General features: G+C 45.6%; 1 protein-coding gene across 1 annotated transcript; it reads right to left on the reverse strand.

The window, feature by feature from the left end:
• Window positions 1–5,131: 5,131 nt before the first annotated feature.
• LOC135545527 (FERM and PDZ domain-containing protein 3-like) lies at window positions 5,132–58,640 on the reverse strand. The gene is made up of 15 exons (XM_064973183.1): window positions 58,600–58,640; window positions 58,044–58,204; window positions 57,647–57,749; window positions 54,694–54,739; window positions 45,074–45,178; window positions 32,752–32,859; window positions 30,360–30,491; window positions 29,955–30,074; window positions 25,491–25,627; window positions 23,001–23,127; window positions 18,533–18,622; window positions 17,830–18,009; window positions 13,475–13,610; window positions 11,695–12,657; window positions 5,132–10,483 (listed from the first exon to the last, which is right to left on the reverse strand). The coding sequence occupies exons 1-15, from the start codon at window positions 58,638–58,640 to the stop codon at window positions 7,626–7,628; spliced, it is 5,307 nt and encodes a 1,768-aa protein (XP_064829255.1). The 3' UTR covers window positions 5,132–7,625.
• Window positions 58,641–72,089: the final 13,449 nt, after the last annotated feature.

Genomic DNA, 72,089 nt, shown 5'->3' on the forward strand with positions numbered 1-72,089 from the left:
TATTGCTTCTGCACTGAGGATGATGATTTATTTGCGGATAATCGATTATCCTTACATGACTATCTATTGACTGAAGGTAATGCATGTGTTGTTGATAAGTTTATAACGACAATTTAGGTTTACAATTACCCAGCATAGGTTGATAGGTTGCATATAATGCATTGTAACGTGACACGCTAATGCGACTGGTGTCGCTAGCCCTTGATCATGACTCTCAGTTCCATTACAATCCTCATAAAGTAGGGTTTCCACCACTTCCGAATTCACCAGACAAAGTTCCACACCCATTCATTTTCAACTGTAGCAATGCGCAGGGGATTGTGGGATGAAGAGCAGCGCAGATATATAATAATATATATAAATTTAATATAATATATATAATATATATTTAATAATATATAAAAATTTCAGCTCTGCTTTATGCAAATTAGACGTGGACACTGCTGCCGAAAACCAATCAGGTGAGGAGCAGATGTTTGCGTGAAAATGGTCCCTTCATGAAACATTGTTCTGCCTGTCATTAGTTCCGGGTAAGCACAACCAAAAAAAAGATGGATGAAAGACAATCATGGCTGTGTCTCGTTTTCCAATTCTGCTTTGCTAGAATACAGATACAAAGTCATAAGGTCAATGGCATGGAGGAGGATTGCAGAGTGAGTTGGTGTTGACAGTGGACAAAGAGAGATTTTCCACAACAGTGTTTGCTTGTGCTGCTAGCGAGCTATGAACATCAAGCCACCTAAACTTCAAAACTGTGATCAAAGCCACCTTTTGTGAATGTGTTGAGTAAATTAAATTGTGAAATTTGCCCACCAAAGGATAGAAATCACCAGTAACGCACATTATAACATTATACATGATACACTAAGCATGAATTTCAATGCAATATGCAACCAATTGGATTACAGTATCGTCACATTATCATTCTAGTATATATTGTAGTTTATGGCTCTTTCATTATACTGGTGTCATGACACTGATGATTATAGGTCACTTCCTGTAAATACATCGGCCTACTTGCAATGAATGAGCACTTTGGGTAAAGGAAATTGTGGCTTTGACTTGCAAACATTGTGCAAATCTGTCTTTACCCACCATCAGCACCAACATCTCTGCAATTCTCCTCCAGGCCGTTGATCTTCTGATGTCTTTACCCAGCATCAGCACCAACATCTCTGCAATCCTCCTCCAGGCCGTTGATCTTCTGATGTCTTTACCCAGCATCAGCACCAACATCTCTGCAATCCTCCTCCAGGCCGTTGATCTTCTGATGTCTTTACCCAGCATCAGCACCAACATCTCTGTAATCCTCCTCCAGGCCGTTGATCTTCTGATGTCTTTACCCAGCATCAGCACCAACATCTCTGCAATTCTCCTCCAGGCCGTTGATCTTCTGATGTCTTTACCCAGCATCAGCACCAACATCTCTGCAATTCTCCTCCAGGCCGTTGATCTTCTGATGTCTTTACCCAGCATCAGCACCAACATCTCTGCAATCCTCCTCCAGGCCGTTGATCTTCTGATGTCTTTACCCAGCATCAGCACCAACATCTCTGCAATCCTCCTCCAGGCCGTTCTGTACCTATAATACAAGGGTTGGAGTCACACTAAACAATTTTATGTCAATTTCATGACAATCAAATGAAACCGATTGAAAAGTTAACGACTGGACAAAAAGTTAAAGCAACACAAAAACAGACAAATTAGAGACAGATCCCCCTTTTTTTTACACCTTTTTATTGCATATTTGTGATCTGTGATGAATGAACATTGACACTAGTGCATCTTGAATAATGCTTAAGTTAAGAATTAAAACAAGTTAAACACTTCACTTGAATGAATCAACATTCAATGAATTAAAACAAGTTAAACACTTCACTTGAATGAATCAACATTCAATGAATCAAAATAAAATGTCACAATATAGAGAGAATCTAACGTGTTTGTAAATTCTAGACATCTTAGTAAGTAGGCTATTATTACCAAAGCATAATTTCTGGTGAAAAAAAGAAGTCCTGACCAGAGGTGGTCAACCTTGCTCCACTCCCTGATCTAAATGGGTGAGCAGACTTCTATTCCAGCCCTGCAATAATACACATTATTATCAACTTATTCGGTTTGATAAGTTGAATCAGGTGTCTTAGTGCTGGGCTGAAACATGAGCCTGCACACCCAGCAGACCTCTAGGAGGATTGGCTTGCTACAGTTGTATTAAGTGTGTAGCCTACATTATGTGTGATTTTTAACTGTTTTGTTGTGTACAACATGTGATAACATCAGTACACATACAACCCATGGTATATAAGAATGTGCCAGCAATCTCTTGGGGACTGGGACCTCTTCATCTGCAGACAGGCTTTTGTAGTTCTCCATATCTGAGGACAGACATCACAAAGAAACAGGCTTCATCTTATTACAGTTAGCCCTGACTATTATCTCTCTGTCTGTCTGCATAGTTTTCCTCTCTAGGGACTAGAACTGGAGAATATTTTCATAATGTCATCCCACAGCCTGTCCTATAGTAAGTCAAGTTGACTAGCTAGCTGGCTAACAAGCAGCCAGCGCACAGTGGCCTGCTAGCTAGCTAACTAATACTACATCATGTTTTTACATTTTCAAAACTTATTTACTTACTCCATAGGTTCACGCCCACACCCACGAAGCGGCCACTCTTTTGGAGCGAAACGTTGTCACGCGGAGACACCGCTTCTTGTCGAAACATACTGTAAGAGTCATTGGACGAAGATGTCTTCTGTAGGGGGAGTTTTATTAGGAGCTGTTTACGTTTGGTCTGAACATTAAAACCCACACCGGCGCGTCAATCTAAGTAACATAATACAAAAATCCCCATAAAGATGTGTCAGTTTAAACTAGAGATATATATATATATATTTCTTTTCATGGGCTGTGTCTCAATCCAACACATCCGCCTTTGTCACCCTTCCGCATCTGCGATGGAAAGTGGCAGAGCAACAGCTTTGTTTGTCAGATCAGGAGATGTCCCGAAAGTCGGTCGTCTCACAAAAACATCTGTATCATGACCACTCTATAGAAAGGGGAGACTCTCACGAACACAAATGTGTTCTCCATTTTGCTCTAGGAACCACACACTCTCCACAGGACTCGTCTGAAGTTGGTCAAGCTGATGTGCCAACTTTTGTCGGTAGTGTCCAAAACATTTGGGCTGCAAACTAATATGACCCCACTGTAGAAAGGGGAGACGCTCACAAACATGATGGTGTTCTCCCTACAAGTCTCACAGGACTGGTCAGAAGGTAACCCATATAAATGAATGGAAGTATGGAGGTAGCTTTGTGCCAACAAAAATAAGGGGTAAAATATGCAAAAAAATACATATTTAGATATTATATGTGCTTTCTTATAACTCCCAGAAATAGGACAGACACCTCAAAACCTAATTCCTTATGATTTATGAATGTGTTATTCAATGTGTTTCAAAAGGCCAAATTCAATATTTTATCAAATATTTGTTTTCATATATTTTTTGTGCGTCCTAAAATTCAAAATCAAATAAATGATCCATGGTATGTTCTTCTGGGGGAAAAAAAATCCATATGTCAGCTCTGAACCCCCTCACGGTTTAGACTTTTAAGAAATGAACACGCATCGCTTACCGTACGGTTTTGGAAGCATTTTTGGAACCTTATCAGGTTTTGGAACCTTATCTTTCATATCAGCGAGAAATCATTTTCAAAAAATTCAATTGATACACCTTGATAGGGTTAGGGTTCCCAAACGGCCATATCTCCATGTTACAGAAAGTGTTTGCGGAAGACAGAAGGATCACATGTGCTCATTAGCTTTCAAGCTTACTACTAACACCTGTGTGTAATGGAAGAGGGCTGCCAGAAAGGTGATGTTACACTGAAAAATACTGTTGGCTGCAACTGTGATGAAGACGTTTAAAAGGGGAGGACGGCTCATAGTAACGGCTGGAACGGAGGATTTAATATTTTCTGAATATTCTCAGGTGTTTTGGAGTAACACTTGAAATTGCACACAAATGTTTTTCGACAAGAATGAAGAAAGTATGGGCAAGTAAAGTTTAGTCGAAAATATCCTGAGTATGGCCAAATATCCCGAGTATGGCCAAATATCCCGAGTATGGCTAAATATCTTGAGTATGGCCAAATATCATGAGTGTGGCCAAATATCCAGAGTATGGCCAAATATCCCGAGTATGGCCAAATATCATGAGTGTGGCCAAATATCCTGAGTATGGCCAGATATCCTGAGTGTGGCCAAATATCCTGAGTGTGGCTAAATATCTTGAGTATGGCCAAATATCCTGAGTAGGGCTAAATATCCTGAGTATGGCCAAATATCCTGAGTATGGCCAAATATCATGAGTAGGGCTAAATATCTTGAGTAGGGCTAAATATCCTGAGTATGGCCAAATATCCTGAGTGTGGCCAAATATCTTGAGTAGGGCCAAATATCCTGAGTATGGCCAAATATCCTGAGTGTGGCCAAATATCCAGAGTATGGCCAAATATCTTGAGTAGGGCTAAATATCCTGAGTGTGGCTAAATATCCTGAGTATGGCCAAATATCCAGAGTATGGCCAAATATCTTGAGTAGGGCTAAATATCTTGAGTATGGCCAAATATCTTGAGTAGGGCTAAATATCTTGAGTAGGGCTAAATATCCCGAGTAGGGCTAAATATCCTGAGTAGGGCTAAATATCCCGAGTAGGGCTAAAGAGCAGCCTATGCAGAGGTTTAGCGCCACTGCAGAGATTATGTCTACATTGCTAATTTTATGCCATGTTCTCTGGAGTAATGTGGTGGCAACAAGTGAAGTTTGGGTTGACATAAAATAGCCTTCAGGATTTTGGAGTGATATGCTTAGTGACTGAGCAACATTTTCTCTGAATGCAGCCCGACAATAGAGGCCACAGTAATCTAGGCCAGAAGTTTGGAGAAGGACAACATGGAGTAGAGGGATAGGCTACCTCTGCCCAATGCTCCGTAAGGAGAAGGAAATCTCAAGTAAATCTATTTCATATTCATTTGGAAGTGAATGTCAGATGAGGCCCAAATAACTTGAATGTATCAAACACACATTTCAATCTACACCAGATGTAAATGTGACGTTTCTAAACGGGAGATTAGAACTTCAAAACACTTTATTGCTCTTAAAACATGAGACAGGCTGTACAGACAGAAGAACACAGTGAAGACAAGATTATTGACAAATAAATACTAAGTAAATAAATAAGTGCAAACAAACACAATGGAATAGGCCATGAAACAAAGGTCCATTATGTTATGGAACAAAAGTTCATTATGTTATGGAACAAAGGTCCATTATGTTATGGAACAATGGTCCATTACGTTATGGAACAAAGGTCCATTATGTAATGGAACAATAGTCCATTACGTTATGGAACAAAGGTCTATTATGCCATGAAACAAAGGTCCATTATGTTATGGAACAATGGTCCATTATGTTATGGAACAAAGGTCCATTATGTTATGGAACAAAGGTCCATTATGTTATGGAACATAGAGACACATTCACAATATGGCAACAACGCAACGCAACTCAACAATGACAACCACACACTATATTTGTATATTATCATTACGTCAAAAACTAAATGTTTGAAAACATTTCCAGGTGGTCATGATGAGAGAATGTTTTGTTTTTATAAAAATAAACATGTCCCATGCTTTATACTCATTATATACTCTTAAAATATAAGTTTTCGCTATTAGTTGTCTATGGAACATAACTACTATAAATTATACGATACAGACATGTTTTCTATTTTTTTACAAAACGCTGAAGAATTCAGAACCAATCTTCACACGTCAGTTAGTAATGTAAAAGGGTTTTCCAGGCTCACCAATATTCCAACTGTTTTACAATATTTACATCTTGAGTGTAGAACAACACAACTCCGCATAAAGAATTTCCATTGCAAAACATTATTGGTATAAGTTGCCTCCTCATATATTTTGTCGGTGTATATTCTTTCTTTCTCACTTCATAAAACTAGTGGCAACACGGAATCTGCCAACACCACTGGTAACGGGACCGTTTCTGCTTCTTGTAACTCTAAGAACAAAGGTAGAATTGGGGAAACATGCAAGACAGTAGTGCAGTGAAAGAATTCACGTGGCCTGGTATGAATAGTATCCTGTCAGAGTATAACAGTTATGGACAGAGTCTGAATAGTTTCTGTTGAGGTTAGCTGTAGGCTGCTTCGATCTCTGTGGGTTGACAACAGGAGGAGACAGAAAGACGTTTTCAGACAGAAAACACAGGTGTCAGTTTTATTAAAATACATAGAAAACTACTTTGTGTGTTAGTGATTTATATATATCTCCTGTATTGCACAAGGATAACAGCACATATAGAGAGCAAATAGTATAACCCCATTGAATTGTTTGTGACACAGAATCCTGTAAAATTATTGTAGAGAAGAATATAGCAAGTTGAATGTTTTCTAAGATGAAATAGTTTATAAAATGGAAGGTGTATGAGGAGTTTGTGTTCAGTCGACTGAATGTGAACAAAACATGAACCTAGATCCTGTGTGAACAGGAGCAAATGCTGAAGGTTGTGCAAAATTCGAAGGCTAAGCTTGCTAATGTGGATCTCTCATTTACAAGTGTTGATGTGCCGGTTTAGTGTGGATTGTGATTGTCGTGTGAGAGTATTGTGTGTGTGTCTCTAACCAAGAGAGCAACGTGAGGTTGACGACACTAAATACTGCAGAGCGAGGCTGCCTTCATTTCCTTCATGAAGAACATTGATCCTACCCAGCTGATTGGTTAGCCACTAGTGAGTTAGCGTTTCTGTTATATCTGCCCACACTAGGTGTTACATACCAGTGGTTTTATTCTACAGGTGAGTAAATGGGCCTCATGTTTATTTTATATCAACCCAATTCAAATGTGTGGATTTTCCAATCTCACAGGAGGTACAACATTCTGAATGTGATGTATGTGATATTGTTGAGGTGCAGGTCATGGCATTGTCCAGATGACCAACAGAACTTATTGTGTCACAACAGTTAGAAAATTGAACAAACAAACACGTCAACTACTAACCCAGGCTTTGGACTACCTAATTCACAGAATTCGCTACTTTGACATTTTCTCTGCTGTATTTTTGCCCAGAGCACATTTATTGTAGACGTATTACTCTTTATATTTGTTATACTCAATATCATTTTATATATTATTTTCATTATTTTTATTCTCCACAAAAAGGTATACTTTGCTAAAAAGATACAACTCAAATATACATAGAAAATAATGAGACGGACCTCTGTAATGTGAGAGTTGACATGGAGGAGTGGTTAGCCCTGTTTTCACACAGCATTTCAGAGGTGTAGGTCCTTGCACCTTTTGTATAGCGGTGCCCAGGCGTCTGTCTCTTATGCTAGAACACCACAGGGCCACTCTAGGCTGCAACTGCCACAGCCCCTGGAAACGCATCATGAAGCAGTTGCATTGCGATTTTTGCTGAGGATGGATCATTGCATGTCCTGTAAACAATAAATAACTACTGGACATTGAGAGTGTGGACCCAGCCACCCACACTCCCAACTGTCATATATGATTATTTACGAACTTCCCCATTCTTTGTCTCTACTGGGTAGGCAGGGTTTTGATTGGGCGAGAGAGGGAACCCATGTTAGTGGAGGTTGTAGTAACTTGGGGACTCACGCTCTTGTTAGGCAGACTACTGGAGTGGCCCATCGCCTCCTCGGCTGCACGCAACAGCAAAGTGTAATTGATAGCAACCTCTTCAACCTTCCGCAGCAGCTGCAGCCTTTGGGCCTCTGAACGCACCCCTCTAACCAGCTTGATGAAGGTCTGAGTCAGCTCGCAGAGGACCAGGAAGCTGGCCGTAACAACGCTCAGCATGCGAGTGGGGCTCTTCTCGACGCTCGCCACCCGCCTGCACGCTGCCCTGAACTCTTTGAAGCGCAGTGCCAGCTCCTGCTTGTACTCGGCGATCCGGGACGGCTGTAGGCGTGATTCGTTATCCACCTGGGGAATGTTAGCGCACTGTCGCAGGATGGCTAGCAGCTCATTAGCATCCAGCTGGGCATTGAGGAAACCGTCCGGCAGGCTGAACGTCTTTCCTTGCAGGGATTCGACCCTCGCCAGGCTCCCCTCCAGAGTCCCGCAGGCCCGGAGGTCGATCTCCTGTGTCTGCGGCTCCTCTTCTTCTTCCTCTACATCCTCCTCCTCCCCGCTGCAGCCCTCAGCGTGGAGAACCTGGAGCGTTTTGCTGACAATGGGCAAGGTCTGAGAGCCCAGCTGCATCCCGGGCAGGACCTGGAGGGTGGTGGAGTAGGAGAGCTCTTCTTTCTCGCTGCTCTCGTCCGCCGCTTCACACTTCCTGTAGCAGAAACAGAAAGAGCAGCACTTCTCCCTGTCGTCACTGTCCTCACTTGGCAACCCCAGCAGCATCTCCGTCGGCGCCCCCTCTCTGCTCTCCCTCAGCAGCTCTTCTCCCTGGATGAAGAACACTCCTTTCTTCCCCTTTGCCTCTGCAGCAGTCGTGTGAGTTTGATTGTGAATGGGCTCCACGGTTGTTGGAAGCCTCAGCCCTGCGGCCCTCACTCGCTCCATTTCCTTCTCCAGGTTCTTGGCTTTGGGTTTTATCTCGGTGTACAGCTGGGTGCCTTCAGCATTGTCCACCTCTCCGATGCTATACCGCCTCTGGAGCTTCTTGTACTGCGGAGCGCCCATGCAGTCTGGTGTGCGAGAGGTGCAGGTGGGCAAGCAGGAAGCCTGCTCCCCCCTGGGTTCCCGCGACTCCAGACTGGTCGAGCGGATTCGGGTGGTCTTGATCTCTAAGGTCTGAGGTCTCCTCTGAGCTCCCTGGGGGTGAGGGGTTTTGGAAGTCGCTGGAGGGGTCTTGGAGAGGGGTCTCTCCCTACCTCTATGCTGCTGTGTCTCTGCAATTGAGCCGACCGGCGTATCGGGCAGTCGGATGCCTCTACACATCCTCTTGCAGTCGCAGCTGCGGCGTTGCTCTCTGGAGATTCCAGGGGCTTTTAGCACAGGACTTGTAAGGAGCTGGCAAGCACATGGGGTGCCTGAGGGGACTGGTGAGGACCCCTGGGGTAGGTACTCGCCCCCAGACGACTTGGGCTTCAGAAGTTCTTCCAGAAACTCTAACTCGTACTGCCGGACCTTCTGGAGCTGGGCTCGGCGCTCATCAGTCTCCCTGCGAATCCGAGCTGGGAACGTGGCCGACAGAAGGTTCTTGATACTTAGGAAGGGAGCGCTACGCTGGGCCTTCCCTTTTCCGCCACCCTGGTTCTTGCTGTCAGCAGAGGAGAGAGTAGAGACCTTGTCCACAGAGCAGGTAGGGTGTATGGGGTCTCCCAGGAGAGGGAATGTCTTCGGGGGGCATTTATGCGGCTCAGCTTGAGCTTTACCCTGGGACCTCTCTGCCTTAGCCTCTGCTGCTTCCTTCCTCTCAGCTTTCACAGGCATGTGTGGGGACTGGGAGTACTTGGTTGGGGCCTGGGGTCTGGGCTTGGCCAAGATGGGGTCTGCTCCTGCTCCTCCTGCTGCTCTCACTGTGCTCTCTTTGCTGCTGGCCAGTTGGAGGCCTTTGGCACAAAGACGCTCATCATCTGTAGGGGAAGAGGAGTGGAACACCACCACTTTCTGGGTATGTGGATCCTTCAGTCTTAGTTGTGGCCCGGGTTCTCTAACTGGGCATGTGCAGAACAGGTCATCAATTGGCAAAAGGTCTTTAGAGCTTGAAGGCTTGATGGTCTTGCTAGAGGCAGTCTCGGCATCTTGGCACATGTTTGTGGGGCAAATCTTGGCAGAGGCAGTTCTGTCCACAGGCAAGAGAAGGGGTAAGGCTTTGTTGGTAGTGGCCGGGCTCAGAGGCGCAGACTTCTTCCCCTTGACGCCCACAGACAAATTCGGGCTTAGTTTGCCCACAGCAGTTCCGGGTGACCTTTGATCCTTGCCGACCTTAGGTGCCTGCCCTGGATTGGAGACTTTCAGCTCCTCAGGTGACATCGCAGGGCGGTCTGGGGTGCACACTTTGGTGGGGTCTGATTTTGCCTTCTTGTCTTCACTCGGCTCACTCTGCGTTGGTTCTTGGGTAACGTCACTCCCCTGCTCCACTGTGCTGAGACCTGGACTGGCAGTCTCCTGACCAGGGCTAAGCTTTAGGGGAACAGTCTTACTGAGGATCACTGGTTTCGAGGGGCAGCCGCCGCGGATCTGACCCATGGAGAACGCACCGCCTCCAATAGTCTGGGTGGTGCAGCCTGGTATGGCCAAGGGGAAGTCTCTGCGACTGAAGATACGCTCCTTGTTGATATGGTGGGCCAGCAGGTAGGCCTGGTTCTGGTGCTGCTTCATGGCCGACACCATCTCTGAGACGTCTGTCAGCTCAGAGGAGTTGGTCTCGTGCCCTGAGTCTAGCGATGACTCAGGCGTAATGGCCGCCAACACAATCAACCCTATGGAAAGAAAGAAACACAAGACACTATCAGGGTCACACGGACGTCACACAATATCACAGACAGATGGAAAACAGTCATTGATTTCTGAAAGATGGCACATCAAATACACTGTTTCTAAATACTTACACTTGTTAAAATCTCTTGATGTTTCTTTTAAAGCTCTGCTAACCGTCTGTGAGCAAAACCTTGTTTTGCATCAAACTGAATTTTAATCAAGACTGAGTGAACTCTTGTGTTTCTCTCGCTATCAAAAGATACAACACAAGAGACTATGTTCAGTATCAAGCAGTGTGCTGTAAAACAACACGTCAAAACATAGTCTTTTTGTCCCTGTTTTGGGATGTTAAAGCTTTGAACTTGAGTTATGCTGTCAAGCCAGCCCCAATTCATCAGGGCATGGACTCAACAAGTTGTCTAAAGTGTTCCACAGGGATACTGGCCCATGTTGACTCCAATGCTTCCCACAGTTGTACACACGGGAAACTGTTGTGTGTGAAAAACCCTGCAGCATTGCAATTTTTGACACACTCAAACCGGTGTGCTTGACACTGACACCTACTACCATATCCCGTTCAAGGCACTTAAATATTTTGTCTTGCCCATTCACCCTCTGAATGACACACACACACAATCCATGTCTCAAGGCTTAAAAATCCTTATTTAACCTCTCCTCCCCTTCAGCTACACTGAAGTGTACAAAACATTAGGAACACCTGCTCTTTCCATGACAGACTGACCAGGTGAAAGATATGATCCCTTACTGATGTCACTTGTTCAATCCACTTGAATCATTGTATGTGTGTCATTCAGAGGGTGAATGGGCAAGACAAAAGATTTAAGTGCCACTGAACGGGGTATAGTAGTAGGTGCCAGGCAGGTGAGTGTGTGTCAAGAACTGCAATGCTTCAGGGTTTTCACGCTCAACAGTTTCCAGTGTGTACAACTGTGGGAAGCATTGGAGTCAACATGGGCCAGCATCCCTAAGGGAAAGCTTTCAACACTTCCATGCCCTGAAAAACTGTAGAGGGTAAAAGAAGGTGCAACTCAATACTAATGTTTTGTACACTCAGTGTATAAAAATATTTCAAAGTGCCCCTTAGTAATCACTGTGCCCTAAAATGAACCATTAGCAATGAAGGAGCCCTTGGTGGTTAGATTCGACTCTCTATATGAGAAGAAGTCCATATAGCATGACACGGCATGTTGACCTGTGGTCTGAGCTGGCTGTTGGGGGGGATGGGGGAAGTCCTCTGATGCAGCTAGGGCCTCCAGGGCCTGCAGAGTGGACACCAGAGCATCATCCAGCTCCTGGGCATGGTCCCGTACTGTCCTGGTGGCCACGTTGTCTATCAACGTCACCGGGACATCCTCTGGAGCTAGTACCACTTCCTTGGAAGAAGCCTTGGCAGAGCTCTTGCTGACTGCAGCCCCATTTGCAGGGCTTGGACGGATGACGGGGTTTGGTCGAGACTTCCGTCCTCTCTTGCCGTCATCTTCATCCGAGCTGTTGTCCCTGAACCCAGGTGGAGGAGCAGCAATGGCCGGATGGGGCAGCTGCAGCTTTCTTCCTACGTCCTCCACCTCTTCTTCCTCCTCCTCTTCATTTCCTGGGGGAGGCAGGGCAATCAGGTCTACTGCACCTCCATCGCGGGAGGCACAGGCGCTGGAGCAGTGCTTTGATGAGGCGCTGCTGCGTCCACCATTCAAGGCCACAGCCACTCCCTCTGCCCTCAACCTGGCCTTGCAGGAGTCACAGAAGAACCGTGTAGTTCGCTGGGACTGCCCCATGGTTTGGGCTCTGCTCCTGAAGGCCACTGAGCTCTCCTGGACAGGGCTTTCCGGCCTCCCGGCGATCGTCTCTGTTTTCTGCAGCGTCGGGTCAGACTTGGTACGGGGCCGCCCTGGTGCCTCTTGGGAAATGAAGTTCTCGTTGACATCGAGCTCGGGTTCTGCCTGCATTTGGAGCTCCTGCAGCTGTTTTTGCTCCCGGAGATGGACGTGGCATAGACCCAGGTGTTGGGACTCTGCGGGCAGTGGGGCGGTCGCTGTCTTCTGAGACTGGGACCCTGGGTCCCTCGTGTGGGGTCTTTCCCTCTCGTCCCCTCGTCGGTCCCCACTGGACGCAGCTGTAGTGCTGGAGCGCGGGTGGGTGTGGTGGGAACCTCTGTAATCTGCGGACAGAATTTTCAGAGCAGTTGAGAGGCTAAGAGGTGAGGAATCGCATGGGAGGATGGAGTGGGTCCTTATGGGAAAATAGAGGCGAAGGCTGGTGGATTTTTTTCAGTGATGGATGCTGGAGACTGGAGTTGGAGGTAAGTCTGGTGGGATGTTATGGGACGTAGCGGCCTTCCTCTCATGCAGGCACACCACCACAGCAGATGGAAACAGAGCTGTGAATGTTTGAATATTACATATATATTTCACAGAAAAAAAGCAAGGCAAAAATGACAAAATGTTACCCTATGCAAGGAAGAGGGAGAGAATAGTCCGATGAAGATGAGATCTCAGTATGGAGATGGGAGGAGCGACAGCAGAGGTGATTGGTAGCTGTTGATATGGTTTAGGTCCGGATGCACAGATGCATTATGGAGAGGCAGGTGTCAGTCCAGATGGATTGAGTAGAGTTGGTTGCAGTATAATGGTTTACATGCAATGCCTCACACTTGCAGACACACACTAAAACCTGTAAATGGAATCCTTGAGATGCAAACTGATATTCAGTCAACGTGCCTTTGGATACTGAGTTTGGATGTTGAGTTTTATTGATAGAAAATGTAGCCAAAGCAAAGAGTATGGAAAGGATTTGAACAGTAAATGAAAAACATTTTCAGTTTTATCGAAAGCTAATAATAATGGAATCTCTATAACAACCTCCCGAAACACTAGCCTTACTGATCCATTTCTAAACATCAACAGATATTGTAAATATACAGCTTCATTGCAAGTCCTAACCAGCAGTATAAATCAAGGAGGTGACTACTAACATACCTGCCTTGATCATATAAGACTGACCAGGTGTCCGGTAGTAGATGGCTCGTTTGGGATCCACAAACAGCTTGTAGTAGCCGGAGATGAGACAGGCGAAGTTACTGGCATCAGGCCACTCCATCAACAGGACCAGAGGCTGCAGGGGTGGGAGGGTCAATCACGTTTTAGATGTAGATTTCTTTATTGTCCAATTGTACACAAGGTCAAACGGAAATGTGTCTTCTGCTTTATCCAATGATGTACAGTGCATTAGGAAAGTATTCAGGCCCCCTTGAATTTTTTCCATATTTTGTTACGCTACAGCCTTATTCTATAAATTATGAAATAATTTTTTATTTCTCATCAATCTACACACAATACCGCATAATGTGAAAACAGGTTTTTAGAAATTGTTGCAAATGTATAAAAAATAAAAACAGAAATACCTTATTTACGTAAGTATTCAGACCACTTGCTATGAGACTCAAAAATGAGCTCAGGTGCATCCTGTTTCCATTGATCATTGAGATGTTTCTACAACTTGATTGGAGTCCACCTATGGTAAATTCAATTGATTGGACATACGATCCCACATTTGACAGTTCATGTCAGAGCAAAAACCATGCCACGAGGTCGAAGGAACTGTCCATAGAGCTCCGAGACAGGATTGTGTCGTGGCACAGATCTGGGGAAGGGTACCAAACATTTCTGCAGCATTGAAGGTCCCCAAGAACACAGTGGCCTCCATCATTCTTAAATGGAAGAAGTTTAGAACCATCAAGACTCTTCCTAGAGTGGGCCGCATGGCCAAACTGAGTAATCAGGGGAGAAGGGCCTTGGTCAGGGCGGTGATCAAGAACCCGATGGTCACTCTGACAGAGATCCAGAGTTCCTCTGTGGAGATGGGAGAATCTTCCAGAAGGACAACCATCTCTGCAGCACTCCACCAATCAGGCCTTTATGGTAGAGTGGCCAGACATGACAGCCCACTTGGAGTTCACCAAAAGGCCCTTAAAGGACTCTCAAAACATGAGAAACAAGATTCTCCAGTCTAATGAAACCAAGATTGAACTCGTTGGTCTGAATGCCAAGCATCTCATCTGGAGGAAACCTGGCAACATCCCTATGGTGGAGCAGGGTGATGGCAGTATGATGCTGTGCAGATGTTTATCAGTGGCAGGAACTAGGAGACTAGTCAGGATCGAGGGAAAGATGAACGGAGCAAAGTACAGAGAGATCCTTGATGAAAACCTGCTCCAGAGCGCTCAGGATCTCAGACTGGGGCGAAGGTTCACCTTCCAACAGGTCAATGACCCTGAGCACACAGTCAAGACAAGGCAGGAGTGGCTGTGATAGAAAAATGACATATTTAGCTGGTTTGTTTGATATTAATAGTTAGGAATAATAGTTAACAAATAGGATATTTCTGTTTTGTTTAATTTTGTGTTTTCATGGGCTCCACTCTAGTTCCCTGCAGTTAATTTGGGCGTTATGGTCACCAGAGATGACTTGAGCTGACAAATTAGTTAAAGACTGCATTACGTAGACACGATGTGGTGGGTGTAACAGAGATAGAGATAGCCAGGAGGAGTTTAGAACAATTCCTCATTGTCTCAAAATCATCCTTGCATCTGGGAAACTAAGCCAGGAAGGGGTTAAGACAGCAACCCATGTGCAGATAACAACAGGATGAACCCAGAGTGGCTTATGATGCTTCTTGGTCTGCATGAGGAGGGTTAAGCCAAACATGACTGAGGATTGTAAGTGTCAGCTATATATAGTACTCTGCATTTGTGTGAAGGTTAGGTTACTCGGGCCAACACTCAAGGGTGGGGGTCGACCAGTCTCATTATTGTAATAATTAATTGATATTAAATAAAGATGATTGTTTGAAAAAATGACCAAATCTCTCTCAGTACCGAATTTCCACGACACAAGTTTCTGAATGTCCTTGAGTGGCCCAGCCAGAGCCCGGACTTGAACCTGATCAAACAACTCTGGAGAGACCTGAAAATAGCTGTGCAGCGACGCTCCCCCATCCAACCTGACAGAGATTGAGAGATTCTGCAGAGAACAATGGGAGAAACTCCCCAAATACAGGTGTGCCAAGCTTGTAGCATCATACCCAACACGACTCAAGGCTGTAATTGCTGCAAAAGGTGCAACAACAAAGTACAGAGTAAAGTGTCTGAATACTTTATGTAAATGTGATATTTCCATTTTTTTTATTTGTAACAATTTGCTAAAATTGATAAAAACAGTTTTTGCTTTGTCATTATGGGGTATTGTGTATAGATTGATGAGGGGGGGAAAAAAACAATTTAGTCCATTTTAGAATAAGGCTGTAACATAACAAAATGTGGAAAAAGTCAAGAGGTCTGAATAGTTCCTGAATGCACTATGTATCGGCTTCATCTCAGCCCCTCCGAAACACACACATCGTCATACAGGGATGGAAATGAGTGTGGAGGCTTCAACAAAGCATTTTACTGTATATTTAATATAATGACCATACCGCTACTTCAACTTGGTTAATCTCACAGGTTTGATTTAATTGCATTTGAAAGGAATTCTTCTGTGCAGTGAAAATCTATGTTTGGTACCGTGGCCTACTAGTATGGTGCAATGAGTTCCATCCTGAGCTTCATAATGTCCTTCTAAATCTATGTTTGGTACCATGGCCTACTAGTATGGTGCAATGAGTTCCATCCTGAGCTTCATAATGTCCTTCTAAATCTATGTTTGGTACCATGGCCTACTAGTATGGTGCAATGAGTTCCATCCTGAGCTTCATAATGTCCTTCTAAATCTATGTTTGGTACCATGGCCTACTAGTATGGTGCAATGAGTTCCATCCTGAGCTTCATAATGTCCTTCTAAATCTATGTTTGGTACCATGGCCTACTAGTATGGTGCAATGAGTTCCATCCTGAGCTTCATAATGTCCTTCTAAATCTATGTTTGGTACCATGGCCTACTAGTATGGTGCAATGAGTTCCATCCTGAGCTTCATAATGTCCTTCTAAATCTATGTTTGGTACCATGGCCTACTAGTATGGTGCAATGAGTTCCATCCTGAGCTTCATAATGTCCTTCTAAATCTATGTTTGGTACCATGGCCTACTAGTATGGTGCAATGAGTTCCATCCTGAGCTTCATAATGTCCTTCTAAATCTATGTTTGGTACCATGGCCTACTAGTATGGTGCAATGAGTTCCATCCTGAGCTTCATAATGTCCTTCTAAATCTATGTTTGGTACCATGGCCTACTAGTATGGTGCAATGAGTTCCATCCTGAGCTTCATAATGTCCTTCTAAATCTATGTTTGGTACCATGGCCTACTAGTATGGTGCAATGAGTTCCATCCTGAGCTTCATAATGTCCTTCTAAATCTATGTTTGGTACCATGGCCTACTAGTATGGTGCAATGAGTTCCATCCTGAGCTTCATAATGTCCTTCTAAATCTATGTTTGGTACCATGGCCTACTAGTATGGTGCAATGAGTTCCATCCTGAGCTTCATAATGTCCTTCTAAATCTATGTTTGGTACCATGGCCTACTAGTATGGTGCAATGAGTTCCATCCTGAGCCTCATAATGTCCTTCTAAATCTATGTTTGGTACCATGGCCTACTAGTATGGTGCAATGAGTTCCATCCTGAGCCTCATAATGTCCTTCTAAATCTATGTTTGGTACCATGGCCTACTAGTATGGTGCAATGAGTTCCATCCTGAGCTTCATAATGTCCTTCTAAATCTATGTTTGGTACCATGGCCTACTAGTATGGTGCAATGAGTTCCATCCTGAGCTTCATAATGTCCTTCTAAATCTATGTTTGGTACCATGGCCTACTAGTATGGTGCAATGAGTTCCATCCTGAGCTTCATAATGTCCTTCTAAATCTATGTTTGGTACCATGGCCTACTAGTATGGTGCAATGAGTTCCATCCTGAGCTTCATAATGTCCTTCTAAATCTATGTTTGGTACCATGGCCTACTAGTATGGTGCAATGAGTTCCATCCTGAGCTTCATAATGTCCTTCTAAATCTATGTTTGGTACCATGGCCTACTAGTATGGTGCAATGAGTTCCATCCTGAGCTTCATAATGTCCTTCTAAATCTATGTTTGGTACCATGGCCTACTAGTATGGTGCAATGAGTTCCATCCTGAGCTTCATAATGTCCTTCTAAATCTATGTTTGGTACCATGGCCTACTAGTATGGTGCAATGAGTTCCATCCTGAGCTTCATAATGTCCTTCTAAATCTATGTTTGGTACCATGGCCTACTAGTATGGTGCAATGAGTTCCATCCTGAGCTTCATAATGTCCTTCTAAATCTATAGTTGTACATGTGTTCAATCTGTCACATACCTTGGCCTCCTGTATGGCCACCTCTACGCGGGCAACGCCCTGGTTCTCCCGGTGCAGCTGTATCTTAGCAACACGACTGAACTCTGTCAGAACCGTGGTCAGGTTGTTTTTTAGGTCGATCACATGACCGATGCCGTGCCGCGGACCCACCAGCAGCGTAGTGGCCGACTGCTTCTCATCCTGTGGATCAATCAGTCAATCAATCAATCAAACATTCTATCAATACAGAGAGAGCTCTGAATTCATGGAACAACAGCATAGAACTTAACTCAGAAACATGCATTCTTCAAAATGATATGTACTGTAGTATATATATATATATATATATATATATATATATATATATATATATATATATATATATATATATATATATATATATATATATATATATATATGTATATATATATATATATATATATATATATATATATATATATATATATATATATATATATATATATATATATATATATATATATATATATATATATATATATATATATATATATATATATATATATATATATATACATGTATGTAGTATCAGTTTGGATGTCTGGCCTGGGATGCTACAAGGCTACAGGAAAACATAAATATGAGCTGTACCTTGACATAAGAGAAATTCATCATAAAGGAGTGGGACTCATATATAATGTGGGAATACGATATGGGCATGTTTATAAGAGAATGTTGCCATTACTAGTCTGACGGTGTGGAACAGCAGGCCTCCAAAGGGCGGAAGATCGTTGAGCACACGCATGTACTGCAGCTTTCCCTGGAGAGGAGGGACCTGTCAGTAGACACAACACAACACTCAAGGGCCCAGTCTCAATAGTCTCTAGTGGCTTCCTCTACTCATCTCCTCTCCTTGATCTGCACTAACGTCACAGGTGAAAATAAAAACCTAGATGTATTTGTATTTGTTTTTTATTATGGATCCCCATTAGCTGCTGCCAAAGCAACAGCCACTCTTCCTGGGGCACAGCAAATTTAAGGCAGTTTATACAATTTTAAAAACATTACATTACATTCACAACACATTGTGTGCCCCCAGGCCCCTACTCCACCACTACCACATATCTACAGTACTAAATCCATGTGTATGTATAGTGCGTATGTTATCGTGTGTGTGTGTGTATGCATGTGTCTGTGCCAATGTTTGTGTTGCTTCACATTCCCCTACTGTTCCATAAGGTGTTTTTTAATCTGTTTTTTAAATCTAATTTTACTGCTTGCATCAGTTACTTGATGTGGAATACAGTTCCATGTAGTCATGGATCTATGTAGTTCTGTGTGCCTCCCATAGTCTGTTATGGACTTGGGGACTGTGAAGAGACCTCTTGTGGCATGTCTCGGGGGATATGCATGGGTGTCCTAGCTGTGTGCCAGTAGTTTAGACAGGCAGCTCGGTGCATTCAACATGCATTCAACTCTCCTCTCATAACTAAAAGTAGTGATGAAGTCAATCTCTCCTCCACTTTCAGCCAGGAGAGATTGACATGCATATTATTAATATTAGCTCTCTGTGTACATCCAAGGACCAGCCGTGCTGCCCTGTTTTGAGCCAATTTAAATTTTGAAAGTCCTTTTTTGTGGCACTTGAACACACGACTGAACAGTAGTCAAGGTGCGACAAAACTAGGGCCTGTAAGGCAGAGCATTGCTTTATTATAGACAGACTTCTCCCCATCTTAGCTACTACTGCATCAATGTTTTGACCATGACAGTTTACAATCTAGGGTTATTCCAAGCAGTTTAGTCATCTCAACGTGCTCAATATCCACATTATTTATTACAAGATTTAGTTGAGGTTTAATGTTTAGCAAGTGTTTTGTTCCAAATACAATGCTTTTAGTTTTAGAAATATTTAGGACTAACTTATTCCTTGCCACCCACTCTGAAACTAACTGCAGCACTTTGTTGAGTGTTGCAGTCATTTCAGTCGCTGTAGTAGCTGATATGTATAGTGTTGAGTCATCCGCATATGTCACATCTGCTCCTGTTACGCCCTCTGGTGTTCATCCGGTGTCTTTTTGACCTGCAGTTACTCCCCCTGTACACTCTCCCTCTCCCTCTCTGTGTGATTGTGTGGTTGGAGGCAGGTGTGCTGGAGACAGAGCAGATCCCTACCAGCTGCAACTCGTTCCATAATCAAGACCTCTACAAATACTCAGTCCTGCCACTTCCTCTCTACCAGATCATAATCTCTGCTTATTACCGCTCTGGCTCCTGTCTCCTGTTCCACATCTCACCACCACTACCTTGGATTCCCCCCAGGACCTGTTTACCATGTTCTACTCAGCCAACACCAACCTCAGTCTCCACATCTGTTTTTTCTGCAACTCATCCAAGCTACCCCGGATCTGCACTCCATATCTCTCTGTGTAACAAATATTTTGGTTCATTCATCCCCGTTTCCGCATCTGAGTCTGCTCTTGCGTTCCCCGGTGCCGCTCCGCTTAACAGCATACATAAACACTCTGGCTTTAATCAAAGTCAGTGGCATGTCGTTAGTAAAAATTGAAAAAAGCAAGGGCCTAAACAGCTACCCTGGGGAATTCCTGATTCTAACTGGAATATATTTGAGAGGCTTCCATTAAATAACACCCTCTGTGTTCTGTTAGACAAGTAACTCTTTATCCACATTATAGCAGGGGGTGTAAAGCACATACGTTTTTCCAGCAGCAGACTATGATCGTCCAAAGCTGCACTTAAGTCTAACAGGACAGCCTCCACAATCATTTTATCATCAATTTCTCTCAGCCAATCATCAGTCATTTGTGTAAGTGCTGTGCTTGTTGAGTGCACTTCCCTATAAGCATGCTGAAATTCTGTTGTCAATTTGTTTACTGTGAAATAGCATTGTATCGGGTCAAACACCATTTTTTTCCAGAAGTTTACTAAGGGTTGGTAACAGGTTGATTGGTCAGCTATTTGAGCCAGTAAAGGGGGCTTTACTATTCTTAGGTAGCGGAATTACTTTAGCTTCCCTCCAGGCCTGAGGGCACACGCTCTCTAGTCGGCTTAAATTGAACATGTGGCAAATAGGAGTGGCAATATCGTCTGCTATTATCCTCAGTCATTTTCCATCCAGGCTGTCAGAACCCGGTGGCTTGTCATTGTTGATAGACAACAATACTTTTTTCACCTCTTCCATGCTGACTTTACGGAATTCAAAAGTACAATTCTGGTCTTTCAAAATTTGGTCCGATATACTTGGATGTGTAGTGTCAGTATTTGTTGCTGGCATGTCATCCCTAAGTTTGCTTATCTTGCAATGAAAAGGTAATTAATGTAGTTTGCAATATCAGTGGGCTTTGTGATGAATGAGCCATCTGATTCAATGTTGTTCTTCCCCCCCAAAATTTAATTTAAGGTGCCCCAAAGCTTTTTACTATCATTCTTTATATAATTTATTTGTTTTTATAATTGTTTAAACATTTAGTTTAGTCACATAATTTCTTAATTTTCAGTATGTTTGCCAATCAGCCAGAATTAATTTCCATACCTTTTGCCTCATCCCTCTCAACCACACAATCTTTCAATTCCTCATCAATCCAAGGGGATTTAACAGTTGTTACAGTCATTTTCTTAATGGTTGCGTGCCTATTAGTAACTGGAATAAGTAGTTTCATAAATGTGTCAAGTGCAGCGTTTGGTTGCTCCTCATTACACACCACAAACCAGCAAATATTCTTTACATCATCAACATATGAATCATTACAAAACTTCCTGTGTAACCTCTTACACACTATATTAGGCCCAGCCTTTTGTAACTTTGTTTTTTCTAGATATGGCTATTATATTGTGATCATTACATCCTATGGATTTGGATACTGCTTTAAAGCACATTTCTGCAGCATTAGTAAAGATGTGATTAATACATGTTGATGATTTAATTCCTGTGCTGTTTGTAACTACCCTGGTAGGTTGACTGACAACCTGATCCAGGTTGCAGACACTGATTACAGTTTGACGTTTATTCTTGATTGGGCAGCTTGATGAAAGCCAGTCAATATTTAAAATCACCCAGAAAATATACTTCTCTGTTGATATCACATACATTATCAAGCATTTCACACATTATCCAGATAGTGACTGTTAGCGCTTGGTGGTCTATAGCAGCTTCCCACAAGAATGGGCTTCAGGTGAGGCAGATGAACCTGTAGCCATATTACTGCAACAGTATTTAACATGGGATCCTCTCTAAGCTTTACAGGGATGTGGTTCTGAATATAAACAGCAACACTGCCTCCGTTGCCATTTCTGTCTTTTCAGTAGATGTTAGAACCATCTATTGCTACCACTGTATCATCAAATGTATTATCTCAGTGAGTTTCAGAGATAGTCAGAATATGAATGTCATCTGTTACAAGTAAGTTATTGACTTCATGGACCTTGTTTCTTCGGTTACATATGTTAATATGGGCTATTTTTAGCACGTTTCTGGGTTGATTGATTGTTTTTAATGCTTTACTGAGAAGCCTATCAGAGATAGACTTACTCATGTTATTTACATTGGACCTGAAGTGGTCTTCCTACTATTGCTCACTGCCTCAGTGCTAACAGTGTAACTCTGGTTTATAGGCTTATGATTACTGATTACAATAGCTGTAGGATAAACAGATGTATTCAGTGCAATTAGGGGTACATAAATTAAATTACTTACATTGCATTTGCCAATGTCCCTAAGATCATGTGCATTTGATGCAGCATTATGATGACTCGTTGTCACAATGGTAGGGATTAACTGAGCTGGTCTTGGATCATTTACCAGTCATTGTTTCAACGCTGCCCAGAGTCCAGGAGCCAAGTTGGCATCCTCCATATTGCTTTTACTTATCTTGTGATTTCAGATCAGTGATGAAGGAGAGGAGACGAGGAGAAGACACTTAATACGGTTGAGATTCACCCAAGGATGACCAGTGGATTCTCGCCTACAATACTGTACATGTCCTGTTGGTGGCACTGTTTCACCATGTAAAGGGGCACCAGCACACTGTTTAAACACGTTTGAAATGCCACAGCCAGTCAGAAGATAAACCTCTTAACTGAGAGAGCAAGATGAAAGGCGCAATGAATCTGAAATACTTAGTGTTATAGCTATGCTGTATCTAGAGAATATTTACTGATTGGAAGGTCATTGTGTGACAGAGAGGAAAGATCACCTTGTTGCCTGAGGGAGGCAGATGCTGATAGGTCTTGAGCAGCTGTGACAGGGTCTTACACACATTCTTCTCCTTGATGGTGGGAAGTAGAGTGAGGGGGAGGAAAGGTTCCAGACCCCACTCCTTCCTGGGAATGGAGAGAAGGAAAGAGAAGAGGGGTTAGAGTAGAGAGCAAAGGGAGAGAGGAAGAAAGAAAGAGAGAGCGAGATGGTATAACCAGTCAGATGCTGACAGCTGTGGGACCATGTCTATATCTCGGGGAGAGACCCCCAGGGAAGACTCGAGGGCTACGTCCCAAATGGCACCCTATTCCCTTTATAGCCTTGTGGGCCCTGGTCAAAGGTAGTGCACTATATAGGGAATAGGGTGCCAGTTGGGATGTAGTCAAAGACTCAAGGAGTTACTGCTCCTATTTTCTGTCACACTGACAGGGTTGACAAGGCCCCCCCCCCAGAGTCAGACTCAGACTGGAGGCAGAACACTGGCTCTACTCTGTCTGTGTGACTGAATGCAATGCAATGCAATGACTTGCGATGAATCTTATTTCGTTGTATTCACTCACATACTATATGGTTGTTTTCTTCTAGTTGAATGCACTGATTGTATGTCACTCTGGATAAGAGTATCTGCTAAATATATAAATAAATAAAAGAGTATCTGTCAAATTCTGTCTGTCAGAGTGAGTTAGTTATCTGGTATAATGTCTGTCAGTCAGAGTTATCTACACTATACAAAAATATAAACACATGAAACAATTTCTAAGAATTTACTGAGTTACAGTTCACGTAAGGAAATCATTCAATTGAAATAAATTAGGCCCTATTCTATGGATTTCACATGACTGGGAATACAGATATGCATCTGTTGGTCACATGTAGGGGTGTGGATCAGAAAACCAGTCAATATCTGGTGTGACCACCATTTGCCTCATGCAGCGTGAAACATCTCCTTCACATAGAGTTGATCAGGCTGTTGATTGTGGGCTGTGAAATGTCCCACTCCTCTTCAATGGCTGTGCGAAGTTTCTGCATATTCGTGGGAACTGGAACATGCACTGTTGTACACGTTGATCCAGAGCATTCCAAACATGCTCAGGCCATGGAAAAACGGAGAAATGTTCAGCTTCTAGGAATTGTGTACAGATTCTTGTGACATGGGGCTGTGCATTATCAAGCTATCTGGTGATGGCGGTGGATGAATGGCACAACAATGGGCCTCAGGATCTCATCACAGTATCTCTGTGCATTCAAATTGACATTGATAAAATGCAACTGTATTTGTTGTCCATAACTTATGCCTGCCCATACCATAACCCCACCTCCACCATGGGGCACTCTGTTCACAACGTTGACATCAGCAAACCGCTCGCCAACACATCGCCAAACACGCTGTCTGCCATTTACCCCGTACAGTTGAAACTGGGATTCATCCGTGAAGAGCACACTTCTCCAGCGAGCCACTGGCCATCGAAGGTGGGCATTTGCCCACTGAAGTTGGTTACGGCGCCAAACTTCAGTCAGGTCAAGACCCTGGTGAGGATGACAAGCATGCAGATGAGCTTCCCTGAGCCGGTTTCTGACAGTTTGTGAAGAAATTCTTCTGTGGTGAAACCCACAATTTCATGAGCTGTCCGGGTGGCTGGTCTCAGGCAATCCTGCAGGTGAAGAAGCTGGATGTGGAGGCGGCTTATGGTAGAGAAGTAAACATTAAATTATCTGGCAACAGCTCTGGTGGACATTCCTGCATTCAGCATGCTAATTGTACATTCCCTAAAAACTTGAGACATCTGTGGCATTGTGTTGTGTGTCAAAACTTCACATTTTAGAGTGGCATTTTATTTTTTATGCAACACCTGTCAGGGGGATGGATTATCTTGGCAATGGAGAAATGCTCACTGACAGAAATGTAAACAAGTTTGTGCACAATTTGAGAGAAACATTTCTGGGATCTTTTATTTCAGTTAATGAAAAATTGGACCAAAAATTTACATGTTGAATTTATATTTTTGTTCAGTATTGTTATCTGGGAGTGATCTAGTTATCTGGTAAATTGGGGATATAAGTAAATGTGTGGCCCAAGGGACTTTTAATTGTAAAAGGAATTTATTGGTGTCAGAGTGACTTGAGCTCGTGGTTTGAGTGGTTTCTGCTTTTAATTTTAGATGGAGTAATTATGGATCATTTTGATATACTTTTAGAACTCAGCTGGATACCACACTTCAGCATGTTAGAGACATTAAAGACATTTTTTATGAAACATAATGGAATACGGAGACACACATTTTGTTCTGTGGAGTGTCTGAGTAATGAGTCATGCAGCTGAGCGATCCATTTTGTCGTCTCTCACCCACACACACACACACACACACACACACACACACACACACACACACACACACACACACACACACACACACACACACACACACACACACACACACACACACACACACACACACACACACACACACACACACACACACACACTTACTCCACATTCTTGAGCGAGATCTTCTGATTGGGTCTGGCCGATGACACTGTGATGTAGATATGAAGCGCCGCCAGGCGCAGTGTGACGTCAGACTTCCAGTCCATGCCGAAGCGCTCTTTGATGACGTCATTGCGACTCTGTGGTGGGGGTAATGTTATTCAGGTTGTACAGTTTTAGGCACAGCTTTAAGCTATAACATAGATGGATTTCCTTGTCAGGAACTTCTTCCAGCAATCTTATGCAAAGGGGGGGGGGGGACGCCGAGAGCTACCCAAAGGCTGTATCCCCACCTAGAGGTACCCAAAGGCTGTATCCCCACCTAGAGGTACCCAAAGGCTGTATCCCCACCTAGAGGTACCCGAAGGCTGTATCCCCACCTAGAGGTACCCGAAGGCTGTATCCCCACCTTGAGGTACCAGAAGGCTGTATCCCCACCTAGAGGTACCCGAAGGCTGTATCCCCACCTAGAGGTACCCAAAGGCTGTATCCCCACCTAGAGGTACCCAAAGGCTGTATCCCCACCTAGAGGTACCCAAAGGCTGTATCCCCACCTAGAGGTACCCAAAGGCTGTATCCCCACCTAGAGGTACCAGAAGGCTGTATCCCCACCTAGAGGTACCCAAAGGCTGTATCCCCACCTAGAGCTACCCAAAGGCTGTATCCCCACCTAGAGGTACCCAAAGGCTGTATCCCCACCTAGAGGTACCCAAAGGCTGTATCCCCACCTAGAGGTCCCCAAAGGCTGTATCCCCACCTAGAGGTACCCAAGGCTGTATCCCCACCTTGAGGTACCAGAAGGCTGTATCCCCACCTAGAGGTACCCGAAGGCTGTATCCCCACCTAGAGGTACCCAAAGGCTGTATCCCCACCTAGAGGTACCCAAAGGCTGTATCCCCACCTAGAGGTACCCCACCTAGAAGGCTGTATCCCCACCTAGAGGTACCAGAAGGCTGTATCCCCACCTAGAGGTACCCGAAGGCTGTATCCCCACCTAGAGGTACCCGAAAGGCTGTATCCCCACCTAGGCTGTATCCCCACCTAGAGGTACCCAAAGGCTGTATCCCCACCTAGAGGTACCCAAAGGCTGTATCCCCACCTAGAGGTACCCAAAGGCTGTATCCCCACCTAGAGGTACCCAAAGGCTGTATCCCCACCTAGAGGTACCCAAAGGCTGTATCCCCACCTAGAGCTACCCAAAGGCTGTATCCCCACCTAGAGCTACCCAAAGGCTGTATCCCCACCTAGAGGTACCCAAAGGCTGTATCCCCACCTAGAGCTACCCAAAGGCTGTATCCCCACCTAGAGGTACCCAAAGGCTGTATCCCCACCTAGAGGTACCCAAAGGCTGTATCCCCACCTAGAGGTACCCAAAGGCTGTATCCCCACCTAGAGGTACCCAAAGGCTGTATCCCCACCTAGAGCTACCCAAAGGCTGTATCCCCACCTAGAGCTACCCAAAGGCTGTATCCCCACCTAGAGGTACCCGAAGGTTGTATCCCCACCTAGAGGTACCCGAAGGCTGTATCCCTACCAAGAGGTACCCGAAGGCTGTATCCCCCCCGAGGCTGTATCCCCACCTAGAGGTACCCAAAGGCTGTATCCCCACCTAGAGGTACCCAAAGGCTGTATCCCCACCTAGAGGTACCCAAAGGCTGTATCCCCACCTAGAGGTACCCAAAGGCTGTATCCCCACCTAGAGGTACCCAAAGGCTGTATCCCCACCTAGAGCTACCCAAAGGCTGTATCCCCACCTAGAGCTACCCAAAGGCTGTATCCCCACCTAGAGGTACCCAAAGGCTGTATCCCCACCTAGAGCTACCCAAAGGCTGTATCCCCACCTAGAGGTACCCAAAGGCTGTATCCCCACCTAGAGGTACCCAAAGGCTGTATCCCCACCTAGAGGTACCCAAAGGCTGTATCCCCACCTAGAGGTACCCAAAGGCTGTATCCCCACCTAGAGCTACCCAAAGGCTGTATCCCCACCTAGAGGTACCCGAAGGTTGTATCCCCACCTAGAGGTACCCGAAGGCTGTATCCCTACCAAGAGGTACCCGAAGGCTGTATCCCCCCCGAGGCTGTATCCCCACCTAGAGGTACCCAAAGGCTGTATCCCCACCTAGAGGTACCCAAAGGCTGTATCCCCACCTAGGTACCCAAAGGCTGTATCCCCACCTAGAGGTACCCAAAGGCTGTATCCCCACCTAGAGGTACCCAAAGGCTGTATCCCCACCTAGAGGTACCCAAAGGCTGTATCCCCACCTAGAGGTACCCAAAGGCTGTATCCCCACCTAGAGGTACCCAAAGGCTGTATCCCCACCTAGAGGTACCCAAAGGCTGTATCCCCACCTAGAGGTACCCGAAGGCTGTATACCCACCTAGAGGTACCCAAAGGCTGTATCCCCACCTAGAGCTACCCAAAGGCTGTATCCCCACCTAGAGCTACCCAAAGGCTGTATCCCCACCTAGAGCTACCCAAAGGCTGTATCCCCACCTAGAGGTACCCAAAGGCTGTATCCCCACCTAGAGGTACCAGAAGGCTGTATCCCCACCTAGAGCTACCCAAAGGCTGTATCCCCACCTAGAGGTACCCGAAGGCTGTATCCACACCTAGAGGTACCCAAAGGCTGTATCCCCACCGAGAGGTACCAGAAGGCTGTATCCCCACCTGGAGGTACCAGAAGGCTGTATCCCCACCTAGAGGTACCAGAAGGCTGTATCCCCACCTAGAGGTACCCGATGGCTGTATCCCCACCTAGAGGTACCCGAAGGCTGTATCCCCACCTAGAGGTACCCGAAGGCTGTATCCCCACCTAGAGGTTCCCGAAGGCTGTATCCCCACCTAGGCTGTATCCCCACCTAGAGGTACCAGAAGGCTGTATCCCCACCTAGAGGTACCCGAAGTCTGTATCCCCACCTAGAGGTACACGAAGGCTGTATCCCCACCTAGAGGTACCCGAAGGCTGTATCCCCACCTAGAGGTACACGAAGGCTGTATCCCCACCTAGAGGTACCAGAAGGCTGTATCCCCACCTAGAGGTACCCGAAGGCTGTGTCCCCACCTAGAGGTACCCGAAAGCTGTATACCCACCTAGAGGTACCCGAAAGCTGTATCCCCACCTAGAGGTACCCGAAGGCTGTATCCCTACCTAGAGGTACCCGAAGGCTGTATCCCCACCTAGAGGTACCCGAAGGCTGTATCCCCACCTAGAGGTACCCGAAGGCTGTATCCCCACCTAGAGGTACCCGAAGGCTGTATCCCCACCTAGAGGTTCCCGAAGGCTGTATCCCCACCTAGGCTGTATCCCCACCTAGAGGTACCCGAAGGCTGTATCCCTACCTGTATGTAGAAGTACCCGAAGGCTGTATCTCCACCTAGGCTGTATCCCCACCTAGAGGTACCAGAAGGCTGTATCCCCACCTAGAGGTACCCGAAGTCTGTATCCCCACCTAGAGGTACCCGAAGGCTGTATCCCCACCTAGAGGTACCTGAAGGCTGTATCCCCACCTAGAGGTACCAGAAGGCTTTATCCCCACCTAGAGGTACCCAAAGGCTGTATCCCCACCTAGAGGTACCCGAAGGCTGTATCCCCACCTAGAGGTACCTGAAGGCTGTATCCCCACCTAGAGGTACCAGAAGGCTGTATCCCCACCTAGAGGTACCAGAAGGCTGTATCCCCACCTAGAGGTACCTGAAGGCTGTATCCCCACCTAGAGGTACCTGAAGGCTGTATCCCTACCTAGAGGTACCAGAAGGCTGTATCCCTACCTAGAGGTACCCGAAGGCTGTATCCCCACCTAGAGGTACCTGAAGGCTGTATCCCCACCTAGAGGTACCAGAAGGCTGTATCCCCACCTGGAGGTACCCAAAGGCTGTATCCCTACCTGTATGTAGAGGTACCCGAAGGCTGTATCCCTACCTAGAGGTACCCGAAGGCTGTATCCCTACCTGTATGTAGAGGTACCCGAAGGCTGTATCCCTACCTAGAGGTATCCGAAGGCTGTATCCCTACCTAGAGGTACCCGAAGGCTGTATCCCTACCTAGAGGTACCAGAAGGCTGTATCCCTACCTGTATGTAGAGGTACCCGAAAGGCTGTATCCCTACCTAGAGGTACCCGAAGGCTGTATCCCTACCTAGAGGTACCCGAAGGCTGTATCCTCACCTAGAGGTACCCGAAGGCTGTATCCCCACCTAGAGGTACCCGAAGGCTGTATCCCCACCTAGAGGTACCCGAAGGCTGTATCCCCACCTAGAAGTACCCAAAGGCTGTATCCCTACCTAGAGGTACCCGAAGGCTGTATCCCCACCTAGAGGTACCCGAAGGCTGTATCCCTACCTGTTTGTAGAGGTACCCGAAGGCTGTATCCCTACCTGTATGTAGAGGTACCCGAAGGCTGTATCCCTACCTAGAGGTACCCGAAGGCTGTATCCCTACCTAGAGGTACCCGAAGGCTGTATTCCTACCTGTATGTAGAGGTACTCGAAGGCTGCAGGGTCCCTCCTGAGCAGGTCTGCTGGATCCTTGGGGAAGAAACAGATGCGAAAGAGACACTTCATCCCCTGGAAATAGGTCCTGTGCACCACCTGAGGAGAGAGAGGGAGACGGCATGAATAACACCTATATCATAACAGCTTCCTTCCCTACATAGTAGACAAACACAGCTAGTCAATGGAAGGTGATACCATGCCATATCGAGTGTAATGTAGTCTATAGATTCTATTTCTATTGCCAAACTGCCATGGTGTGAAGGGATTTGTCCTTGGTAGTGACTAAGTCTGGTTTAACCAGGCTATATTACACTCACACTGCTCTTAGAATGACTGTAACACGGTAATCAGGAGGAATACAGTAACTGTTGGCTCCCTTACATGTGAGAGCGGCTGGTTCTCCTGCAGCAGGTGTAGTCTCTGGTTCTGGTCCAGCCCACCTGACTCCAGCACCAAGGCAAAGTGCTCGATGTAACGCAGGGACAGGCGGTCCTGCAGGGACGAGATCACATCCTAGAGAGAAAGAAAGAGAGGTTTATTTGGAGTTTATGGATAGCATTTATCTCTTCAAATATTTATTAAATATTTAATGTCCTCCTGTGTTGTGATTTTTATCTGTGCAATGTTGATTTTTCTGCTTGTGGCACAAATAGACCAAACTATCCTGGTATATTCTCCGCTGAGGGTTCAGAGGTCATTCCCTATCTGCATTATGATGACCTGCCAGAGGAAAATAAGATATTGCTTTCGACGGGTCCACAATGGCACCCTATTCCCTATAATAGTGCACTTATTGTCAAAAGTAGTGCACTATGTAGGGAACGGGAATAGTGTATTATTTGGGACGCATCCCATGTGTCCAAAATGGTCAGAGTAAATACAGGCGAGAGCTCTATTTGCTCTCTCACATTGTTGCATTGGGATCAGTGTACTGTACTACTAGCTAGGTTTCCATGGTGACAGATTTTCATGTGAACATTCTAAAATCCACAAAGAAAACTTGTGTAGGATAAAAGTCAGTATGTTATGACGTAGTGCACACACACAATCTATTTTTCCACTTACGTTTTCATGTACTGAATACAAATCTAAGTTTAATGTGTTTCCATCACCTTTTTCAAATCTACCAATAGTTTTGTCACAAAAACTGTTGCGTGAAATAGAAAATGTGTCTAGTCTAGTATTGGCACCTGAGGTCTAACCAACAGCTCACAGATACAGTCCTCGGATAGCTTGTGTGTGTGGAGCCAGCGATCTATCATAATTGGTAGTTTGTGTATTGTAATCTCCTAAATGGACGGGTAGATGGTGGCTGAATATCCTAGCAACAGGGACGGAGATACATTCACCTTGAATCACAGTGGTGCGGATGAAAACGGACTGTCTGCTAAAACAAAACAAGGATAAGCTGTATTGGCAATATTAACCAAGGATTACAATGACAACAATCTGCTACACAAACAAACTGTGGATAGAGAAAACCCTCCATTTTATTTCCTCCCTCCATTTCTCTCTCCCTCTCTCTCTCTCGCTCCCTCCATCCATCCATTTCTTAAACCCACTCCCCGAATGAGCAGGAAAAGAGAGTTCTGAAATCGAATATTGTGCCTTAATGTGTCTGGTAAGAGATGTCAGAGATGTCAGAGTCTGGTAAGAGATGGCAGAGATGTCAGAGTCTGGTAAGAGATGGCAGAGCCTGGTAAGAGATGGCAGAGCCTGGTAAGAGATGTCAGAGCCTGGTAAGAGATGTCAGAGCCTGGTAAGAGATGGCAGAGCCTGGTAAGAGATGTCAGAGATGTCAGAGTCTGGTAAGAGATGGCAGAGCCTGGTAAGAGATGGCAGAGCCTGGTAAGAGATGGCAGAGCCTGGTAAGAGATGGCAGAGCCTGGTAAGAGATGTCAGAGCCTGGTAAGAGATGTCAGAGCCTGGTAAGAGATGGCAGAGTCTGGTAAGAGATGGCAGAGTCGTCTCAGAGCCTGACAGTAGATAGAAGTCATTACTATATGTCTCCTGACTGACTGGTGTATGCCATTACAATATTACAGTATGCGCCTCAAATGCCACCCCCTATTCCCTTTTTAGCACGCTCATTTTGACTCGAACCCATAGGGCTTGGGTCAAAAGTAGTGCACTATATAGGGAATAAGGTGCAAGTTCAGACGCAGGCACAGCCGTTTTAAAATACTGGTAATTGATGGAAGTGGTCTTCTCATAACTGGGCCTGTTCATCAAACACTGTGCGGGGGAGTCTTACCGTCAGTGGCATCATTAAATATTTTTTACGATGGTTATACCAACTGGGCACAGACGTCAGTACAACGTCTAGTTTTGATTTACATTTGGTTGAGTTGTCAAGGCAATGTGAATAATTTAAAAAACAAGTTGGATTCCCATTACGTGGATGACTTTCTGCAAAATCCAATCAGTTTTTCATGTTTATAATGTTTTATCTGTCGGTGCTACAAAGCACCATTTGGTGTTATATGAAGCTTTACCGCTTGCTCTGTAATATGAGTAGTATTGTACAATGTATTGTTGAACATTATATACTCATAACAATGTTCCAGTATGGGATCTCCCCTACTTTTATAGTTATGGCCCATTTAATACAGATAAATGGGCACAGTAGGCAATGTAACCAATCACAGCCCTCCTTTTACTTGTATCATTGCACATCCTGCAAATCACCAGCAGAGGGCGACCATTTTAAATCAATCATCGCATTCACTCTGTTGGTAATGTTTACAAATTGGATCATACACTGTATACGTACCCTGACAGTGGTGCGGCTGTCAAACGTAAAGGACTTGATCTGACCATTCTCCAGGAACACCTTCAGCACATTAGGGATGAGTAGCAAAGAGTCGTCCTTTAGCATTGTCTGTGAGAGAGAGACAGAAAGAGAGAGAGAGGGAGAGACGCAGAGGTAGAGAGTGGGAGAGAAAGAGAGAGGGTGGAGAAAGAGAGAGCAAATGTAAAACCTCAGTGCCTCTTCTAGCAGTAAGAGAGAGGTAAGATGAGGTAGCTGAGAAAGTACTTAAAGGGTTAATATCCTACATCAACATGGTACAGTACATTTAATCAACCCCAGAGTAGGGGATCAGGGCTATAATTAAATGAAGTCGGAACTCCGGAACTGTGGAATGTGCAGAGAGAAGTACATTCCATCTAAAAGCAGTTCAGAAGGGACCCGGCTGGAGCTTTCAGAGTTCCATGGAGGAGCAATACCTTAATTGAACCGGGGCAGCCTGAATAGGGACACAACTCAGCTTTAGGACCCCTGCCTGGATATATTGTGCTGTGATTAAAGAACAGCTTACTACATTTCCTCAATGCATCAATTTAATATGCATGCGCCGGTGCTTGCAGGTACAATTGGAAGCTAGACGGCTGAATAGGCTATAAAGGGTGGTTGCGTAGGTCAGGGAGAGCTGCAGGAGGCCTGATGACTCAAGGTTATTCTGCTTTTATCAGCCACTCATCAGAAATGGTTTCCTCTGCCGGAGTTGATTTCAGTTCAGGTAGGGAGACAGGCCGTGACAGGTATTCACTCTCTCCAGAGGTGGTGTCAACAGGAGGGTAAATGGGGGAAGTAGAGAGAGTTGGTGACTCAAAGCCCTCGTTATTCACTACCGTTCAGAAGTTTGGGGTCACTTAGAAATGCCCTTGTTTTGAAAGAAAAACACATTTTATGTCCATTAAAATAACATCAAATCAGGATCAGGAATACAGTGTAGACATTGTTAATGTTGTAAATGACGATTGTAGCTGAAAACGGCTGATTTTTAATGGAATATCTGCATAGGCGTACAGATGCCCATTATCAGCAACCATCACTCCTGTGTTCCAATGGCACATTGTGTTAGCTAATCCAAACACCAGTCTCGTCAACAGTTTAGAGGCGACTCCGGGATGCTAGCCTTCAAGGCAGAGTTGCGAAGAAAAAGCCATATCTCAGACTGGCCAAGATCAAGATGGGCAAAAGAACACAGACACTGGACAGAAGAACTCTGCCTAGAAGGCCAGCCAGTCGCCTCTTCACTGTTGACGTTGAGACTGGTGTTTTGTGGGTACAATTTAATGAAGCTGTCAGTTGAGGACTTGTCAGGCGTCTGATTCTCAAACTAGACACTCTAATGCACTTGTCCTCTTGCTCAGTTGTGCACCGGGGCCTCCCACTCATCTTTCTATTCTGCTTCGAGCCAGTTTGCGGTGTTCTGTTTAGGGAGTAGTACACATCTTTGTACGAGATCTTCAGTTTCTTGGCAATTTCTTGCATGGAATAGCCTTCATTTCTCAGAATAAGAATAGACTAACGAGTTTCAGAACTAAGACTTTGTTTCTGGCCATTTTGAGCCTGTAAACGAACCTACAAATGCTGATGCTCCAGATACTCAACAAGTCTAAAGAAGGCCAGTTTTATTTAATTCCAAAAGGGTTTTCTAATGATCAATTAGCCTTTTAAATGATAAACTTGGATTAGCTAACACAATGTGCCATTGTAACACAGGAGTGATGGTTGCTTATAAAGGGCCTCTGTACGCCTATGTAGATATTCCATAAATAATCAGCTGTTTCCAGCTACAATAGTCATTTACAAAAGTAACAATATCTACACTGTATTTCTGATCAATTTGATGTTATTTTAATGCACCAAAATGTTTTTTGATTTTCTTTCAAAAACAAGGACATTTCTAAGTGACCCCAAACTTTTGAATTGTAGTGTACATACACATACACCACGTGCATTCCACTGATGGTCTGAATATCATTTTGTGAACAGACAGAGGGAGAGTGAAAGAGAGAAGAGAGAGGGGAAGATGGACAGTGGAGCCCCTTGAGGTTGGGAGTCTAGTGGTTAGGAGCGTTGGGCCAGTAACCGAAAGTGCAATGCACTCAGCCTTAATTGCTTCTGTATGTCGCTCTGGATAAGTGGGTCTGCTAAATGACTCAAATGTAATAATATTGAGCAACTACTATATCTGATGAGAGGAAATGAAATGATTCCTACAGCAAATCTGAGCATCATTTAGAACAGACTGACGTCACTACAGATGAATCCACATAAGACGCCTGGGTCCACCATCCAGAGGTGCTATCTACAACCTAAAGGGGTCTCCGGCTGTCCTCATAGGAGAACCCTTTTAAAAGGGCTTGTAAGTAAGCATTTGGTGGTAAGGTCTACACGTGTTGTATTCAGCGCATGTGACAAGCAAAGTTAGATAGATTTGACAGAGGAGCTAACGGGAGAATTACTGACTCCTGGTCTTTCATTGCCAGGAAAGCAAGCATCCCCTCAGGCATGGCATACACACACACACACACACACACACACACACACACACACACACACACACACACACACACACACACACACACACACACACACACACACACACACACACACACACACACACACACACACACACACACACACACACACACACACACACACACAGTCAGGGGGCAGGGGATCGTAGCACCCAGTCAGAGGGCTGATTAGGGGGATCAGATACAGGGAGAGAGAGATGGTCCTCCTCCCCTGGGTGGAGGCCCATGATAATACCATAGATATCCCCTGTAGCCTGGATTAGACTGCATGTAGACCCCTGGTATACAGATACAGGGAGAGAGAGATGGTCCTCCTCCCCTGGGTGGAGGCCTGATACAGGGAGAGAGAGATGGTCCTCCTCCCCTGGGTGGAGGCCTGATACAGGGAGAGAGATGGTCCTCCCCCTGGTGGAGGCCTGATACAGGGAGAGAGATGGTCCTCCCCTAGGTGGGGAGGCCTCCCCCTGATGATACAGGGAGAGAGAGATGGTCCTCCCCTGGGTGGAGGTCTGATACAGGGAGAGAGATGGTCCTCCCCTAGGTGGAGGCCTGATACAGGGAGAGAGAGATGGTCCTCCTCCCCTAGGTGGAGGCCTGATACAGGGAGAGAGAGATGGTCCTCCCCTAGGTGGAGGCCTGATACAGGGAGAGAGATGGTCCTCCCCTGATACAGGGAGAGAGATGGTCCTCCCCCTGGAGGTGGGGAGGGTCCTGATACAGGGAGAGAGATGGTCCTCCCCTGGGGAGGCCTGATACAGGGAGAGAGAGATGGTCCTCCCCTGGAGGCCTGATACAGGGAGAGATGGATGGTCCTCCCTGGTGGAGGCCTGATACAGGGAGAGAGAGATGGTCCTCCCCCCTGGGTGGAGGCCTGATACAGGGAGAGATGGTCCTCCCCTAGGTGGTCCTCCCTCCCTAGGTGGAGGTCTGATACAGGGAGAGAGATGGTCCTCCCCTAGGTGGAGGCCTGATACAGGGAGAGAGATGGTCCTCCCCTAGGTGGGTGGGGAGGTGGTCCTGATACAGGGAGAGATGGTCCTCCCCCTAGGTGGAGGTCTGATACAGGGAGAGAGAGATGGTCCTCCCCTAGGTGGAGGCCTGATACAGGGAGAGAGAGATGGTCCTCCCCTGGGTGGAGGTCTGATACAGGGAGAGAGAGATGGTCCTCCCCTCCTGATACAGGGGGAGAGAGATGGTCCTCCCCCCTGGGTGGAGGCCTGTGGAGGCCTGATACAGGGAGAGAGGTCCTCCCTAGGTGGAGGCCTGATACAGGGAGAGATGGTCCTCCCCTGGTGGAGGCCTGATACAGGGAGAGAGATGGTCCTCCCCTAGGTGGAGGCCTGATACAGGGAGAGAGATGGTCCTCCCCTAGGTGGAGGTCTGATACAGGGAGAGAGAGATGGTCCTCCCTCCCTCCCCTGGGTGGAGGTCTGATACAGGGAGAGAGAGGCCTGATACAGGGAGAGATGGTCCTCCCTAGGTGGAGGCCTGATACAGGGAGAGAGATGGTCCTCCCCTAGGTGGAGGCCTGATACAGGGAGAGAGATGGTCCTCCCCCCTAGGTGGAGGCCTGATACAGGGAGAGAGATCCTCCCTAGGTGGAGGCCTGATACAGGGAGAGAGAGATGGTCCTCCCCTCCCAGGGAGAGATGGTCCTCCCCTAGGTGGAGGCCTGATACAGGGAGAGAGATGGAGGTCCAGGGAGAGAGATGGTCCTCCCTAGGTGGAGGTCTGATACAGGGAGAGAGATGGTCCTCCCCTAGGTGGAGGCCTGATGGGGAGAGAGAGATGGTCCTCCCCTAGGTGGAGGTCCTGATACAGGGAGAGAGATGGTCCTCCCCTAGGTGGAGGCCTGATACAGGGAGAGAGATGGTCCTCCTCCCCTAGGTGGAGGCCTGATGGGAGAGAGATGGTCCTCCCCCCTAGGTGGAGGCCTGATACAGGGCCTGATACAGGGAGATGGTCCTCCCCTAGGTGGAGGCCTGATACAGGGAGAGAGAGATGGTCCTCCCCTAGGTGGAGGCCTGATACAGGGAGAGAGAGATGGTCCTCCTCCCCTAGGTGGAGGCCTGATACAGGGAGAGAGATGGTCCTCCCCTAGGTGGAGGTCTGATACAGGGAGAGAGATGGTCCTCCCCTAGGTGGAGGTCTGATACTGGTCCTCCCCTAGGTGGAGGCCTGATACAGGGAGAGAGAGATGGTCCTCCCCTGGGGGCACGGAGGATAAATGAATAAATATGTGTCATGACAGCGGGGAACCTTTTCTCTTCCCCTGTCTCTACCTCTCAATCTGCATAGTGCTCTATTGGCCCCTATTCCCTACATATTCTCTAAATAGTCTCTACCTCTCAATCTGTCTCTGACCACCCCCCTTTCTCTCTCTCTTTCTCCTTGAATTAAGTTCAGTTGATCATATGGTATATCAAATATATAAGGTGTGTAGAAATCCGAAGAGGGTGGCCAGCAGAGAGAGGTGGGAGGGGCTGAGGGAGGGGCTGTGGGAGGGGCTGAGGGAGGGGCTGAGGGAGGGGCTGAGGGAGGGGCTGAGGGAGGGGCTGAGGGAGGGGCTGTGGAATTGCTGGGCGGGGGAATGACTGTCAAAGTGAAAAGGAAAAAAAAATGTAAAAATAAAACAAAACAAATAGTACATTTGAATGACACTGAGAGGCAGCGTTGTTACAGCTAACACCTGTTTTCCTGAGGCTGATGCCGGGCAGGTGTTTGGACACATACACACACTCTCATTCAAATGCACACGTGCACATACACACACACACACACACACACACACACACACACACACACACACACACACACACACACACACACACACACACACACACACACACACACACACACACACACACACACACATACACGGACACACACACACATACACGGACACACACACATACACAGACACACACACACATACACGGACACACACACACATACACGGACACACACACACACACATACACGGATACACACACACATACACGGACACACACACACATACACAGACACACACACATACACGGACACACACACACATACACGGACACACACACACATACACGGACACACACACACATACACGGACACACACACATACACGGACACACACACACATACACTGACACACACACACATACACGGACACACACACACATACACGGACACACACACAGTGTGTGAGGGGAGCTGGAGGCAGAGGGTGGGAGATGAGGGGAGCTGGAGGCAGAGGGAGGGAGGTGAGGGGAGCTGGAGGCAGAGGGAGGGAGGTGAGGGGAGCTGGAGGCAGAGGGAGGGAGGTGAGGGGGGCTGGAGGCAGAGGGAGGGAGGGAGGGAGGGAGGGAGGGAGGTGGAGCGATTGGTAAAGATCAGACCATCCCCCTTCGGCAGAGCTTTTAATCATGTCTATCCACCTCCTGTGATCAGAGGTTGGGAGTGGGGATTGATTGGTTTGGACTTGCTTATCAGTGCAGACCACCTAACCTGAGCTTCTGAATTTTATCGACATGGAGGGAAAGAGATGTTCAGCCACGGCTACATCTACTATGGATATGTCCCAAATACTATGTACGGAATAGGGGCCAATAGAGCACTATGTAGGGAATAGGGGCCAATAGAGCACTATGCATGGAATAGGAGCCAATAGAGCACTATGTAGGGAATAGGAGCCAATAGAGAACTATGAATTGAATAGGAGCCAATAGAGCACTATGTAGGGAATAGGGGCCAATAGAGCACTATGTAGGGAAGAGGAGCCAATAGAGCACTATGTAGGGAATAGGGGCCAATAGAGAACTATGTACGGAATAGGGGCCAATAGAGAACTATGTACGGAATAGGGGCCAATAGAGCACTATGTAGGGAATAGGGGCCAATAGAGCTCTATGTAGGGAATAGGGGCTAATAGAGAACTATGTAGGGAATAGGGGCCAATAGAGAACTATGTAGGGAATAGGAGCCAATAGAGCACTATGTAGGGAATAGGGGACCAATAGAGCACTATGTAGGGAATAGGAGCCAATAGAGCACTATGTAGGAAATAGGGGACCAATAGAGAACTATGTAGGGAATAGGAGCCAATAGAGCACTATGTAGGGAATAGGGGACCAATAGAGCACTATGTAGGGAATAGGAGCCAATAGAGCACTATGTAGGGAATAGGAGCCAATAGAGCACTATGTAGGGAATAGGAGCCAATAGAGCACTATGTAGGGAATAGGAGCCAATAGAGCACTATGTAGGGAATAGGAGCCAATAGAGCACTATGTAGGGAATAGGAGCCAATAGAGCACTATGTAGGGAATAGGAGCCAATAGAGCACTATGTAGGGAATAGGAGCCAATAGAGCACTATGCAGGGAATAGGGTGTCATTTTGGAGGCAGACCCTGCACTGCTCTGCTCCATGCTCGGCTCACACAGCACAGCTTGTTATGCTAAATTCAACCTTTACTTCTGCCACCATCATCCTCCTCGGGTTTTAGAGAGAGGCCACGTGGACTAGGAGGAATTCTAAACTACACCCCTGTTGGCTCCAGGTAGAACCCTTTGGGGAAAGGGTTTATATGGAACCCAAAAGGGTTCTACCTGGAACCAAAAGGCGTTCTTAAAGGCTAGGGTCTATTTTTCTCAATTTCCACCTGGCTGACGTGCCCAAAGTAAACTGTTGCTCAGGCCCTGAAGCTAGGATGTGCAAATGATTGGTACCATTGGAAAGAAAACACTCTGAAGTTTGTAGAAATGTTAAAATAATAAAGGAGACTATAATACAATAGATATGGTAGGAGAAAATCCAAAGAAAAACCAACCAAAATTTTGTTTTGTTTTGAGAGCCCATGCTCTTCCAATGGGACACATACGGAAAAAATGTAATCTAGCTCCCAGTGTGCAATTCCTATGGCTTCCACTAGGTGTCAGTAGTCTTTTTTCAAGGTTTCAAGCTTGTTTCGGACACATGGACACAGACTTGGAAATTCATGTATGCCCCCAAGACTAAGAGGACACGCACCTGTTAATATTGTTTTTCCTATTGAACATACTTCTTTCTGTATGAAATATTACAGTTTATTTACATTTTAGGGTATCTGAGGATTAAATAGAAATGTATTTTGACTTGTTTTAATAAAGTTTAGCAGTAGCTTTTTGGATTCCTTTCACTGCATGATGAATGAGTGGATTACTCAAATTGATGGCACCAACTAAACAGACTTTTTGGGATATAAATAAGTTTTTTATCTAACAAAACGACACTACATGTTATAGCTGGGACCCTTTGGATGACAAATCAGAGGAATTTTTTTCAAAAAGTATGTGCATAATTCATTATTTTGTATGAATTTATGAAACCTGTGCTGGAGGAAAAAATATTTTGATGTGGGGCGCCATCCTCAAACAATTGCATGGCATGCTTTCGCTGTTAAGCCTACTGTAAATCGACAGTGCAGTTAGATTAACAAGAATTTAAGCTTTTAACCGATGTAAGACACTTGTATGTACCTAAATGTTTAATATCCATAATTTTTATGATTATTTATTAGAATTGCGCGCCCTCCAATTTCACCGGAAGTTGTCCCGCTGGCTGTTTTAATTAAAACCTCTTAGGGCTAGGGGGCAGTGTTTGGAAGTTTAGATAAATGACGTGCCCAAAGTAAACTGCCTATTACTCAGGCCCAGAAGCTAGGATATGCATAAAATTGGTAGCATTGGATAAACACTCTGAAGTTTCTAAAACTGTTAAAATAATGTCTGTGAGTGTAACAGAACTGATATTGCAGGTGAAAACTCGAGGAAAATCCATCCAGAATTTTTTGGGGAGGTCACTGTCCATTTCAACGCTTGTCTATGGGATATACAAATAAATAGCTCCCAGATTGCAGTTCCTATGGCTTCCACTAGATGTCAACAGTCTTTAGAAAGGGTTTCAGGCTTGTTTTTTGATTAATTAGTAGTTGTAGTTTTTCAAGGTGGCTCTCATTTTGACTGTAGTCTTGTGGAGTGCGTGGATGAGAGCGCACACCTCGTTATTTATCTCTGGTATTGAACATACTACATTCCGTCTTAAACTTGATTGTTTATTTACGTATTAGGGTAACTGAGGATTGATTAGAAATGTTATTTGACTTGTTTGGATGAAGTTTATTGGTCACTTTTGGGATTCCTTTGTATGCATGTTGAACTAGTGGAACAGGTGGATTACTGAATCAAACGGGCCAATAAACTTACTTTAAACGGACAATAAACTGACTTTTTTGACCATTTGTTGTGGAGCTGGAACCCTTGGGATTGCAAAGGAAGGTCTTCAAAGGTAAGTTATTTATTTTATCGCTATTTCTGACTTTTGTGATGCCTCCGCTGGTTTGGAAAATGTTTTTAATGCTTTTCTATGCGGGGCACTGTCCACAGATAATTGCATAGTATGCTTTCGCCTTAAAGCCTTTTTGAAATCTGACAAAGCGGCTGGATTAACAAGAAGTTAAGCTTTTAAATGATGTAGGACACTTGTATGTTCATGAATGTTTAATATTACCATTTTGTAATTTGAATTTGCCGCGCTCCAGCTTCCCGGTAGCTCCCAAGTAACTCTCCCTAGTGTCTCTCCCGTTAGCTCCCAAGTAACTCTCACCTGTATCTCTCCCAAGTAACTCTCCCCATTATCTCTCCCGTTAGCTCCCAAGTAACTCTCCCCAGTATCTCTCCCAAGTAACTCTCCCCATTATCTCTCCCGGTAGCTCCCAAGTAACTCTCACCAGTATCTCTCCCGGTAGCTCCCAAGTAACTCTCACCTGTTTCTCTCCCAAGTAACTCTCCCCAGTGTCTCTCCCATTAGCTCCCAAGTAACTCTCCCCAGTATCTCTCCCGGTAGCTCCCAAGTAACTCTCACCAGTATCTCTCCCATTAGCTCCCAAGTAACTCTCACCAGTATCTCTCCCAAGTAAACTCTCTCATTAGCTCCCCAGTAACTCTCCCATTAGCTCCCTGGTTATCTCTCCCGTTAGCTGCCCGGTTATCTCTCCCGTTAGCTACCCAGTAACTCTCCCATTAGCTCCCTGGTTATCTCTCCCGTTAGCTGCCCGGTTATCTCTCCCGTTAGCTACCCAGTAACTCTCCCATTAGCTGCCCAGTTATCTATCCCATTATCTCTCCTGTTAGCTCCCTGGTAACTCTCCTGTTAGCTCCCTGGTAACTCTCCCTTCAGCTCCCCAGTTATCTCTCCCGTTAGCTCCCTGGTAACAGGCAGCTGGTAATCGTTGCCTCTAATTGGGGATCATATTTAGGAAGCCCTATCTCCCACCTGCTTTGTGGGATATTGTTTGTGTTAGTGTGTTTGGGCACTACGTCTTCACGTTCTTTGTAAGTTTTGTTGTTTTGTTTCTAGTTTCACTTTGTATTAAAAAGATGTGGAACTCAATGCACTCACGCCTTGGTCCGCTCATTTTGAAGTTCGTGACACCCGTTAGCTCCCCAGTTATCTCTCCCGTTAGCTCCCTGGTAACTCTCCTGTTAGCTCCCTGGTTATCTCTCCCGTTAGCTTCCCAGTTCTCTCCCATCAGCTCCCCGATTATCTTTTCCTTTAACAGAATCAAAGGGTGTAGGGGGCAGCATTTTCACTTTGGATGAATTGCGTGCCCATAGCAAACTGCCTCCTACTCTGTCTCAGATGCTAATATATGCATATTATTATTACTATTGGATAGAAAACACTCTGAAGTTTCTAAAACTGTTTGAATTATGTCTGTGAGTATAACAGAACTCATAGGGCAGGCAAACTTCCAAATAGGAAGTGGAAATTCTGGGACTGGTTGATTTTCAACTCATCGCCTTATCACATCCAAATAAGATATGGATCTGTTCACACTTCCTACGCCTTCCACTAGATGTCAACAGTCAGTACAACGTGGAATGAAGCCTTTAGTGTGATGTGGGACCGGATGGCAGCTATTTGAGTCACTGGTCTGGCAGAATGCTAGTTCCTGGTTACGCGCAGTAGTCATTATATCGCCTTGCGTTCCATTACTCTGTAGACAAAAACGAATGCTCCGGTTGGAACGTTATTGGATATATATGATAATAACATCCTGAAGATTGATTCTCAACTTAGTTTGACCAGTTTATTCGACCTGGAATATAACTTTTTGAAGTTTTCGTCTGAGTTCGCCTGGACCAGCCCCAGCTTTTGGACATGTGAACTAAACCTGCTAGCAAAAGTAGCTAATTGGACACTCGTAATGGACATTATGGAACAAAATAACGATTTATTTATTTATACTTAGATTCCTTGCACTGAATTCTGATGAAAGATCATCAAAGGCAAGGGAATATTTATGATGTAATTTCATATTTCTGTTGACTCCAACATGGAGGAGAAATATATTTACGTCTGAGCGCCGTCTCAGATTATTGCATGGTATGCTTTTTTTGTAACTTTAAAAAAAAATCTGACACAGCGGTTGCATTAAGAACCAGTGTATCTTTAATTAAATGTAAAACATGTATCTTTCGTCAAAGTTTATGATGACTATTTCTGTTATCTGACGTTGCTCTCGGTAATTACTCCGGATATTTTGGAGGCATTTCTGAACATGGCGCCAATGTAAACCGAGATTTGTGGATATAAATATGCATATTATCGAACAAAACATAAATGTATTGTGTAACATGATGTCATATGAGTGTCATCTGATGAAGATTATCAAAGGTTAGTGATTAATTCTATCTCTAATTCTGCTTTTGTGACTATCTTTGGCTGGGAAAAATGGCTGTGTGTTTTTTGGGATTTGGTGGTGATCTAACATAAATATATGTTGTGTTTTCGCTGTAAAACATTTAAAAATCGGACATGATGGGTAGATTAACAAGATGTTTATCTTTCATTGCTGTATTGGACTTGTTAATGTGTGAAAATTAAATATTTCTAAAAAATATTTTTGAATTTCCAACGCTGCCTTTTCAGCAGAATGTTGGGGGGGTGTTCCGTTAGCGGAACCTGTGTCCTAGACAGGTTTAAGCCTAATGTGTTATTCATAAATTGCATAACAGTTGCCAATAGGAACAGTGAGAGGTAAACTCGTTGGCTTACCTGTAGAGCCAACCCCTCTGGGCTTCGAGAAGAGGACTGAGGTCTGCATCCCAAATGGTCATCTATTATCTATATAGTGCACTACTTTTGACCTGGGCCCTATTATAGTGCACTAATATTGACCAGGGCCCATAGGGAATAGTGCACTATGTAGGGAATAGAGTGCCATTTGGGACATTTACTCAGAGCTCCGTGGCAGTAGGAAGAGGGCCTTCACAGCCCAGCAGGGACTTTACATGTCTGCTCTCAGCCAGCCTAGCACTGTAACGCTGCTGCAGCTGAATTCAAAATGTGCCCAATGTTTAACAAACATCTTAGAGGTGCAACCTGTGCTCTACCAGAGAGAGGGGACATCGATCTGGAGGAGAACAATTTATAATCAAAAAGCTGCACTGTGTTTTACCCAAGGCTGTTTTGTATGGTGCAGGTAGTCAGCTACCCAAAGAGAAAGAGGATGTTCAGCCATGTTTAATCAGCCAGGAGACAGGCACAGGCCCAGGGTAAAGAGAGAATAAATACAGAACTTTTTAGTGAGAAGTGGAGAAAGAGTGAGTAGTGAGAGAAATTGTGTTAGAGAAAAATGGAGAGTGTGAGAGAGAATTAGACTGAGAAAGCAAACACGACTGAGAGGGAGACAATAATGGAGAGAGAGAGAGAAAGGAAGAGTATACTTACTGAGTCTGGGTCACTGAAGGACACTTGCTCTGAAAAGCGCACTTTGGGCGGGTTAGTTCTCAGATGGGCCTTCTTCGCTGCACTTATGAAGGCTGACTTAGGTGACTGGAAGACAGGAGAGGAAAGAGGAGGAGAAACATGTGACTGGAAGAGAGGAGAGGAAAGAGGAGGAGAAACATGTGACTGGAAGAGAGGAGAGGAACTTCCGGTTCCGGGTTGGAGCGAGCGGTCGCATCTACACTTCGGTCCGCAGGTAGTATAACTTTTCATTACATTTTCATTACATTTCATTATAGTACAACGGTTTGATTTGTCTAATCTTAGCAATTTCTTCTTAGCTAGCTACATAGCCGTCTTTGTATCAAAGATAATTGCGTAATTATCGTATTTCGTCGTCCTAACGTAGTCTACACTGCTATCTGCCCAGCAGCTAGCTAACGCCCACCGTCTACTAGCACTGTAGAAACTATTACACTCAACTGAACGACTCGATTAGTGTAGTGTTAGCTAGCTACATAGCTGTCTTTGCTGTCTTCGTATCCAAGATAATTGTGTAGTTTAGAGTGTGTAGACTTAGAGTGATTATCTTAATTTACCGAGGTTAGCTAGCCAGCTATTTGTCGTCCTTAACGTAGGAGATACTGCTAGCTAGCTAGCCAACAGCTAGCCAACGTCTACTGAATAGAACTTCAACAACCCGGTCAACATTCCGCTTCGCTCCACAGGTAGTATCACATTTTCATTTCACTTCATTACAGTACAACGGTTTGATTTGTTTGATCGTAGCTAGCTAGCTACATAGCCGTCTTTGTATCTAAGACAATTGTGTAGTCTAGAGCGATTTTCTAGGTTAGCTAGCCAGCTATTGTCGTTCTTTTAACGTAACGTAACGTAATCAACACTGCTAGCTAGCCAGCTAGCCAGCTAGCCAGCTAGCCCCCGAATAGCAGCACTGTAGAAACTTTTACACTCGACGGAACGACTTGATTGGTGTAGTGTCAACAACGCAGCCACTGCCAGCTAGCCTACAAAGTCAACAACGCAGCCACTGCCAGCTAGCCTACTCCAGCAGTACTGTATCATTTCAATCATTTTAGTCTATAAGATTCTTGCTACGTAAGCTTAACTTTCTGAACATTCGAGACGTGTAGTCCACTTGTCATTCCAATCTCCTTTGCATTAGCGTAGCCTCTTCTGTAGCCTGTCAACTATGTGTCTATCTATCCCTGTTCTCTCCTCTCTGCACAGACCATACAAACGCTCCACACCGCGTGGCCGCGGCCACTCTAATCTGGTGGTCCCAGCGCGCACGACCCACGTGGAGTTCCAGGTCTCCGGTAGCCTCTGGAACTGCCGATCTGCGGCCAACAAGGCAGACTTCATCTCAGCCTATGCCTCCCTCCAGTCCCTCGACTTCTTGGCACTGACGGAAACATGGATCACCACAGATAACACTGCTACTCCTACTGCTCTCTCTTCGTCCGCCCACGTGTTCTCGCACACCCCGAGAGCTTCTGGTCAGCGGGGTGGTGGCACCGGGATCCTCATCTCTCCCAAGTGGTCATTCTCTCTTTCTCCCCTTACCCATCTGTCTATCGCCTCCTTTGAATTCCATGCTGTCACAGTTACCAGCCCTTTCAAGCTTAACATCCTTATCATTTATCGCCCTCCAGGTTCCCTCGGAGAGTTCATCAATGAGCTTGATGCCTTGATAAGCTCCTTTCCTGAGGACGGCTCACCTCTCACTGTCCTGGGCGACTTTAACCTCCCCTCGTCTACCTTTGACTCATTCCTCTCTGCCTCCTTCTTTCCACTCCTCTCCTCTTTGACCTCACCCTCTCACCTTCCCCCTACTCACAAGGCAGGCAATACGCTCGACCTCATCTTTACTAGATGCTGTTCTTCCACTAACCTCATTGCAACTCCCCTCCAAGTCTCCGACCACTACCTTGTATCCTTTTCCCTCTCGCTCTCATCCAACACTTCCCACACTGCCCTTACTCGGATGGTATCGCGCCGTCCCAACCTTCGCTCTCTCTCCCCCGCTACTCTCTCCTCTTCCATCCTATCATCTCTTCCCTCTGCTCATACCTTCTCCAACCTATCTCCTGATTCTGCCTCCTCAACCCTCCTCTCTTCCCTTTCTGCATCCTTTGACTCTCTATGTCCCCTATCCTCCAGGCCGGCTCGGTCCTCCCCTCCCCGCTCCGTGGCTCGACGACTCATTGCGAGCTCACAGAACAGTGCTCCGGGCAGCCGAGCGGAAATGGAGGAAAACTCGCCTCCCTGCGGACCTGGCATCCTTTCACTCCCTCCTCTCTACATTTTCCTCCTCTGTCTCTGCTGCTAAAGCCACTTTCTACCACTCTAAATTCCAAGCATCTGCCTCTAACCCTAGGAAATTCTTTCCCACCTTCTCCTCCCTCCTGAATCCTCCTCCCCCTCCCCCCCCCTCCTCCCTCTCTGCAGATGACTTCGTCAACCATTTTGAAAAGAAGGTCGACGACATCCGATCCTCGTTTGCTAAGTCAAATGACACCGCTGGTTCTGCTCACACTGCCCTACCCTGTGCTCTGACCTCTTTCTCCCCTCTCTCTCCAGATGAAATCTCACTTCTTGTGACGGCCGGCCGCCCAACAACCTGCCCGCTTGACCCTATCCCCTCCTCTCTTCTCCAGACCATTTCCGGAGACCTTCTCCCTTACCCCACCTCGCTCATCAACTCATCCCTGACCGCTGGCTACGTCCCTTCCGTCTTCAAGAGAGCGAGAGTTGCACCCCTTCTGAAAAAACCTACACTCGATCCCTCCGATGTCAACAACTACAGACCAGTATCCCTTCTTTCTTTTCTCTCCAAAACTCTTGAACGTGCCGTCCTTGGCCAGCTCTCCCGCTATCTCTCTCAGAATGACCTTCTTGATCCAAATCAGTCAGGTTTCAAGACTAGTCATTCAACTGAGACTGCTCTTCTCTGTATCACGGAGGCGCTCCGCACTGCTAAAGCTAACTCTCTCTCCTCTGCTCTCATCCTTCTAGACCTATCGGCTGCCTTCGATACTGTGAACCATCAGATCCTCCTCTCCACCCTCTCCGAGTTGGGCATCTCCGGCGCGGCCCACGCTTGGATTGCGTCCTACCTGACAGGTCGCTCCTACCAGGTGGCGTGGCGAGAATCTGTCTCCTCGCCACGCGCTCTCACCACTGGGGTCCCCAGGGCTCTGTTCTAGGCCCTCTCCTATTCTCGCTATACACCAAGTCACTTGGCTCTGTCATCACCTCACATGGTCTCTCCTATCATTGCTATGCAGACGACACACAATTAATCTTCTCCTTTCCCCCTTCTGATGACCAGGTGGCGAATCGCATCTCTGCATGTCTGGCAGACATATCAGTGTGGATGACGGATCACCACCTCAAGCTGACCCTCGACAAGACGGAGCTGCTCCTCCTCCCGGGGAAGGACTGCCCGTTCCATGATCTCGCCATCACGGTTGACAGCTCCATTGTGTCCTCCTCCCAGAGCGCTAAGAACCTTGGCGTTGTCCTGGACAACACCCTGTCGTTCTCAACTAACATCAAGGCAGTGGCCCGTTCCTGTAGGTTCATGCTCTACAACATCCGCAGAGTACGACCCTGCCTCACACAGGAAGCGGCGCAGGTCCTAATCCAGGCACTTGTCATCTCCCGTCTGGATTACTGCAACTCGCTGTTGGCTGGGCTCCCTGCCTGTGCCATTAAACCCCTACAACTCATCCAGAACGCCGCAGCCCGTCTGGTGTTCAACCTTCCCAAGTTCTCTCACGTCACCCCGCTCCTCCGCTCTCTCCACTGGCTTCCAGTTGAAGCTCGCATCCGCTACAAGACCATGGTGCTTGCCTACGGAGCTGTGAGGGGAACGGCACCCCAGTACCTCCAGGCTCTGATCAGGCCCTACACCCAAACAAGGGCACTGCGTTCATCCACCTCTGGCCTGCTCGCCCTCCCTACCACTGAGGAAGTACAGTTCCCGCTCAGCCCAGTCAAAACTGTTCGCTGCTCTGGCCCCCCAATGGTGGAACAAACTCCCTCACGACGCCAGGACAGCGGAGTCAATCACCACCTTCCGGAGACACCTGAAACCCCACCTCTTCAAGGAATACCTAGGATAGGATAAAGTAATCCTTCTCACCCCCTTAAATGATTTAGATGCACTATTGTAAAGTGGCTGTTCCACTGGATGTCAGAAGGTGAATTCACCAATTTGTAAGTCGCTCTGGATAAGAGCGTCTGCTAAATGACTTAAATGTAAATGTAAATGTAAAATAGGAGAAGAAACAGGTGACTGGAAGAGAGGAGAGGAAAAAGGAGAATAAACAGGTGACTGGAAGAGAGGAGAGGAAAGAGGAGGAGAAACAGGTGACTGGAAGAGAGGAGAGGAAAGAGGAGAATAAACAGGTGACTGGAAGAGAGGAGGGGAAAGAGGAGGAGAAACAGGTGACTGGAAGAGAGGAGAGGAAAGAGGAGGAGAAACAGGTGACTGGAAGAGAGGAGAGGAAAGAGGAGGAGAAACAGGTGACTGGAAGAGAGGAGAGGAAAGAGGAGGAGAAACATGTGACTGGAAGAGAGGAGAGGAAATAGGAGAAGAAACAGGTGACTGGAAGAGAGGATAGGAAAAAGGAGAATAAACAGGTGACTGGAAGAGAGGAGAGGAAAGAGGAGAAGAAACAGGTGACTGGAAGAGAGGAGAGGAAAGAGGAGAAGAAACAGGTGACTGGAAGAGAGGAGAGAAAAGAGGAGAAGAAACAGGTGACTGGAAGAGAGGAGAGGAAAGAGGAGGAGAAACATGTGACTGGAAGAGAGGAGAGGAAATAGGAGAAGAAACAGGTGACTGGAAGAGAGGATAGGAAAAAGGAGAATAAACAGGTGACTGGAAGAGAGGAGAGGAAAGAGGAGGAGAAACATCGCAGTACATCTCCATCGCTTATAAGACATTTAGGGTTTATTCATTGAATTAATAATAAAATTAAACAAATTAGAAAAGTTTTCATTTGATTTAATGCTTTGAAACCATTTAGTTTTGTTTGGCAAAAACGAGATGTAGTTAAATGGTTAAATAATTAGGACGTTTTACATTAACGTTTAATTACATGCCTGGCTGAGCCTGTAAGTCTGTAATTACAAAGGCAACAAAATAACTGATACGTGTTTGTGCACAAAACAGTGCTTTTGAAACAGACTGTTGACGCAACACATTCTAGCAGTATCCATGTAACCTATAAAGGTGATTTTGTTGAGTAGCACTGCACACTAAAACAAATGAGCCTTCTTTGGGAAGGGTGATGGTTCGATGTGGAACCATACAGACCTAAAGAACCCTTTGAGTCCAATGGTTCTTTGCATTTCAAAAAAGGCTTAGTTCTGCTTATAGTGATAATTAAAATGTACGCAGCGGAGAAAAGTACTTCAGTAAAAACACTTTAAAGTATTACCTATGTTTTTTTTTTGTGGGGGTGGGGGGGGTATCTGTATTTTACTTTACTATTTATATTTTTGACAACTTTTACTTCTACTTCACTACATTCCAAAAGATAATAATATAATTTTCACGCCTTACATTTTCCCTGAAAACCAAAAGTAGTCATTACATTTTGAATGCTTAGCGGGACATGTTCAATTCACGGTCCAATTCACACCCTTATCAAGAGAACAATCCCAGTCATCTCCTCTGCCTCTGAACTGGCGGACTCACTAAACAGAGAACATCCCAGTCATCTCTACCGTCGCTGATCTGGTGGACACACTAAAAAGAGAACATCCCCGGTCATCTTTCTGCTTCTGTTCTGGTGGACTCACTAAACAGAGAACATCCCTGGTGTCGTGTCTTTGGCTATGCCGGATTAAGTGATATGACATGCTATTCTATAATATATTAATAGGAAATATTAATATTACCTGATTGACCAAATCATGTAAATGTAATTAACTAGAGAGTCGGGGCACCACAAAATAATATTTATAGAGCTGTTATCCTCTGAATAAACTCTTAAAGACCTAGTAATATTTTACATCAATAGCAGTCAATATTAATCGTCACCTTAATTCAGTCTCATCTGAAAGTTGTAAATTCTTGGTTATCTTCACGAACCCTGGCTAACAGCAATACAAAATTGGGTTTAATTATTTATTTGCTAAATACCTAACTAATCACACATAATTACATGTACACAGAATGAATTATACCTTGATTATAAATGACGTCATAAAGGAAAACATCCCTAGGGGTGGAACAGATATGATGGTTGGTTACACAAAAGAAAAGGGTCTGGGTTTGAGTGAAAGAGCGGGAAGACTGAGGAACAAAGGGAAGAAGCTGTGCTATCGTAAATACAGTATCTTATGCATTCTAAATTACCGCCCATTTGGAAAAGGAAAATGCAATAAATATTTACTCTGAGCTGCACTTCGGTAGGTTGGTGGTAGATGGAAGGCCGTGTTGCCAAACCGAGTCCTTTGTCCTTTGAAGAATGTCTCTGGTGTTCAATTGGATGCGTTGTAGTAACGTCGTTGTGTGGTAGACGGGATACTCTGTCTGTTCTTTCCTAGTCCGCATTTGCAGCTGCTGTTGCTAACTCAACGTCTAGGAGGTATCACTTCTGTAGTGAATAAGAGTTCAAAGTTCATACCATTCGCAACCAAAGCTCACGCTGAGGTTGGTTTACTTCTGTAGTTGACATGTTAGTCCTTTTAACGCAGAGGCTGCAGGCCTCACATACTTGGAACAGGAGGTTACATTTTTGTCAAGGCTTTATATAGTGGAGCGAGAAGGGTGTGTTTAAAAAGTTTTATAACCCATGTCTCTTCACAGGGAAGACTGATTTGGAAACCCAAATCTCTCATTTGGAAGCTAAAATTAAATTTAATCTCTTCACCAATACTTTTATATTCAAATATTTAAATTGAACAACAATTCCATGTGAATCCGATAACTACAATGTGCAGACTTTCCACTGTAGAGTTTATGTCATCCTATCATTGATGAGAATGTCTCAGATGACAACCGAACTGACATCACATTCATTAAGTACCATCGCATATGTTCAATTGGTCGGATTACCAGAATATAGTTCATTTCCCCCCACCTTCTGATGTTCGCAGAATCTTTATGTTAACCAAGGGATTTTCAAATGTCACATCAGTAGGGTAGAGAGAGGAAAAAGGGGGGAGGAGGTATTTATGACTGTCATAAACCTACCCCCAGGCCAACGTCATGACACTGGTCATCTCTCTGCCTCTGATCTGGTGGACTCACTACACACAAATGCTTTGTTCGTAAATGATGTCTGAGTGTTTGAGTGTGACTCCGGCTATCTGTAAATAACAAAAACAAGAAAATGGTGCCATATAGTTTGCTTAATATAAGACATTTGAAATGATTTATACTTTTACTTTTGATACTTAAGTATATGTAAAACCAAATATTTTTACGCTTCTACTCAAGTAGTATTTTACTGAGTGACTTTCACTTTTACTTGAGTCATTTTCTATTAAGGTATCTTTACTTTCACTGAAGTATGACAATTCGGTACTCTTCCACCACTGAATATATGAGCAGCGGCTCATTTGAATATTTGGGGGCGTGCCTACTTCACACATGGGCCAGCATCCCTGTGGAACACTTTTGACATCCTTCTAGAGTCCATGTCCTGACAAATTGAGGCTGTTCTGAGGGCAAAAGGGGGTTGCACTTCAATATTAGGAAGATGTTCCTAATGTTTTGTGCACTCAGTGTAGAGCGTTTCTACAAAGGTTGTATAAAGAACCATAAAAAGAACCATAAAAAAGGGTTCTATATCGCCCTAAAAGGGTTTTTAATGGTTCTTTATAAAGGGTTCTTTAATGAAATGGCCACCGGACTATTTACATTGACCCCCTCCATTTATTTTGTATACTGTTGCTACTCACTGTTTATTATCTATGCATAGTCACTTCACCGGTCCCTACAAATTACCTACATGTACAAATTACCTGTACCTCTACACACTGACTTGATACCGGTACCTCCTGTATAAAGCCTGCACACTGACTCGGTACCGGTACCTCCTGTATAAAGCCTCCACACTGACTCGGTACCGGTACCTCCTGTATAAAGCCTCCACACTGACTCGGTACCGGTACCTCCTGTATAAAGCCTCCACACTGACTCGGTACCAGTACCTCCTGTATAAAGCCTCCACACTGACTCGGTACCGGTACCTCCTGTATAAAGCCTCCACACTGACTCGGTACCGGTACCTCCTGTATAAAGCCTCCACACTGAATCGGTACCGGTACCTCCTGTATAAAGCCTCCACACTGACTCGGTACCGGTACCTCCTGTATAAAGCCTCCACATTGACTCGGTACCGGTACCTCCTGTATAAAGCCCTGTTATTGTTATTTTATTGTGTACATTTTTTTATATATTTTTTTACTTTAGTTTATTTGGTAAATATTTTCTTAACTATTCTTGAAGGGCATTGTTGATGAAGGGCTTGTAAGTAAGCATTTTATGGTGAGGTCTACACTTGTTGTATTCAGCGCATGTGACAAATAAAATTTGATTTGATTTATAGCACCATACAGGTTCCATGTAGAACCTTGAACCATGTAGAACCTAGAACCTTAAAAATACACTTTTCATACAGCACCAAAAAGGGTTCAGCTATGGTCACAAGCCAAATAACACCTATTTGGCACTGTATAGAACCATTTGTTTTTTGTGTGTTTGAAGAGTACTTAATGACAATCACATGACACACAGTAAAAAATAGGGAGGGAGAGAATGAAGGAGAATGAAGGAAAGAGATAATGTGGGAAAGAGATAATGATGGAGAGAGAGAATGATAGACAGAGATAATGAGAGATAATGAGAGAGCGAGAGGAGAGAGAGAATGAGGTTAAAGAGAATGAGGGAAAGAGAGAATGACAGAGAGAGAGAATGAGAGAATGAGTGAGAGAGTGGGAGGCAGAGAGAGTGAGGGAGGCAGAGAGAGATGGAGAGCAGTGAGAGAGGGAGGCAGAGAGAGAGGGAGAGCAGAGAGAGGGGGCAGAGAGAGGGGGGCAGAGAGAGAGGGAGAGAGAGAGGGGCAGAGAGAGAGGGAGAGAGAGGGGAGAGAGGGGGGCAGAGAGAGAGGGAGGCCGAGAGAGGGAGAGAGAGGGGCAGAGAGTGAGGGAGGTAGAGAGTGAGGGGGCAGAGAGAGAGAGTGGGAGGCAGAGAAAGAGAGGGAGGCAGAGAGAGTGAGGGAGGCAGAGAGAGAGATGGAGAGCAGTGAGAGAGGAAGGCAGAGAAAGAGGGAGAGCAGAGAAAGGGGGCAGAGAGAGAGGGAGAGAGAAAGGGGGCAGAGAGTGAGGGAGGCAGAGAGAGAGGGGACAGAGAGAGAGGGAAGCAGAGAGAGGGAGGCAGAGAGAGAGGGAGAGCAGAGAGAGATGGAGGCAGAGAGAGAGGGAGAGCAGAGAGAGACGGAGGCAGAGAGAGAGGGAGGAAGAGAGAGAGGGAGAGCAGAGAGAACAGGATAAATGGAGGGATAAAGAGATACAGATAGAGCTTGAGAATGTCAAGGAGAAGGTGCGAGATACGTTGAGCGGGATCCGTGTATTGTTACCTGGTGAGGCTGCAGCACAGTGAGAACTATGGAGTCTTTGCAGCATCTATAGAGAGGACAGGCAGCAGACACGAGAGGAGAGAGCAGTGTGGAGTGGGTTAGGTAACACTAGAGCTGTGGCTTTGGAAGAAACGGTAGTGTTTTTACCTGCAAGACCTCCTCTCTGTTCTCTATGATTCAATGATTCATCTGTCTCATTATGTTTCCATGGAACACGAGGCTTAGAGACAGACTGTTTCCCCATGACTTTAGCCTTCAAACTCACAGAACTATTCCGCTGTACTGCTGCTGCATTTAATGCAAATATCCTGCTCTTAATGTGTTGTGTGAGTTCACACATTGAATGAGCTAAGAACAACATTTCCTCCAAAGCTTCGTCCTGTCTTAGACTCACATCAGGCGTAGGTTCTAGACTCACATCAGGTGTAGGTTCTAGACTCACATCAGGTGTAGGTCCTAGACTCACATCAGGTGGTGGTCCTAGACTCACATCAGGTGTAGGTTCTAGACTCACATCAGGTGTAGGTCCTAGACTCACATCAGGTGTAGGTCCTAGATTCACATCAGGTGTAGGTTATAGATTCACATCAGGTGTAGGTCCTAGATTCACATCAGGTGTACGTCCTAGACACACATCAGGTGTAGGTTCTAGACTCACATCAGGTGTAGGTTATAGACTCACATCAGGTATAGGTCCCTGATCCACATCAGGTGTATGTTAAAGACTCACATCAGGTGTAGGTTAAAGACTCACATCAGGTGTAGGTTACAGACTCACATCAGGTGTAGGTCCTAGACTCAAATCAGGTGTAGGTCATAGACTCACATCAGGTGTAGGTTCTAGACTCACATCAGGTGTAGGTCCTAGACTCACATCAGGTGTAGGTCCTATACTCACATCAGGTGTAGGTCCTAGACTCACATCAGGTGTAGGTTATAGACTCACATCAGGGGTAGGTTCTAGACTCACATCAGGGGTAGGTCCTAGACTCACATCAGGTGTAGGTCCTAGACTCACATCAGGTGTAGGTCCTATACTCACATCAGGTGTAGGTTATAGACTCACATCAGGTGTAGGTTACAGACTCACATCAGGTGTAGGTCCTAGACTCAAATCAGGTGTAGGTCATAGACTCACATCAGGTGTAGGTTATAGACCCACATCAGGTGTAGGTTATAGACTCACATCAGGTGTAGGTTATAGACTCACATCAGGTGTAGGTTACAGACTCACATCAGGTGTAGGTCCTAGACTCACATCAGGTGTAGGTTATAGACCCACATCAGGTGTAGGTTATAGACTCACATCAGGTGTAGGTTATAGACTCACATCAGGTGTAGGTTACAGACTCACATCAGGTGTAGGTCCTAGACTCAAATCAGGTGTAGGTCATAGACTCACATCAGGTGTAGGTTATAGACTCACATCAGGTGTATTTTATAGACACACATCAGGTGTAGGTCATAGACTCACATCAGGTGTAGGTCCTAGACTCACATCAGGTGTAGGTTATAGACTCACATCAGGTGTACATCCTAGACTCACATCAGGTGTAGGTCCTAGAATCACATCAGGTGTAGGTCCTAGACTCACATCAGGTGTAGGTTATAGATTCACATCAGGTATAGGTCATAGACCCACATCAGGTGTAGGTCCTAGACCCACATCAGGTGTAGGTCCTAGACTCACATCAGGTGTAGGTTATAGACTCACATCAGGTGTAGGTCCTAGACTCACATCAGGTGTAGGTTATAGACTCACATCAGGTGTAGGTTATAGACTCACATCAGGTGTAGATTATAGACTCACATCAGGTGTAGGTCCTAGACTCACATCAGGTGTAGGTTAAAGACTCACACCAGGTGTAGGTTATAGACTCACATCAGGTGTAGGTTAAAGATTCACATCAGGTGTAGGTCCTAGACCCACATCAGGTGTAGGTTATAGACTCACATCAGGTGTAGGTCCTAGACTCACATCAGGTGTAGGTTATAGACCCACATCAGGTGTAGGTCCTAGACTCACATCAGGTGTAGGTCATAGACCCACATCAGGTGTAGGTTATAGACTCACATCAGGTGTAGGTTATAGACCCACATCAGGTGTAGGTTATAGACTCACATCAGGTGTAGGTTATAGACTCACATCAGGTGTAGGTTATAGACTCACATCAGGTGTAGGTTATAGACTCACATCCAGTGCAGGTTATAGACTCACATCAGGTGTAGGTTATAGACTCACATCAGGTGTAGTTCCTAGAATCACATCAGGTGTAGGTCCTAGACCCACATCAGGTGTAGGTCCTAGACTCACATCAGGTGTAGGTCCTAGAATCACATCAGGTGTAGGTCCTAGACCCACATCAGGTGTAGGTTATAGATTCACATCAGGTGTAGGTCCTAGACCCACATCAGGTGTAGGTTATAGACTCACATCCGGTGTAGGTTATAGACTCACATCCGGTGTAGGTTATAGACTCACATCAGGTGTAGGTTAAAGACTCACATCAGGTGTAGGTTATAGACTCACATCAGGTGTAGGTCCTAGACTCACATCAGTTGTAGGTTATAGACTCACATCCGGTGTAGGTTATAGACTCACATCAGGTGTAGGTTATAGATTCACATCAGGTGTAGGTTATAGACTCACATCAGGTGTAGGTCCTAGACTCACATCAGGTGTAGGTTAAAGACTCACATCAGGTGTAGGTCCTAGACTCACATCCGGTGTAGGTTATAGACTCACATCAGGTGTAGGTTATAGACTCACATCAGGTGTAGGTTATAGATGAACAACAACCTAGAGACACATAGCATTGGATTCTTCTCCTCAACTCATTCCTTACCCCCCCAACCCCTCGCTCTACCGTCCTCGCCAAACCAACCACCCCTCGACCTCCCCCATCCTCCCTCCTCCCTCCACCCTCCCTTGTGGTGATATAAAGGATGTTACCTTACAAGGTCTATGACTCTCTCCCGGGAAGCCTCGCTCACCACCTCCTCATTGATGGCCAGGATCTGGTCTCCAGGGAGAAGCTTGCCAATGGACGGGCCGTCTGGGACAGCACGCACGCACGCACGCACACACACACACACACACACACACACACACACACACACACACACACACACACACACACACACACACACACACACACACACACACACACACACACACACACACACACACACACACACACACACACACACACACACACACAGAGGGACACTTAGTCTATGTGTAATAGACGGACATACAGTAGTAGACATCAAACTGTTAACACTCACATCGTCTCTCGAACTATCTCTCACTCTATCGGTCTCACACACACACACAGATCCCTGCCTACCTGCAGAGACAGAGCGCACAATGACTGGTCTCTGGCTGCCTGCTATGAATCCGAAGCCTTGGCTGGGGTGGCGCTGAATGCAGACCTGTCGAGCTGAAGCTGGGCCAGGAGTCAGGCTACCACTGTCCATACCATCCTGGCTCTCTTCTAACATCGCAGGGCTGCACCGGGAACACACACACACACACACACACACACACACACACACACACACACACACACACGTTTAGATGCAAAAATAAATAAAAAAGTGTGTATGTTTCTGTGACTCATTATGTTCCTTATGTAGGGTATATATGGGGTAGTAAATGTCCTATGTAGGGTATATATGGGGTAGTAAATGTCCTATGTAGGGTATATATGGGATAGTAAATGTCCTATGTAGGGTATATATGGGGTAGTAAATGTCCTATGTAAGGTATATATGGGGTAGTAAATGTCCTATGTAGGGTGTATATGGGGTAGTAAATGTCCTATGTAGGGTATAAGTCAAGTACTCCATGGAGAGAGAAATAATGTGTTTGTGTGCCCTACATAGGGAGGAAGTGTAGTGTACCTGTCACATGTGTTTGTGTGTCCATCCTGGACCTTGGCCATCCCCTGAGAGGAGGGAAGAGCATGGGGTGGGGTCTCACAGCATGGAGATCGCTCTGATTCTCAATCATTCACCTGAGAGGAGAGAGGATGGACGGAGAGGGAGAGTAGGGAGAGGGGGGGGGAAAGAAGGGTGAAGGGAGGAGGGATGGGGGTAGGGCATTATATACGAGATGAAGGGGGAGAAAGAAGGGAGGAGGAAATACAATTATAGATTGACTTAGGAGCGATCAGAACACTGATGCAAATTCCAATAGAGCCTATAATATTTAATGCATTCTACATGCTGCAGAGTAAAATACTGAATTGGTATAAGCCAGGGGTATTCAACTCTGACCCCACGAGGTCAGAACCCGCTGCTTTTTGTTCTACCTGATAATTCATTACATCCACCTGGTGTCCCAGGTCTAAATCAGTGCCTGATTAGAGGGGAATCACCCACCTGGTGTCCCAGGTCTAAATCAGTGCCTGATTAGAGGGGAACGATGGAAAAAGCAGTGGAACTGGCTTGGAGGTCAGAGTTCAGTTTGAGGGGTTATAATCTAGGCTATTTGTTGTTATGAAACCATCATCCATTTTCTTTCAAGCACAATTTGTAGTCCGGCCACAGAACAGCATGGCTTCTACACAGGGGCAAGAATGACTATTGTGAAGTTGGAAGGTACAATTTCACAGACCACACAAACCTTTGTCTGCGTTCCAAATGGCTCCCTATTCCATAGGGCTCTGGTCAAAAGTAGTGCACTACATTGGGAATAGGGTGCAATTTGAGACACAACCTCAGTCTCAGTCACAACCTCAGTCTCAGTCACAGTCTTCAAATCACACATCTCCAACACACTCAACATATTATGTTGTAGTTTCTTCAAAGCTACTGACTCCAGGTATAAAAACACAGGTGGTAACAGAAGAAGAAGAAGAAGGAGAGTGAAAGAGGATCTGGGGATCTGAACAGAGAGATGGAGTGTTTATGTACTGCAGGCCTTATTAAATATATCCCTCAGAAAGCAAAATACTTCAAATCTGCGTAAGGCAGGACAACTGACTGAACCTTGCATCTGATGGCTCTGGTGATGAAGAGGCAGCTGAAGTCAACAACAACAACAACAACAGTCAAAGACTGGGCTCATGTCAAACAACACATTCTCATTTTCAGATGCCTGTGTGGGAGTTAGAGGTAGAGGGAGGGAGATAGAAAGAGGATACAGAGATGGAGAGAGATAGAAAGAGGACACAGAGATGGAGAGAGATAGAAAGAGGACACAGAGATGGAGAGAGATAGAAAGAGGATACATAGATGGAGAGAGATAGAAAGAGGATACAGAGATGGAGAGAGATAGAAAGAGGATACAGAGATGGAGAGAGATAGAAAGAGGATACAGAGATGGAGAGAGATAGAAAGAGGATACACAGAGATGGAGAGAGATAGAAAGAGGATACACAGAGATGGAGAGAGATAGAAAGAGGATACAGAGATGGAGAGAGATAGAAAGAGGGTACAGAGTTGGAGAGAGATAGAAAGAGGTTATTTTATCTCATTTTAGTGAGGTACATATTGCGACAGTGTCTGCCTGAAGATGAGACACTGATTAGAATTTGAATGGGACATGTTGCATCAGACGGACACAGAGAGAGAAATATATAAAAGAGAGGGAGATAGAGACAGAAAGAGAGAGATAAGGAAAAGCTCATCGTTATTCAGATACTGTTGATCCATTATGCACACAGTGTCTGGTCTGTGGAGAGGCATGGATAAATACAGCGATGACAAGCCATCAATAACATGGGGCACAGATGAGTCAATGGTTGATATTTATGTTCTGTCACATTTGTTTTTCCTGATAACGACAGAACGGCATTGGGAGAAAATGTCACCTCTCCAATCACAACAGAGCATTAATGGTTCCTGACTAATCTATGACAGGCGATCAATTGACGATTGATATTCATTTCAATGATCTCTCATCAAGGGATAGACTCATTATAGCAGTTTGATAAGAATGAACTGAAGTGATTAAAGTTGGTGTTCCAAACGACACCCTTTTCCCTTTATAGTGTCATACTTTTATATGGAATGTGGTGGTATTTGGGAGGAAGACATAGCACAATATAAACCCAGCTAGCACATTTGTTTTTTTGTAAGTTGTGGGAACGTATGTTTTTGGTTTCACATTGGTTGTTGGAATGAAGCATACGTTTCCTGACCGGTAAAACAGAACTTTTTTTTTTTTAAACGTTCTGAGAACAGAAGTGATAATTTCATTTGTTCTGGGAATGTTTATTTTTAGGTTGCAGGGATGTTCTGAGAACCTTTTACTATGCTCAAGTTCTGGAATTCCCACAGAAGAAGGTTGTTTCAACGTTCTTGGAACAATTTGAGAAAATTCCCAATGTTCCTCCTAGAATATTACCAAAATTAAAACAAGGCAACAGTAAGCATGTCGTCCCCCCACAAATGACGCAGGTAACTAGACATTGTTTGCTGGGATGTTGTTTTCAGAAACTTGTGAAAACTCCTCATGAATAATGTGTATTGTTTATGGTAATTCAGGCTGAAGGGTGAAGGTATTTAAATCTGAACTGTAGCATAGACTCTCTTTGATTCTATGTATGAAGCATCATCAGGTGTTGCAAAACCTACTCATATTTTGTGATTATGCATTTATGACTAAGCAGCCTATAGCAGTCACAATGTAATTGCTCTCTCTCTCTCTCTCTCTCTCTCTCTCTCTGCACCCTGCCACTTCACACAGATCTTTCTCACTCGCTCCCTCCCTCCCCTTTTCTCTGTTCGCTTTTCACTGTCGGTAGGGAAGGACACCCATTCTGTTGTGCCATCATGGAGCCTCCTAGGAATTGGTTATTCCTCAGTGGTCTGTGCCAGCTGTATACCATTATGTATGTCAATGGCTTCTCCACACCACCCTGCCAGGGCTGGGTACCATTATGCATGTCATATCTTCTCCACACCACCCTGCCAGGGCTGGGTACCATTATGTACGTCAATGGCTTCTCCACACCACCCTGCCAGGGCTGGGTACCATTATGCATGTCATATCTTCTCCACACCACCCTGCCAGGGCTGGGTACCAATATGTACGTCAATGGCTTCTCCACACCACCCTGCCAGGGCTGGGTACCATTATGCATGTCATATCTTCTCCACACCACCCTGCCAGGGCTGGGTACCATTATGCATGTCATATCTTCTCCACACCACCCTGCCAGGGCTGGGTACCATTATGCATGTCATATCTTCTCCACAACACCCTGCCAGGGCTGGGTACCATTATGCATGTCATATCTTCTCCACACCACCCTGCCAGGGCTGGGTACCATTATGCATGTCATATCGTCTCCACACCACCCTGCCAGGGCTGGGTACCATTATGCATGTCATATCTTCTCCACACCACCCTGCCAGGGCTGGGTACCATTATGCATGTCATATCTTCTCCACACCACCCTGCCAGGGCTGGGTACCATTATGCATGTCATATCTTCTCCACACCACCCTGCCAGGGCTGGGTACCATTATGTATGTCAATGGCTTCTCCACACCACCCTGCCAGGGCTGGGTACCATTATGCATGTCAATAGCTTCTCCACACCACCCTGCCAGGGCTGGGTACCATTATGCATGTCAATGGCTTCTCCACACCACCCTGCCAGGGCTGGGCACCATTATGCATGTCATATCTTCTCCACACCACCCTGCCAGGGCTGGGTACCATTATGCATGTCAATGGCTTCTCCACACCACCCTGACAGGGCTGGGTACCATTATGCATGTCAATGGCTTCTCCACACCACCCTGCCAGGGCTGGGTACCATTATGCATGTCATATCTTCTCCACACCACCCTGCCAGGGCTGGGTACCATTATGTATGTCAATGGCTTCTCCACACCACCCTGCCAGGGCTGGGTACCATTATGCATGTCATATCTTCTCCACACCACCCTGCCAGGGCTGGGTACCATTATGCATGTCAATTGCTTCTCCACACCACCCTGCCAGGGCTGGGTACCATTATGTATGTCAATGGCTTCTCAGCACCACCCTGCCAGGGCTGGGTACCATTATGCATGTCAATGGCTTCTCCACACCACCCTGCCAGGGGCTGGGTACCATTATGCATGCCATATCTTCTCAGCACCACCCTGCCAGGGCTGGGTACCATTATGTATGTCATATCTTCTCCACACCACCCTGCCAGGGCTGGGTACCATTATGCATGTCATATCTTCTCCACACCACCCTGCCAGGGCTGGGTACCATTATGCATGTCATTGGCTTCTCAGCATCACCCTGCCAGGGCTGGGTACCATTATGTATGTCAATGGCTTCTCCACACCACCCTGCCAGGGCTGGGTACCACTATGCATGTCATATCTTCTCCACACCACCCTGCCAGGGCTGGGTACCATTATGCATGTCAATGGCTTCTCCACACCACCCTTCTCCACACCACCCTGCCAGGGCTGGGTACCATTATGCATGTCAATGGCTTCTCCACACCACCCTGCCAGGGCTGGGTACCATTATGCATGTCATATCTTCTCCACACCACCCTGCCAGGGCTGGGTACCATTATGTATGTCAATGGCTTCTCCACACCACCCTGCCAGGGCTGGGTACCATTATGCATGTCATATCTTCTCCACACCACCCTGCCAGGGCTGGGTACCATTATGCATGTCAATTGCTTCTCCACACCACCCTGCCAGGGCTGGGTACCATTATGCATGTCAATGGCTTCTCAGCACCACCCTGCCAGGCCTGGGTACCATTATGCATGTCATATCTTCTCCACACCACCCTGCCAGGGCTGGGTACCATTATGCATGTCAATGGCTTCTCCACACCACCCTGCCAGGGCTGGGTACCATTATGCATGTCATATCTTCTCCACACCACCCTGCCAGGGCTGGGTACCATTATGCATGTCATATCTTCTCCACACCACCCTGCCAGGGCTGGGTACCATTATGCATGTCAATGGCTTCTCAGCACCACCCTGCCAGGGCTGGGTACCATTATGTATGTCAATGGCTTCTCCACACCACCCTGCCAGGGCTGGGTACCATTATGCATGTCATATCTTCTCCACACCACCCTGCCAGGGCTGGGTACCATTATGCATGTCATATCTTCTCAGCACCACCCTGCCAGGGCTGGGTACCATTATGCATGCCATATCTTCTCAGCACCACCCTGCCAGGGCTGGGTACCATTATGTATGTCATATCTTCTCCACACCACCCTGCCAGGGCTGGGTACCATTATGCATGTCATATCTTCTCCACACCACCCTGCCAGGGCTGGGTACCATTATGCATGTCAATGGCTTCTCAGCATCACCCTGCCAGGGCTGGGTACCATTATGTATGTCAATGGCTTCTCCACACCACCCTGCCAGGGCTGGGTACCATTATGCATGTCATATCTTCTCCACACCACCCTGCCAGGGCTGGGTACCATTATGCATGTCAATGGCTTCTCCACACCACCCTTCTCCACACCACCCTGCCAGGGCTGGGTACCATTATGCATGCCATATCTTCTCAGCACCACCCTGCCAGGGCTGGGTACCATTATGTATGTCATATCTTCTCCACACCACCCTGCCAGGGCTGGGTACCATTATGCATGTCATATCTTCTCCACACCACCCTGCCAGGGCTGGGTACCATTATGCATGTCAATGGCTTCTCAGCACCACCCTGCCAGGGCTGGGTACCATTATGTATGTCAATGGCTTCTCCACACCACCCTGCCAGGGCTGGGTACCATTATGCATGTCATATCTTCTCCACACCACCCTGCCAGGGCTGGGTACCATTATGCATGTCAATGGCTTCTCCACACCACCCTTCTCCACACCACCCTGCCGGCGCTGGGTACCATTATGCAAGTCAATGGCTTCTCCACACCACCCTGCCAGGGCTGGGTACCATTATGCATGTCATATCTTCTCAGCACCACCCTGCCAGGGCTGGGTACCATTATGCATGTCATATCTTCTCAGCACCACCCTGCCAGGGCTGGGTACCATTATGCATGTCATATCTTCTCCACACCACCCTGCCAGGGCTGGGTACCATTATGCATGTCAATGGCTTCTCCACACCACCCTGCCAGGGCTGGGTACCATTATGCATGTCATATCTTCTCAGCACCACAACCTTAGCCCATCCCTGCCAAGAGAAGGGGCAGGATTTGTGTACTGACCAAGGAGTTAGCATAAATATCCCTGCTAAGGAGAGAGAGCCAACACTTAACCTCGTCAAACACAGACATTACTCACTGGTCCAGAGCCTGGAATCCAGTGGCCATTACCCCATAGTCAAGAACCCAGATCTTGGAAGCCGTAATCTATTCTAGAACCTATAGAACAGGAGCCCAGAGAGTGTCACACAGACAATATGTCCGTCCTATATCTATGGTGTAACTTACGGTAAAATAATTCTAGGGGTTGCACAATTTAGGTTGAACAATTCCAGATTTCCTGCTAATTTCCCTCTGATTCCCCGGAATCCTCCAACCCGGATTTCTGGAAAACCTGAACCTGAATTTTTGGAAAATTACCGGAATTTTGCAATGATAAGACAGCCTGCGCACATTGAAGTACCTCTGAGGTCTGCAGGCCAGCTAAAGAAGATCTCTGGTGTTCAGCAGACCAGCTAAAGAAGATCTCTGGTGTTCAGCAGACCAGCTAAATAAGATCTCTGGTGTTCAGCAGACCAGCTAAAGAAGATATCTGGTGTTCAGCAGACCAGCTAAAGAAGATCTCTGGTGTTCAGCAGACCAGCTAAAGAAGATCTCTGGTGTTCAGCAGACCAGCTAAATAAGATCTCTGGTGTTCAGCAGACCAGCTAAAGAAGATATCTGGTGTTCAGCAGACCAGCTAAAGAAGATCTCTGGTGTTCAGCAGACCAGCTAAAGAAGATCTCTGGTGTTCAGCAGACCAGCTAAAAAAATATTTCTGGTGTTCAGCAGACCAGCTAAAGAAGATCTCTGGTGTTCAGCAGACCAGCGAAAGAAGATCTCTGGTGTTCAGCAGACCAGCTAAATAAGATCTCTGGTGTTCGGTAGACCAGCTAAAGACGATCTCTGGTGTTCATCAGAACAGCTAAATAAGATATCTGGTGTTCAGCAGACCAGCTAAAGAAGATCTCTGGTGTTCAGCAGACCAGCTAAATAAGATCTCCGGTGTTCGGCAGACCAGCTAAAGACGATCTCTGGTGTTCATCAGAACAGCTAAATAAGATATCTGGTGTTCAGCATACCAGCTAAAGAAGATCACTGGTGTTCGGCAGACCAGCTAAATAAGATCTCTGGTGTTCTGCAAGCCAGCTAAATAAGATCTCTGGTGTTTGGTAGACCAGCTAAAGAAGATCTCTGGTGTTCAGCAGACCAACTAAATATGATCTCTGGTGTTCTGCAGGCCAGCTAAATAAGATCTCTGGTGTTTGGCAGACCAGCTAAAGAAGATCTCTGGTGTTCAGCAGACCAGCTAAAGAAGTTCTCTGGTGTTCATCAGACCAACTAAATAAGATCTCTGGTGTTCATCTGACCAGCTAAATACGTTTTCTGACGTTCAATGCTTCTGTGTTCTGAATGAGTGAACCCAATCCTTCCCTTCACAGTTTGATTGACAAATTAGTTGACAAATGGATGTCTTAGTTACAAGTCACAGCTGGCAGCCACTGAGCTGGAGTCAGCCCAGGGTTCACTGAGTGTAAACAAAATGTTTTAGGTTATTTTCTGTTCAATACCTCATTATACAACCACTGTGTTCAGTGTTCAATACCTCATGCTACGACCACTGTTCAGTGTTCAATTCCCCATGCTACGGCCACTGTTCAATGTTCAATACCTGATGCTACGGCCACTGTTCAGTGTTCAATACCTGATGCTACGGCCACTGTTCAGTGTTCAATTCCTCATGCTACGGCCACTGTTCAGTGTTCAATTCCTCTTGCTATAACCACTATGTTCAGTGTTCAATTCCTCATGCTACGGCCACTGTTCAGTGTTCAATTCCTCTTGCTATAACCACTATGTTCAGTGTTCAATTCCTCATGCTACGGCCACTGTTCAGTGTTCAATTCCTCTTGCTATAACCACTATGTTCAGTGTTCAATTCCTCATGCTACGGCCACTGTTCAGTGTTCAATTCCTCTTGCTATAACCACTATGTTCAGTGTTCAATTCCTCATGCTACGGCCACTGTTCAGTGTTCAATTCCTCTTGCTATAACCACTATGTTCAGTGTTCAATTCCTCATGCTACGGCCACTGTTCAGTGTTCAATTCCTCTTGCTATAACCACTATGTTCAGTGTTCAATTCCTCATGCTACGGCCACTGTTCAGTGTTCAATACCTGATGCTACGGCCACTGTTCAGTGTTCAATTCCTCATGCTACGGCCACTGTTCAGTGTTCAATTCCTCTTGCTATAACCACTATGTTCAGTGTTCAATTCCTCATGCTACGGCCACTGTTCAGTGTTAAATTCCTCTTGCTATAACCACTATGTTCAGTGTTCAATTCCTCTTGCTATAACCACTATGTTCAGAGTTCAATTCCTCATGCTACGGCCACTGTTCAGTGTTCAATTCCTCTTGCTACGGCCACTGTTCAGTGTTCAATTCCTCTTGCTACGGCCACTGTTCAGTGTTCAATTCCTCATGCTACGGCCACTGTTCAGTGTTCAATTCCTCTTGCTATAACCACTATGTTCAGTGTTCCATTCCTCATGCTACGGCCACTGTTCAGTGTTCAATTCCTCTTGCTATAACCACTATGTTCAGTGTTCAATTCCTCATGCTACGGCCACTGTTCAGTGTTCAATTCCTCTTGCTATAACCACTATGTTCAGTGTTCAATTCCTCATGCTACGGCCACTGTTCAGTGTTCAATTCCTCTTGCTATAACCACTATGTTCAGTGTTCAATTCCTCTTGCTACGGCCACTGTTCAGTGTGAAATTCCTCTTGCTATAACCACTATGTTCAGTGTTCAATTCCTCTTGCTACGGCCACTGTTCAGTGTTCAATTCCTCTTGCTACGGCCACTGTTCAGTGTTCAATTCCTCTTGCTATAACCACTATGTTCAGTGTTCAATTCCTCTTGCTACGGCCACTGTTCAGTGTTCAATTCCTCTTGCTACGGCCACTGTTCAGTGTTCAATTCCTCTTGCTATAACCACTATGTTCAGTGTTCAATTCCTCATGCTACGGCCACTGTTCAGTGTTCAATACCTGATGCTACGGCCACTCTGTTACTTGACTTATGTGACTTAATCCTAGGAGTAAAGGATCAAGGCTACTGCTGCGAGGAAAAGACACGAGAGGATAGTGAAAGATTCAAAGATAGAGACAGGGAGAGGCCGACAAAGAGAGGGAGAGAGAGAGACAGACAAAGAAAGGGGGAGACAGAGAGCGAGAGGGAGAGAGAGTGAAAGATAGAGACAGACAAAGAGAGGGGGTTGAGGGAGAGGGAGTGAAAGAGAGAGACAGACAGGACAACAGCACAATTAGACCCTACCAAATCATGAGAAAACAAAAAGATAATTACTTGACACATTGGAAAGAATTAACAAAAAAACAGAGCAAACTAGAATGCTATTTGGCCCTACACAGAGAGTACACAGCGGCGGAATACCTGACCACTGTGACTGACCCAAAATTAAGGAAAGCTTTGACTATGTACAGACTCAGTGAGCATAGCCTTGCTATTGAGAAAGGCCACCGTAGGCAGACATGGCTCTCAAGAGAAGACAGGCTATGTGCTCACTGCCCACAAAATGAGGTGGAAACTGAGCTGCACTTCTTAACCTCCTGCCCAATGTATGACCATATTAGAGAGACATATTTCCCTCAGATTACACAGATCCACAAAGAATTCGCAAACAAATCCAATTTTGAAAAACTCCCATATCTACTGGGTGAAATTCCACAGTGTGCCATCACAGCAGCAAGATATGTGACCTGTTGCCACGAGAATAGGGCAACCAGTGAAGAACAAACACCATTGTAAATACAACCCATATTTATGCTTATTTATTTTATCTTGTGTCCTTTAACCATTTGTACATTGTAAAAACATTGTATATACAGTGCCTTGCGAAAGTATTCGGCCCCCTTGAACTTTGCAAACTTTTGCCACATTTCAGGCTTCAAACATAAAGATATAAAACTGTATTTTTTTGTGAAGAATCAACAACAAGTGGGACACAATCATGAAGTGGAATGACATTTATTGGATATTTCAAACTTTTTTAACAAATCAAAAACTGAAAAATTGGGCATGCAAAATTATTCAGCCGCTTTACTTTCAGTGCAGCAAACTCTCTCCAGAAGTTCAGTGAGGATCTCTGAATGATCCAATGTTGACCTAAATGACTAATGATGATAAATACAATCCACCTGTGTGTAATCAAGTCTCCGTATAAATGCACCTGCACTGTGATAGTCTCAGAGGTCCGTTAAAAGCGCAGAGAGCATCATGAAGAACAAGGAACACACCAGGCAGGTCCGAGATACTGTTGTGAAGAAGTTTAAAGCCGGATTTGGATACAAAAAGATTTCCAAAGCTTTAAACATCCCAAGGAGCACTGTGCAAGCGATAATATTGAAATGGAAGGAGTATCAGACCACTGCAAATCTACCAAGACCTGGCCGTCCCTCTAAACTTTCAGCTCATACAAGGAGAAGACTGATCAGAGATGCAGCCAAGAGGCCCATGATCACTCTGGATGAACTGCAGAGATCTACAGCTAAGGTGGGAGACTCTGTCCATAGGACAACAATCAGTCGTATATTGCACAAATCTGGCCTTTATGGAAGTGGCAAGAAGAAAGCCATTTCTTAAAGATATCCATAAAAAGTGTCGTTTAAAGTTTGCCACAAGCCACCTGGGAGACACACCAAACATGTGGAAGAAGGTGCTCTGGTCAGATGAAACCAAAATTGAGCTTTTTGGCAACAATGCAAAATGTTATGTTTGGCGTAAAAACAACACAGCTCATCACAATGAACACACCATCCACACTGTCAAACATGGTGGTGGCAGCATCATGGTTTGGGCCTGCTTCAGCAGGGACAGGGAAGACGGTTAAAATTGATGGGAAGATGGATGGAGCCAAATACAGGACCATTCTGGAAGAAAACATGATGGCGTCTGCAAAAGACCTGAGACTGGGACGGCGATTTTTCTTCCAACAAGACAATGATCCAAAACATAAAGCAAAATCTACAATGGAATGGTTCAAAAATAAACATATCCAGGTGTTAGAATGGCCAAGTCAAAGTCCAGACCTGAATCCAATCGAGAATCTGTGGAAAGAACTGAAAACTGCTGTTCACAAATGCTCTCCATCCAACCTCACTGTGCTCGAGCTGTTTTGCAAGGAGGAATGGGAAAAAATTTCAGTCTCTCGATGTGCAAAACTGATAGAGACATACCCCAAGCGAGAGAGAGTGAAAGAGAGAGGCAGACAAATAGAGGGAGAGAGAGTGAAAGAGAGAGACAGACAAAGAGAGGGAGAGAGAGAGACAGAGAGAGAGAGGGAGAGAGAGTGAAAGAGAGAGACAGACAGAGAGAGGGAGAGAGAGTGAAAGAGAGAGACAGACAAAGAGAGGGAGAGAGAGAGACAGAGAGAGAGAGGGAGAGAGAGTGAAAGAGAGAGACAAAGAGAGGGAGAGAGAGACAGAGAGAGAGGGAGAGAGAGTGAAAGAGAGAGGCAGACAGAGAGAGGGAGAGAGAGTGAAAGAGAGAGACAAAGAGAGGGAGAGAGAGACAGAGAGAGAGGAGAGAGAGTGAAAGAGAGTGGCAGACAAAGAGAGGGAGAGAGAGTGAAAGAGAGAGACAGACAAAGAGAGGGAGAGAGAGACAGAGAGAGAGGGAGAGAGAGTGAAAGAGAGAGACATAGAGAGGGAGAGAGAGACAGAGAGAGAGGGAGAGAGAGTGAAAGAGAGAGGCAGACAAAGAGAGGGAGAGAGAGTGAAAGAGAGAGACAGACAAAGAGAGGGAGAGAGAGAGACAGAGAGAGAGAGGAGAGAGAGTGAAAGAGAGAGACAAAGAGAGGGAGAGAGAGTGAAAGAGAGAGACAGACAAAGAGAGGGAGAGAGAGAGACAGAGAGAGGGAGAGAGAGTGAAAGAGAGAGGCAGACAGAGAGAGGGAGAGAGAGTGAAAGAGAGAGACAAAGAGAGGGAGAGAGAGACAGAGAGAGAGGGAGAGAGAGTGAAAGAGAGTGGCAGACAAAGAGAGGGAGAGAGAGTGAAAGAGAGAGGCAAACAGGCAGGCAGCCTGGAGGACACAGAAGCTTTCCAGATAAACAACAATCCAGTAACAGCGGCCTTTATTGAGCGAGGAGGACCAGGAATTCTGTCAAGAACCACCTCGCCAAGGGCATCGACAAACATGGCCATTTCCATGGTTACCACAGCGCTTGCACGACAGTGGGGGATGATGATAATAATAATAATAATAATAATAATAATATTTGGGTCTACTTATATTTGTCCTATTAAAGAAGTGTGTAATGAAAATGTGTTTCTTGCATATCCTAACTTCCTCTGAGACACCCCTAGGGAGTGGGGTCACCATTGTACAGCGCCCCTGGAGCAATTAGGGTTAAGTGTATTGCTCAAGGGCATAGCAACAGATTTATCACCTTGTCGGCTTCGGATATCTCCCACCACAATGATTATGGTGATAAGGAGTGATGATGGTGATGAGGCGACAGCTTGGTTAGGTTACAGACGACTGCCTTCACTTGGCTGCTTCACAGACAGTCCCCCTACAGCCAGTGTGGCCAGATGCTCAAACATTCCCGAGCACCAGGCACAGACCGAACCAATCCATTCTGCCCTTGTACCCAGGCAGGCTGTGGTGGTTCTTCAGGGGGTGGCTAGCCCTTCTGTGGGGAGGCCGGGAGATTGGGAGATGGAGGAGAAATTGACCATCTCTGACCTTTTACATTTAATACACTCTAGAATATAATACACTTGGCAATGGTACAACTACAGATGTCGGATCTTAATTTGACCCGTTTTGTTACAGGAGGAAAATAATCCTGCAGCAGGAGGATTTGAATAGCTGATTTGAATAGCTGAAGAAATATGTAGCAAGCAACAATAGATGCTATGCTAACTGATATAGAAAGGAACAATAGATGCTATGCTAACTGATATATAAAGGAACAATAGATGCAACGCTAACTGATATATAAAATAACAATAGATGCTATGCTAACTGATATACAAAGGAACAATAGATGCTATGCCAACTGATATATAAATGAACAATAGATGCTATGCTAACTGATATACAAAGGAACAATATATGCTATGCTAACTGATATACAAAGGAACAATAGATACTATGCTAACTGATATACAAAGAAACAATAGATGCTATGCTAACTGATATACAAAGGAACA

Source organism: Oncorhynchus masou, chromosome 9 (genome assembly GCF_036934945.1).
Source record: "Oncorhynchus masou masou isolate Uvic2021 chromosome 9, UVic_Omas_1.1, whole genome shotgun sequence".
NCBI classification, from domain to species: Eukaryota; Metazoa; Chordata; class Actinopteri; order Salmoniformes; family Salmonidae; genus Oncorhynchus; species Oncorhynchus masou.

Bases quoted from the DNA above. Each gene is read 5' to 3' on its own strand.
- LOC135545527 (XM_064973183.1), bottom strand. From the start codon at position 58,640: ATGGCCAAGGTCCAGGATGGACACACAAACACATGTGACAG. The intron at 54,740-57,646 runs GTAACATCCTTT...TCCTCTCTATAG, and splicing joins AGAGTCATAGACCTTGTAAG to ATGCTGCAAAGACTCCATAG. The intron at 10,484-11,694 runs GTCAACATGCCG...TTCTTTCCATAG, and splicing joins ACAGCCAGCTCAGACCACAG to GGTTGATTGTGTTGGCGGCC.